This window comes from Geotrypetes seraphini, chromosome 17, assembly GCF_902459505.1.
Source record: "Geotrypetes seraphini chromosome 17, aGeoSer1.1, whole genome shotgun sequence".
In the NCBI taxonomy this organism is placed as follows: Eukaryota; Metazoa; Chordata; class Amphibia; order Gymnophiona; family Dermophiidae; genus Geotrypetes; species Geotrypetes seraphini.
Window position 1 is genome coordinate 47,153,616 of NC_047100.1, and position 60,979 is coordinate 47,214,594.

General features: G+C 43.1%; 1 protein-coding gene across 1 annotated transcript; it reads left to right on the forward strand.

Moving 5' to 3' along the window:
* Positions 1–3,495: 3,495 nt before the first annotated feature.
* INKA1 (inka box actin regulator 1) lies at positions 3,496–37,859 on the forward strand. Its single transcript, XM_033926721.1, has 2 exons — positions 3,496–3,757; positions 36,745–37,859. Exons 1-2 carry the CDS (start codon positions 3,707–3,709, stop codon positions 37,693–37,695), a joined length of 1,002 nt encoding a protein of 333 aa, XP_033782612.1. The 5' UTR covers positions 3,496–3,706; the 3' UTR covers positions 37,696–37,859.
* Positions 37,860–60,979: the final 23,120 nt, after the last annotated feature.

Here is a 60,979-nt window from a genome sequence, read left to right on the forward strand (position 1 = left end):
TTGCTGAAGGGTTAGAAGGAAAAGTTTGCCTTTTTGCAGATGATACCAATTTTTGTAACAGAGTAGACACCGAAGAGGGAGTGGAAAATATGAAAAAGGATCTGCAAAAGTTAGAGGAATGGTCTAATGCCTGGCAACTAAAATTCAATGCAAAGAAATGCAGAGTAATGCATTTGGGGATTAATAATCGGAAGGAACCGTATATGCTGGGAGGAGAGAAGCTGATATGCACGGACGGGGAGAGGGACCTTGGGGTTATAGTGTCCGAAGATCTAAAGGCGAAAAAACAGTGTGACAAGGCAGTGGCTGCTGCCAGAAGGATGCTGGGCTGTATAAAGAGAGGCGTAGTCAGTAGAAGGAAGAAGGTGTTGATGCCCCTGTACAGGTCATTGGTGAGGCCCCACTTGAAGTATTGTGTTCAGTTTTGGAGACCGTATCTGGCGAAGGACATAAGAAGACTTGAGGCGGTCCAGAGGAGGGCGACGAAGACGTATGAGGAGAGACTGGAAGCCCTGAATATGTATACCCTAGAGCAGGGGTGTCCAACATTTTGGCTTCCCTGGGCCGCATTAGATTTAAAAAAAATGTTTATGGGGCAGCACAATTGCGCAAACGCTGCAGCAAGACAGAGGAGGGAGACGGCAAGACGGTAAATACCAGGGGGCAGCAGAGGAAAGCACTGCATCGCCCTCGACCAGGGCCACACAAAATACTTCACGGGGCCGCAGGCTGGACATCCCTGCCCTAGAGGAAAGGAGGGACAGGGGAGATATGATTCAGACGTTCAAATACTTGAAGGGTATTAACGTAAAACAAAATCTTTTCCAGAAAAAGGAAAATGGTAAAACCAGAGGACATAATTTGAGGTTGAGGGGCTGTAGATTCAAGAGCAATGTTAGGAAAGTCTACTTTATGGAGAGGGTGGTGGATGCCTGGAATGCGCTCCTGGTGGTGGAGAGGAAAACAGTGACTGAGTTCAAAGAAGCGTGGAATGAACACAGAGGATCTAGAATCAGAAAATAATATTAAATATTGAACTAAGGCCAGTACTGGGCAGACTTGCACGATCTGTGTCTGCATATGCCTCACGCCCTGCCCCTGCCAGCCCACTTCCTCCTTTGGTTCTGCCCTATTCCGTCCCAGCCCCTCCCAGTTCAGCATCCATCCATTCCACCCCCACAAACTTCCTCTTTTCTTCCCTGACAAGCTCCAGCCATGTCTGGAGGGCCTGGAACATGTGCAGATGTGTGTAGCGTCATCAATGCATGCTCAGAGGACCTCCAGATGCGGCCAGAGCTCATTGGGTCTTTCCAAAACCAGGACAAACTGCCAGGCACCTGGACAGTCCTCTAAAAAAATGACATGTCTAGGTTTTCCCAGATGTCTGGTAACCCTACCTGCAGGGGACCTCTGCAGCACAAGAACTCAACAGGGCAGGATGAACATACTTCCCCTCTCCTTACCCATCTCTCCTCATCCATCCCCTCATGCACATTTTCCCTTTCCTTACTACTAATCATTTATATAACGCTACTAGAGGTACACAGCGCTGTATACATTATAAGAATGCACTTTCTCTGTCCCTAGTGGGCTCCCAATCTTACCCGTCTCTCTTTATCCATCCCCCCCCCCACACACACACTGTCTCTCTCCTTACCCGTTTCTCCTCATCCATCCCCTCATGCACATTTTCCAATCCTTACTACTAATCATTTATATGGTGCTGCTAGGACTTCTTTTACTAAGGAGCGTTATGCTTTTTAGTGCGTGCTAACTATCCACTAAACGCTAATGCATGCATGTTAGTCTATGGACCATTAGCTGTTAGCGCACGTGTAGATTTAGTGTTCGCTAAACATGCGCTAAAACGCTTAGTGCACCTTAGTAAAATAGGGGGGCAACTTAAGGAAAAGAAAAACACAAGCAGAAAAGACAAACTCCTACAGTCTAGCTCAGTGGTCTCAAACTCAAACCCTGTACAGTAAAACCTTGGATTGCAAGTAACTTGGTTTGCAACTGTTTTGCAAGACAAGCAAAACATTTGATTAAATTTTAACTTGATATACAAACAATGTCTTGCAATACAAGTACATACAGTATACACACATCACAGCTGAGCCGATGGTTTTTCTCTCTCTGGCATTGCAGGAGTGACTATTCTAAACAAGCAAAGTCTTGCAATACAAGTACATACAGTATACACGTGTCACATCATAACAACTAAGCCGATGGTTTCTTCTCTCTCTGGCACTGCAGGAGTGTAGTGACGGTTCTACATGAGTGAGGTCTTGCAATACAAGCACGTATAGCATTTTGTATTAAAATTTTTGGGTTGTGAAACGAATCATCTGAGTTTCCATTATTTCCTATGGGGAAGTTTGCATTGATTTGGATTACAAGCATTGATTTGGATTACAAGCATGCTTCTGGAACGAATTATGCTCGTAAACCAAGGTTGGACTGTACATAATATTGCTCCTTAACTTATTATTAGTATTTATTATTTGATCCTTTAATTTCTCTAGCTGTTAAAAAAATCTTAAATTCCTGGAAGGACCTAAAGAATATACAGTTTATTCAATGGTGAAATTTGGTATGCACTACATATAGGATATTGCTAAAGAAATTAAAGTATTCATCAGAAATTACATTGAAATGGTCAATTCTAAGGTCATATGTTAATTGTTCTAAACCTTCCACATTTACCTTATTATGAGTGTTTGTTTTTTTTTGCTTTAATTTATAACATTTTATTGAAGGAATCAAATAAATATACAATAATATATAAGGGGGGGTGTCGGAAATTGAGGGAACATATTGAGAGATATAAAAATTAATTTTGAAGGAATGATAAACATTTATTAGAAGTTCATATGGTCAATTTAAATGTAATGACTATTTTACTGTGTTATATTATATTGCATTTCTTCAATAAAATGTTATAAAGTATCAGAGCAAAAGCCTTTCCTTAACAGTCCCAGGTCCCCAAAGTTATTCCCATTTAGAGAAAGGATAACCTTGAACAAGGGAAGACCAACTGAGAGGAACTTGAGGAGAGAACCAGCAGCTGAGGACTGAATAAGAAACTTTTTTCTGTTTTATATCCTCTCTAAAATGTAAATTGTTTCTCCCTCTTACTGGACTATTATAAGAGTTTTGAGCATGTTAATCCTTTAGAGTCTAAGGACCGGTCGTTTGTTTTTCTTTGTGAAATTTGAGGGTTACAAAATGTTTCCTTTATGTACATAAAATCATAAAATAAATCATAATTTTAAAAATATCTATCGTTTTCCACATGCCACACTCACTGTAATCTTTGCTCTGCGCTTACTAAAGCCGGCTACGCGGCATCTCCGTAGAACGAGGCGCCCGCGCGGCATCCGTGTCCGTTACTCGCTCGAAGGACGCAGCCGGGCTCGTGTTACCAGCGCGGCAGGGATTGGCTCGTGCGGCGGCCCGATTGGACGCAAGGGAGGGGGGGGGGAGCAGGGGGGCGGAGCCGCGCGCGTGTTGTGTAGGATTGTCCGCGCGCTCGGCCGCTCAGTCGGGTCTCTGACGGGAGAGCGCGAGGCGCTGCTGTCGCGCGCAGGAAACCAGCGCTCGCGGAGAGTCTCCGACAGTCCGTGCGGATATGTTCGTGCCCATAGGCTGATCCCCCTCCACCACTATCTTCTGTGGGAGAGAGCAAAGAGACGCTTCCTTTGGCATGCAAAGCAGCAGATTGGACAACTTTATCTGCCACCTTCGGGCTCAGGTGGTAAGTGACAGATTAAAGGGGAATGTTCCATCGTTTCAGTGGAGATGAGGAGTGTGCAGCCGATAGGAAGACAGGGGACCTGTGCAGGGGGGGATGGATAAAGAGAGACGGGGAAAGTGTGCCTGAGGGATGGATAAGGAGGAACGCATACAGAGAAAGAAATGTGTACAGCGCCGCGTACGTCTATCGGCGCCAAAAGGAAAATGCGCATAAGGGGGATGATGGATGAGGAGGGGAATTGTCGGAGGGGGTGAATAAGGAGAGACGGATAAAACTGGGAGCCAACTAGGGACAGAGACGGCGCGTGCGTAATGTGTCCAGCGCCGCGTACGTCTAGCAGCGCCATATAGGGGCAATGTGCATGCATGAGGAGAGTGGGAGCCCACTAGGGACAGAGAAAGTGTACAGCGCTGCGTACCTCTAGTAGGGCAAGAAAGTTGCCCGTTCTCCCGTGAAGGGACGTTTGTTGGATTAAAGCGCAGGAGGGGACGCGCGTAGCGAAGCGCGCAGACGTCGCGCCCGAGGAAACGAGCCGAGGGTGTGGGCGGAGACGAAAGCAAACAGGGGACAGACGTGTCGGGACAAGCCGCTCATCCTGGCTGAGAGAGAGAGACGGGCGCGAGGACGAGGCCCGCCAAAAGTCGCTTTAGTAACAGGAAGGGAAAAAAAGCGCCAGATGCAGCCTTTGGAGCCGACCGAGGCGCTTTTCTCGGGTTGGGTGTGGTGGGGTTTTTTTTTTTATTTATTTTTTTTAAATTTTCAGGCTTCAATTGTTTTTCTGAATGGGTGGGGAATTAATGACTAATATTTGGGGGGGGGTTGAGTTTCAAGTTTATTAGGATTTTATATACCGCCTATCAAGATTATCTAAGCGGTTTTTACAATCACAATTTATCTAACGTACCTGGGGCTATGGAGGACTGAGTGACTTGCCCAGATCACAAGGAGCAGCGTGGGATTTGAACCCACAACCCCAGGGTGCTAAGGCCGTAGCGCCAACCACTGCGCCACACTCCTCCTGAGGAGAGAACACAATGTTGAGATTCTGATTATGGAGGAGGTGAGCAACTTCCATCCCATTCTAAGAGCCGGCTTTCTCTTACGCCAAGGGCTCCTTTGACGAAGCATAATAGCGCGCGCTAAACTGCTACCCGCTAAAGCCGCCTCTTGAGCAGGCGGTAGTTTTTCAGTTAGCGCGTGATTAAAAGTCGCACGCGATAAAGCCGCTAATGCGGCTTCGTAAAAGGAGCCCTAAATTCTAGACCTGAAGGAGATGCTCAGGCCTAAGAGACCAAAAAGCTTCTTTGCACAGCTGTTTGTGTAACTTTCATGCACAATTTTGTGAGTGCCCTATTGGAAAAAGCATAAGGTAACCCACACATCACTTTTAATCCATAGCAATAGGACTGTTGGTTACTCAAAGAAGGTATAAAAAGGTTAGCTTGGAACGTCCTAAACTAGGGGTCCAACCTGCGGCCCCGTGAAGTATTTTGTGCTGCCCTGGTCGAGGGCGATGCGGTGTTTTCCTCTGCTGCCCCCGGGTGTTTACTGTCTTGTCGGCCCCCTCCTCTGTCCTGCTGCAGCGTTTGTGCGGCCCCCAGAAATATTTTTTTCGGCCAATGCAGCCCAGGGAAGCCAAAAGGTAGGACACCCCTGTCCTAAACTCTATAGCAGTTTCCCTGGTGTACCTCCTTGACGATCAGATTTTCATGATATCTACAATAAATATGCAGGACATTTGATTTGCACATACAAGTTGCTGCTGAAAAGTTCTCAGCCCAACAAAAAAAGTGTCAGACGGGTGGAATAACTCGTAAGTTTAATGGCTCCACGTCATTCTTTTCTTGGTTGAGCTGAGAACTTTTTCAGCGGCCCCTCATACTGCCTCCACTATATACAGATTTCTTCCATGAAAACCTGACTGCCAATGGGGTACTCTAGGACCGAATGGGAAATACTGCTCTAATGAACACCAGAACCTTGCCATCACCCTCCAAACTGTGCCACCTTAGGAAGCCACCTAGTCTGCCTAGTGACAGGGCTGGCTATGTTTGAACCTCATGCAGTAGCTCTGGAGAAGATTTCAGGTCTGTTTATTCCCTTTACTGCGATAAGAATCTACAACTTTCTTAGAGCATATAGTAGGGAGAGAAAGACCGATAACATTTCTATTTGTTTTGGCACTGACACTGGCCTGAAATCGTTATTCTGCCATGTTTCAGTTTCAGTTTCAGCTCAATATATATGAATGAGGAATCTTCAAAAAGTTTCTGCACTTTTATTTTTTTTTAAACACTATTTATTAAATCAACCAGTTCCCGTTTTACGAACATCCAACTTACGTTGGCTCGTACTTACAAATGGGGGTCCTGTTCTAACTTTGGTGTCCCAACGCACCCCTCTCCCTCCCTCCTGAGTTCCAACGCGCCCCACTCTCTCCCTCCCTCCATTCTGTGCCCCAAGTAGGTGCCTCCCTCCAGCGAGTGTTTACCTTCTTACTGGCTCCCTCCTCTTTCCAGCCACACTCGTTTCTCTGCACAAAGCCGCAGGTAGCGGCTACTACGCACATCCCATGGCTGGGCCAGAAGCCTTCCGTCTGACATGGGAGGAGCTTCCTCTGGCGTCAGAGGGAAGGCTTCCTGCTCAGCCATGGGACACACGAAGGAGCCACTGCCCGTGGCTTTGTGTAGAGAAATGACTGCTGCTGGAAGGAGGAGGGAGCCGGCCAGAAGGAGGGAGGCATCTACTTTGAGCACCAAATAGAGGGAGGGAGAGATAGGGATGCGCTGGGACACGGCAGGGAGCATGAGCCATTGGATGGAAGAACGGAGAGAGTGAGGAAAAGAGATGCTGAGGTGGGGGAGGAAATAGAAAGGGAGAATTGGGTGTCTGAGTGAGAGGGAAAGAGATGGTGCACATGGGGAGATGAAGAAAGAGAATTGTTTGGCATATGGAGGGAGAAAATTATTGGACATGGTAGGAGAGAAGTGAGGTAGAAATGCATGGGGAAGAGAGAGATGAGAGTGAATAATGTTGGATGTGGTGGTGGAGAGGGAACACTGGGATGGATGGAAAGGAATGTAAGGGGGCCTCAAGGAGTTAGAGAAGGTGGGAAGAATAGTAGGATCAACTTAAGAACGGTTAAAAAAAAAAAAAAAAAGAACCCGTCTTAACCCGGAGACTATCTGTATCTCAAAAGCAAATTACAGTACATCTCTTTTCCACAGATGAGCCGGCGTGCCTGACTGACTAGTCACGTGCCATTCTACGAAACACCCTCTTACCACTTCTCCCGCCCCAACCTGTTCCTGCAAAAATATGAAAGTGCAGAAACCTTTTGAAAACCCTCAGCTGCTAATAAAGCAGACCCATGTGCACATGCATCTGGCGTAGTTCTTCATATAAGGACCCTTTTTGAGCAGGGCTAACTTACATATTTTAAATGGCTTTGGGGAGTCAGACTTTTGTATTAGTCTTGTATTAGCATTAGTGCATTAGCTGTAAACAACCTGGAACACACTTAGCCTGTCTGGTTTTCAGGACAATTGAAAATGCACAGGAGAGTGCAAGGAAGGTATTGTGTGCAGGTTTTTCTTATGTGTGTTCTTTGCAGATATTCAGTTAGTATGCAACATCCATGCACCATGAGAAGACAATGCCAACATCAGTTTCAGATTAGTTAGGAATGGGATCTTAAGAGGTTTTAGGCTTCAGTCTAATACCTGCAATCAGATTGTTGACATTTTCACAAAGAGAATCTGTGTACAAAAAATCCACCAGAAATTCAATTAAAAGAAACACAAATAAGGAAATCAATAACCAAGCTCACAGTCCACAATACCAGATGTGGGTGGGCTGGTGGGAGAGAAGAAATATATATTCACAAATCATGAGAAACTGATGATAAAGAAAATGCAAAGAAAAATAGGACTTTTCTAGCTTATATCTCAATATAGGACCATCACAAATTTTTTTTTTTCTGGTATCCAAAAAAGTGCACAATTGAGAAGGCTCAAAGAAATGGTTGTTTTGGGTGTTTTAAAATGCTTGTGGGGAATGGGGAAACGCAGAGCCATGTGCACACTCGTTTGATTGGCATCTCTTCATAACAACAACTGTTGAGTGGTGGGGGGGGGGGGGGTTACTTAACATTTGGTAGATTTTGCAAGCCCTGTCATGCAGGGCCTTTACTCCATAGTTTTCCTTAGTTTAAGTTTTCAGCGTTCAACTTTCGAAAGGGCAACTTTGAAAAAGCAAAGAAAATGTTTTTTTTAAAAACCCAAAAGGAACAAACAGCTGCGGAGGTTAAGGCAGTTCTGTAAAGCGGTGCTTAGAGGTAGGAGCCACATATACACGTTAAAGGTGACATCGAATTAACAGGTGTCCCAACTACAAGAGAGTGTACATATGGGTGGAGCATAGGTGGAGTAAAGAAAGCTAAAAAGGCAAAGGGAACACCCCTATGCAAAGACTGGACCAAATCAAACAAAAGTAGGGGTCAGACAGGCAGTAAACTTTTATTCAAAGGAAATAAAACATAGGTGGGCCATGGATGTGTCTCTTGTGCTACAGTATAATCTCGTTATAATGGACTCACTTATAACGGAACCTCGCCTATAGCGGACGAGGTCCGTTTGTCTCGGCCGAGTGCCGTTATAAACATACAGAAAATCATTGGATATAGCGGACTCGCATATAACAGAGTTTTGGATATAACGGACAACTATTTTGGTCCCTTTTAGCTGTACTTTCTTCGGCTATAACGGACATGCAAGCTCCGCCTACAAGGTGCGTGGCGTGCCGGTGATATAGTATCAAAATGCAACCCAGAAGAATGGGGGGGGGGGGGGTGGAGTTAGGATTACCAGATATGAGGATCTATAATTATGCGTGTCTCCTTCGTCATTTAGGTGATTGGGTAAATATGACCAGCATTTATACCCCAATTCAAATGGAACAGGGGTTTTATGCTCCTTATGATGTGTTTGCATTATTACATAGTACACGGAGAGCATTGCCCTCTTTTATTCGTTCAAGCATATTATTTAACACATTACAGGTGGTATGTCGTTGGCTTGTGCAAATCTTGGGAGGGAATCCGATGGTTTCTGATCTCTTGCCTTTGCAAGGTAATCCGGCCTTTCTTCCGGGACGGTATTCTAGAGAGTATAGATTATGGGGAGCGAGAGGAGTTGCAAGTTTAGAACATGTTTTGGGGGCTGAAGGGGAATTGCTGACCTGAGCAGAATTGTTAGCTAAGGTAGGGGTGACCTGGGGAGAGCAGTTTGCGTGTTTTCAAGTGGAACACTATGTGAGATCCCTTGACAGAGCACAATTGAGTAGGCATTTGGGGGCTAGATTGCGAGAGATGTTTACTAGGGATGAGGGGGTGTCTCAGTGTCTAATATTCATTCTAGTTTACAAAGATTACAACCAGAAAAAAAGACTACCAATATATTCGGGATAAATGGGAGAGAAAATTACAGCTTAATTTGGAACAATGGAATGTAGCCCATACTTTAAGGGCGACACCTGGGGTGACATCATGTGCATGGTTAAGAGAAACGTATTATAGGGTAACTTTACGTGCCTATTTTACTCGTGTACAGTTGTTTTATAGTGGATGGGAAGTCATACTTTGGGACATGCATTTTGGTTTGGTCCCATTATTCAGCACTTTTGGAAGGGAATAATATCTTGTATGTCAGAAATAATTGGAAGATCCTTGCGATGTTCTCCGACCCATTTTATTTTGGATTTACCAGAGGCTTTTGGACACTTACCCAAGGGGCATAAGGCGCTGTGTAGGAAGATGAGTTTATTGGCAAAAAAATGTATTCTTCAATATTGGACGATCCCTGACCCGCCAAAGTTTTGGCATTGGAGGAACCAGTTACATCAGTTGGCCATCTGGGAAGCTAGAGATGCTGGAAGGGCTAGGAAGTGAAGAATGCTGTTTATGCAGATCTGGGATCCATATTTGCAAGCATTACATCCTAAAGGTCGAAGTGTGGTTTTAAGTTGGGTATCCTAATTGGGCTTTTGATGAGGTGGGGTAGAGAGTACCATTGGGTGGGGAGGGGAAGGGGGGTTTGGGGAGGGGATGTAGAGAGTATTTATATGTGTTTGTTATATTATTGTATTTAGCATCCGCGTCTTCAACTGTATTTGATGTTGTTTGCATCAAAAAAAATTGTTTAAACCTGAAAAACTATACGAATGCAGCTGGGAGGTGTTACCTCATGCTCCCTACAGTCCAGACATGAGACCACCAGACTTTGACCTTTTTCCAAAGTTGAAACAACCTATGCGTGGACATCGTTTTGCATCTCTGGAAGAGCTTTCTTCCTCCGGTACCCGAGCCATTGGGCAACTAAACAAAAAACTGTGTCTTGGATGGAATAATAAAGCTTCCTGGACGTTGGAACTCGGCCATTGCAAAGCAGGGAGACTAGTTTGAAGGATTGTAAAGAAATACTTGGAAAAAAATAAAACATGTAAATTTAAAAAAAAAAAAAGAATAGTGTGCATTATTTATGAAATGACCCTCGTAAAATTATTCCCGAGTTAAAGAGCCTCTAGAACTGCAAACAAATACCTCCATTCCACCTGATCAAATGCTTTTTCTGCATTCAGGGCCCTTAATCTTGCCCACCCTACTATCTGCATGCCTCTTACAAATCTAATCTGATCTGATCAGGAGGTGCCATCTTTTGGTACCATCTTATCTAATATATTCACTAGTTCCTTAGCAAAAATCTTCATGTCACAATTAAAAGATGAATAATGAGCTTATAATTACCACACCTAAGTGGGGTCTAGCCTTCTTTAGGCAGAACTTCTATATTTGTAGTATACGTTGAGGCAGACAGGTATTTTTTGACTAAATTCTTATTTATTGAATTTACAAACTTAACAAGCATACAATACTTGAATACAGATTCATGATGAGACCACAAAGTTTTTACAATGGAACAAATCACTATACAGTAAGAAACTTTTGATTATTTAGTCCACGATATATAAGGATCAAGAGAATAAGAATACAGTACAAGGAAAATTTACACAGTTCGGAGAAGACAGCCTTGAAGGTACAAAATCACCTGTGGTACTCTATAGCACTGTTCTTCAACCTTTTGACACCTATGGACCGGCAGAAATAAAATAATTATTTTGCGGACCGGCGGTTGAAGAACACTGGACTAAGTCGTGGGCCAGACCCCGCCCATCTCCACCTCAGACCCCGCCCCATAATAGTACTAATTGTAACACCATATTTTCCATTCATTTTCATATATATATACACACAATATAATCATATTAACAACACATAATGGTTAACCACAAAATTAAACTACACAAAGCATACTGTATGCCTCTCAATATTCATTCCTACCAGAAAACAGATAACCCCATGCCAATACGGGACCAAAAACTAAAAGTACTAATATATACTTTGTTTATTCATTCAATCTGTAACTTTGTTTATTCACTCAATCTGTAACATTTCTAATCATTGTAAACCGCATAGAACTTCACGGTCCTGCGGTATATAAACTGTTATTATTATTATTATACAAACAAACCCTAAGATGCAACTCTGCATGCAATACAACCCCAGAGGGAAAGAAACAAATGCATTTCTTCCAGAACAGACAGCAGATGTAAATCAATCACTAAATTAAAAAAAAAAAAAAAATCATTCCCCCTACCGTTGTTGTCTCCCTCCATGCTGTGCCTTGCCTTATGGCCTGCCCCCCCACACACACACTTGCCCCCCCCCCCGGTGTTATCTTCGGGCCGGCTTCCTCTTCCTCAGTGCTGCAGTGCATAAAGCCGTGGGCAGCAGCTCCTCACGCATCCCACACCTCATCTGGAAGCGTTCCCTCTGACGTTGCAACATCGGAGAGAAGGCTTCTGGTCCTGGCGCAGATGCGCATAGGAGCCTCTGCCCACGGCTTTGAGCACTGAGGAAAGAGAGCCGGCTCGAAGACAACGCCGCATCGATCGCACCGGCAGCTGAAGAGCACTGTCTGGGCCCGATTCACGTGCTGACCCTGCAGACCGGCAGGAAACTTCTGTGGACTGGCACCGGTCCACAGACCCGGCGGTTGAAGAACACTGCTCTATAGTACTCCACGGAGAATCTATTCTCTGCTTCCTTTCCCCCACCAGCTAGTTTCTTAATTAGTTCCTGCATTTCCAAGTTACTAATTGGCTTATTAAAGAATTATCTATCTTCCTTTGGAACTGTTATTATCCCTATTCCATAAAATAGGTCTATGAAGCTCATCATCATCTTCATTTCCAATGAATAGAAAGTTTGACAAAATTTCTTAAATGCTTCATCCGTCTCTTTATTTCTTCATTTTGTTTACCTGTTCCATGTACTTCTGTTTAGTCACCCTCATGAAATGCTAAGAAAGCAAACAGTTAAAGAGCCAATACACAAGATCCAAGGCAACAAACAGCAGATGTAAAAAAAAAAAATATCCAAATTCCCCCCTCCCATTTTACAAAGCCAAGTTAGGCTTTTTTTTTTATCGCCGGCTACAGCAGTACCGTATTTTCACGCATATAACGCGCGCGTTATACGTGTTTTTACAAACCGTGCATAACCTTGCGCGGTATACACGTGAGCGCGTTGTACAAAAATTTTTTTACATAGTCCCCCCCCCCCGACGTCCGATTCACCCCCCCCCGCAGGACCGCTCGCACCCCCACCCCGAAGGACCGCTCACACGCACCCCCACCCCGAAGGACCGCTCGCACGCGCCCCCATCCGCACCCGCACCCCCACCCTGAAGGACCGCTCGCACGCACTCCCGCCCTCTTGCCCCAGCCAACCGCGGCACCCCCGACACGATCGGGGCAAGAGGGAGCTCAAGCCCTCTTGCCCCCCCCCGACACGATCGGGGCAAAAGGGAGGCCAAGCCCTCTTGCCCCGCCGACTCCCCAACTCCCCGACAATATCGGGCCAGGAGGGAGCCCAAACCCTCCTAGCCATGGCAACCCCCTACCCCCACCCCGCACTACATTACGGGCAGGAGGGATCCCAGGCCCTCCTGCCCTCGACGCAAACCCCCTCCCCCCCAACGACCGCCCCCCCAGCCGACCCGTGATCCCCCTGGCCGACCCCCACGACACCCCCACCCCCCTTCCCCTTACCTTTGTGTAGTTGGCCGGACAGACGGGAGCCAAACCTGCCTGTCCGGCAGGCAGCCAGCCAACGACGGAATGAGGCCGGATTGGCCCATCCGTCCCAAAGCTCCACCTACTGATGGGGCCTAAGGCGCCTGGGCCAATCAGAATAATTAGATATTCACCCTCTTTCAAATGGTATAGAGGTTTAAAAAAGGGAAATGCGTTAATGAAGTCATTAGGTTCAATCTAACCATTTATTTCTGCATGAATTTAAACAACTAAAAAAAAAAAAAAGATAAATATAGCTCATCCAGTCATACAAGAAATAGCTGTACAACACCTCTAATAATGTTTTGATCACTAGGTTCCTTCCTGAGGTCTCACTGAGGATATAAAATAGATGCTATCCCCACTTCCAGACCTCTTCCACATAATTTATGGAGAGGTGTTACTGAGCCTTGAAGGGCACCTGTGTGATTAATCTTTATCTGCTTCTTTTTTATTTTGCTATAGTGCAAAGTAAAAGCTAGGGCAAAACAGTATAGGTAAAGATGCAGGTAATAATTAACAATGTATTAAAATATTTTATTTTTATTTGCTTATAATGTCATTTGAAAGCTGCTTGATGATAATACAACTTTAATTTAATTCTTTATAATGTGTGTGTCTATGTGTTGGGAGGGACAACACCTACGTCAACAGTAAAGTTAGAATAGGGTCATTAAATCCAGTGGTGTACCTAGTATATATGACAGCCCGTGCTAATCATTTTTTTAACAACCCCCTCCTCTATATAAAAAAAGATATTTTTAGTAATAAACCATGAGTCACACAATAAGGGTGCATCTAGGAAAAGGCAGCATCTTAAACACTGCAGTGAGCACTAGAACACCAACACACGCATTGTAAAACTAAATAAACCAGATCCTACACAGTCAATTGATCCTGTAGTCGATGCTAACAGAAAGCCATGTCCTTTTCATACACACAGAACACAGATACATCCTCGCCCAATATGGAATAATCACAAACTAAAAATAGAAATATGTAGTCAAAAGTTAAACAACCAAGAAACCAGACTCTGCATACAATGCAACACCACAGAAACAGTGACACATATCCCCTAATACTGTGCAAAATATAAAGACAGTAGATGTAAATTTGAAAAAAAACTTCTACATAACAGTCACTACTTTACAAATTAACAAATAGAAATAAAACAATTAATGAGAAATATGAAAATACCATTTTATTGGACTAATCCATTTTTCAATTAGCTTTCAGAGGCCAAATCTTTCTTCAAGACAGTACAGTAAACAGCTGTTATGGTATCCTGTCCTGATCTGAGGAAAGGGGTTTAGTCCCCCCCAAAATTGCCTTATTTCCATTTCCTATTGATAAATTTTAATCAATACAGTTACAATACTACTTGATTCTACGTAAAGCAAAAAAAATATTTTTTTTTTCTACCTTTTGTCGTTTCTGCTTTAGTCATCTTCTCTTCACTCTCTTCTTTCTATTCAGCATTTGTCCTCGCTCCCTTCCAGGCAACATCTGTCCTCTCTCTTTGCCCCTTCCACCACCTCTACCCTCTCTCTACCCCTTCCATCTACTGTCCACCCTTTCTGCCTTTTCCATCCAGTGTCTGCTCTCTCTCTGTTCCATATGGTATATTCCCTCTTTCTATGTCTCTTCAGTAAACTCTATATCCTGTGCCCTTTCTCTCCTTTGTACATGATTTATTTCAGCTTCAACCCCTCTCCATTTTTTGTCTCCACCCCTCCCCTATGCTCTGGCATCTCTTTCTTCTCCTTTCCTTCCTTCCTTCCTTCCTTGCCACTCCACCCCATGGTCTGACATCTCTCTCCCCTTCCCTTCTCCCCCCCCTCTCCAGTATCTGCCTCTCTCTTTCTCTCCGTCTTTCTTCTGTGAGGAGATCATGTTGATCTTGAACACTGAATAATTCTTCCATATTCCCCATATCACTAAACTGTAGTCTGGTCCAGCAGACTGCTTTGGCACTATTACATGGGTAATAGTAAATTCATTATGCATCAGCTTTCCACACAGAATGCCACAAGTCTCTATTTCTTGTGCTGTGTTTACATCTGCCAGCAGCAGAAACTTGTGAGACAGATCCCTTGGCAATACTACACTTTGGAGCCCTTTGACCATCTGGTTCTGTATGGCTGCAGGCTTTAAAGCTCTGTTTACTGGAGGAGACTGTCCAGCATACATAGTTGCATCACTCTTAAGGATCTGATCAGAGATTACATTAGACAAGGTGGTATTTTTAGGCATGGAAAAACAGGACATGTTCTCCTCAATCTGCTCAGATGCCCTTTAATGTTCGTCTGATCTCGGGCTAAATCTTACCTCCTGAGCTAATCTTCAAAGGAGAGCGGAGTGAGAGCCATATCGGCAGTGACATCCGTTTTGGGCCGCATGTTGTGCAGGGCTGGACTAACGCAAGTTGTAAGCTTCCTTCCATCGCTGACCTAACTTCCATAAATCAGCAACGGAGGGAAGCTTACAACTCGCTGCTCTTGCTTGCTTTGGGCCTTCCTCGTTGCCGGGTCCTGCCTTCACGGAAACAGAAAGTAGGCAGGACCCCACAGCGAGGAAAACCCGAAGCAAGCAAGAGCAAGTTGTAAGCTGACCTGTCTCCCATGCTCCGGGGCGTGTGCATGCCGACTTCCCTTCTCTTCCCCCCTCGGGACGTGACTTCCAGTTTCGGAGGGAAGCGGCATGCACGTTAGAGCCCCGCCGGGGAGCATGGGTTCAAGTCGCTTGCTGGCGTTAAAAACTAAAAAAAATAAAATAAAAATGTCAGGCTCCTGTGATTCAGACTGTGCCGAGTCAGCCCGGTAAATCTCCAAGCCGGTGAGAAGGTTTTTGTTTTTTTTTTAATGTTGAGCAGAAGGCGGCAGCAGCAGCAGGATTGCAATCAAGATTACAGCCGGGCGCTCATCTAAATTAGCTGGGCGGAGCGCCCGGCTGAAAGGCCCTGGAGAGAACACTGTATTATATCAACAAACAGGGAGGTACGGGATCCCTGTGCCAGGAGGCGCTATGGTTCTGGGATTGGGCCATCCGCCTCAGGGTCAGCAGAATTGTCTGGCTAACAAGTTGAGCCGTCTTCTGCAGCCTCACGAGTGGTCTCTCCACTCTGTAACCCTGCGTCAGGTGTTTGCTTGTTGGGGGACTCCGGATGTCGATCTGTTTGTCTTCCCCCTCAATCACAAGTTACCCCGCTTCTGCTCCAGGGTTTACACTCCTCTCAGGATCGAAGCGGATGCCTTCTTTCTGGATTGGACGAACGAGTTCCTGTATGCTTTCCCTCCATTCCATCTGATCCTGAAGACTCTCGTCAGGCTCAAGTGTTCGCATGCTACCATGATTCTGATAGCTGCTCGGTGGCCCCGACAACCTTGATTCTCCCTTTTGTTGCAACTCATTTCCAGGGAGCCTCTTCCTCTGCCTATTTTTCCTTCTCTGCTTACAGAGTCAGGGTTCTCTGCTTCATCCCAACCTCCAGTCTCTGCACTTAACAGCTTCATTCCTCAAGACTTGATGTCCTCGTTCCAGTTCTCCCAGCCTGTGCTGGATGTCCTGGAGGCGTCTCAGAAGGAGTCCACTCGCCAATGTTACCATCAGAAGAAGAACGCTTTTCTTCCTGGTGTGCTACGTGACAGCTGGAGCCTCTGTCCGCCTCCTTATCTGCTGTCCTGGATTATCTGTTGCACTTGTCTGGCGCTGGCCTCAAGTCCTCTTCGGTTCGAGTCCACCTTCATAGTTTATATCTAATCCACAAGCCTGCTTTTAGGACCTACAGGGTATGTATCCCTCCGATTCATGACAATTTCACTTCTCATGTTATCTTATCCATTCTTTTTATTATACAATTGCCCAGATAAGCATCATTCTTTGATGTGATGGGACCTTGAAAACTAACGGCAACAGTGCAACAGAAATTTTTTCCAGCCATGAAAAACATTTGCTGCATTTAGTGTGCCAGAGTTTAAAAAGTTTGAGAGACGCTGCTCTATACCATTTGAAAGAGGGCAAATATCTAATTATTCACTTCTAGAATTGGATACTTCTTAAATTTAATATAAATATTATGGAACAAGTGTCAAACCTTAAGAAAGGCAGTCATATTGAGCATTGGAAAATAACTAATAATAATTAACTAATACAAATAGTACACATTTAGGGCTCCTTTTACTAAGCTGCTATAGCGGTTTTACAGTGCGCTTAGCTCACGCAGAATTGCCGCACGTGCTAGACGCTAACGCCAGCATTGAGCTGACGTTAGTTCTAGCCGTGTAGTGCGGCAATTCTGCACACACTAAAAACGCAATTGCAGCTTAGTAAAAGGAGCCCTTAATTTTCCCCACCACCAGATTTCCCCGTCCCGCCCCACCTGGCTACTTTTTCATGCCACCCGGCTGGAAAAAATTTCTGGGGAGAACACTGCCCACTCTCTTTTACAAAGCAGCAGCTGCCACACAGCAAATGCTCCGACACCTATTAAATCCTTAAGGGTGATGGAGCAATTACTGCAGCTTTGTAAAAGGAGCCCTATCCTATATAATAAAAGGTTACCGGCGCATGCACTGTTAAAACAGCGTGTTCCCTGCCGCTGTGGTGTGTGATCCGTGGCCGTGTTCCATTTTAGAACTCGGCGGCAGGGAACATTCTGGCCACTCCCCTCCTCCCGCCCTCACTCACCAACTGCTGCTGGGAGGAAGTGCAGGCAAGCTCTCTCCCTGCCGGGATGAGCCGGACCCCTGAGACACGAGCGCCTGCAGGAGGAGGCTGCCGCCAGCCGCCAACACCTTCCCAGTCTCCTGAGCTGCATCCTCGTCCCCTCCCCCCCGATTGCCGACCTCGGTGGCCACTGACAAGTGCTGTGTCCCTCCGTGCCAAATTCGAACACAGAGAGACACAGCACAGCCAGCGACTCCCCCCTCCAGCCTTCACTCACCGCCAAAACCAGCTACTGTACTTTAAAGCCTCCTCCCCGGTTCACCCGCATTTAAAATTCAGAGAAAAGCGCTGACCTTGCCGTTTTCTGTCCACTGCGGCCCGCCCTCTCTGACTACTTTCTGTTTCCGCTAGGGTTGGCCGCAGCGGTAGCGCGGTGCAGTGCTTTTATCTGAATTTAAACGCGGCGGCTGGGAAGGGAGCGCGGGAAATGCTGCTGCTGCACAGGGAAAGCCAGGAAATGCTGCTGCTGCACAGGAAAGGCTGGGAAATACTGCTGCTGCACAGGGAAGTGTGTGTGGGGGGGTGGGAATGCTGCTTCTGCACAGGGAAGGCCGGGAAATGCTGCTGCTGCACAAAGAAGGGTGGGAAATGCTGCTGCTGCACAGGGCAGTGGGTTGGGGGGGTAATGCTGCTTCTGCACAGGGAAGGCCGGGAAATGCTGCTGCTGCACTGGGAAGTGTGTGAATGGGGGGTGGAAATGCTGCTGCTGCACAGGGAAGGGTGGGAGGGAAATGCTGCTGCTGCTGCTGCTGCACAGGGAAGTGGAGGGGACGGAGAGGGAAAGGGGGCCTGGGAGCAATCTTGGTTTGCTTTGGGTGAGGGGAGACAGAAGGGGGCCATGGAGAGACAGAAAGACAGGCAGGCAAGCAACGCATTAGAACGAAAGACAGACACACAGAAAGATAGTGGGCAGGGAGAGAGACAGAAAGAAAGACAGACAGACAGGGTGCCAGAGAGAGAACCAGAAAGAAAGAAGGACAGACAGACAGCGGGAGGGAGAAAGACAGAAAGAAAGGAAGAGAGAGACAGGGGCAGGGAGAGATACAGAAAGAAAGAAAGACAGACAGACATATATTCTAGCACCCGTTAATGTAACGGTCGTAAACACTAGTATATTATATATGCTTTACTTTTATAACCCACCTAGAATGGAAGGATAGTGGGACTATAAAATATTTTAAATGAATATATACTAACCTCTCTCCCAGGATTGTTTTCACTCTTTGTGGGTAAACTTTACACGTATATGTCTGTTTATTAAAATCTGATATACCGCCATAGCATACACCATACAACTGTACATAGCGGTTTTAATAAAATACAGCACAGAAATGAACTCCATCAATATATGGAAACAGATCTATCTAAAATCTAAACAATCATTATATATAATTTTGTATTACTTTTTTTTCCAAGCCAATCCTTGATTGTCTCCCGGTACTTCAGTAAATGTGATCATTCTGTGGGATATCTTGTCCAAATGCTAAATTAAACAAATATGTTTTAAAAAGTTTCTTAAAAGACTTAAAATTTAATTCCAAACAGATCTGTCTTGGCAATTGATTCCATAGACTTGGTGCTAAACAGAAGAAAGCTTTAGATCACTAATAGTAAATTCCCTCATCGTTCTTCTAACTCAGGGGTAGGCAATTCCGGTCCTCGAGAGCCGGAGCCAGTCAGGTTTTCAGGATCTCCACAATGAATATGTATGAGATGGATTTGCATGCACTGCCTCCTTGAGATGCAAATCTATCTCATGCATATTTATTGTGGATATCCTGAAAACCTGACCTGGCTCTGGCTCTCGAGGACCGGAATTGCCTACCCCTGTTCTAACTAATGGTATCCAAACTTTTTTTAAACTCTGCTAAGCTAACATGTTCTCCATAAGCCACTTTCAACATTTCATAAGTTTCTGTAGTGGTCTTACCCAATTTAAAACAAAACACGCTGAGCATCGCTCATTGAGGTTGCACACAATGAGAAATAGCGGATCATGAAAATACACTTTCACAAAAACTGCTTCAGTGGGGGGAAAATCCTGAATCTCTTAGAGGGCACTAAGGCTCAGACCACCAATTAAAACCACCCTTTCCATTGTGGAAGCTTATTGTGGTTTTGCAAGGCCTCAATCAGGTTCCGTATGAGCCTATTCAAGAGGTGTTCTTGTTGGATCCTACTGTTGAGACCATTTTCCTCACGGCCATTACTTCAGTACAGTAAGACGAATTTCCTGGACAGGCAAATTAAAATTTGAAGTAGAAAATGTACAACTTTATATAGGAGTCTTGAATGACTGTCCTGTGTAAGGCCCCAAAAATCTTAAAGCCAGCACTGTTTCCTGTCTTCTGCTTCCAGGACCCAGTGCTGCAGAACCCTTGTTGGGTTTGAGCTAACTGGAGATTCCTCACCTACATGCACAGGAAAGAGAGAGGAAACAAAAGCTTTGAGAACCTCCCCTCCATCCCTTCTGGCCTGAAACCACCAACAAATTATAGAGAGGGTTTTTCTCCCCCTCCTTCCAGGAGGCTGTGTAGTTAGCAACTTCTCATTTGCTCCATTCTGACTGACTAAGAAGAGGTAGCATTACCAGGCTTCTAATTATGGGATAAAGGAGGCTGGCAGGGTGGGGACAAGGCAGGGGGAAGGAGCAGTGTGGTGACTTTTTGTTTTCCAAAAGCCAAGATTCATTTCTAAGACCTGCACTGTGTTTGAAAATACAGAGAAAGTTTGAGATAGAAAAAATAAAAGATTAGAGCAAAGGAACTACAGAAGGGAGAGAAGGAGACAGATGGGACAGTGATCATGTTGCAGCCCCGGTTTCCAGTATCTACATTTCTATACAAGGCAGTGAAAGATGCACGAGTGCATTGATATATAGAAACAACCACATATGAAAAGAAAGGTATGAGCTCACATTCAGCATCATCTTTGGATAATTCTTATGTCTGCCCAAGAAGTTTCATAATCCAGACAAACATTTATGCTCCCGTTGTTTCAGCCATCATGCTATGGCTTTCTTCAGGGTATGCTGTAAGGTCTACAGTTTGTCTTTATATATAGTGGGACCTGAAACCCGATTAGTTGAGGCTTGAGGTGAATGGGGGGGGGAAGGAGATTAAGTGTAAAAGTTATTAAATGATAGTTGTCAAAAAGGGGAAGAAGTGAGATGGAGAAATTGGAGAGTGACAGTTGAAGAAAAGGTAAGATGAAGGCAGTGGCCATTATGGTGAGTAAGGGTAGTGGAACACAGTTGAAGAATGAATGAAGATTTAAAAGTTATAATATATTTTGGATTTTTGATCTTAAGCGTCCTATTCCAAGAGAAAAGTTATAATATATTTTGGATTTTTGATCTTAAGCGTCCTATTCCAAGAGAAAAGTTATATTTTGGATTTTTGATCTTAAGCGTCCTATTCCAAGAGAAAAGTTATAATATATTTTGGATTTTTGATCTTAAGCGTCCTATTCCAAGAGAAAAGTTATATTTTGGATTTTTGATCTTAAGCGTCCTATTCCAAGAGAAAAGTTATAATATATTTTGGATTTTTGATCTTAAGCGTCCTATTCCAAGAGAAAAGTTATAATATATTTTGGATTTTTGATCTTAAGCGTCCTATTCCAAGAGAAAAGTTATATTTTGGATTTTTGATCTTAAGCGTCCTATTCCAAAGGCTTTCTTCAAAGAACAATCTTATCAGGTTTGAAAGTCATACTTTATCTTTGGATTGGACCTTTAAGACCAACATGTAGTCATTGTCGTACTAGAATGTTACACATTTTAACAATGGAAAGTCTGCAATTATCCGAATGGGACACTAGACAGGGAAGACAATTTTTTACTCTTTGGCAACCTTATTTAGATACATTAACGCCACACACTCGCAGTCGCATATTATTTAATATGTAATTACAGCTCTAAAATGGGGAAAAAGGGGAGGGAATTGGGTATATTTGCTTTTAGTCATATTGTTTATTATATATTAACTCTGTAAATTTTGGTTTTCTTCTTGTATTTGAAATGATTTTTTTACTATTTTGTTTGTATTTAAACTTTAATAAATATGATTTACATTAAAAGTGAGAAACTTGGAGGCATAAGAATCAGAGGGATCAATAGCATGAAAGTTAAAATCCCCAAGAATGACGGAAAGAGATGAAGATTTGAGAGAGAGAGAAAACCAGGGGCCAAAGTCAGAGAGAGGAAGAAAAGGACCCCCTACACATAACAAATGAACACCCAGGAATAGACTGGCACCTCACTCTCCCACCCACCCAAATGCCAGAGCCCGCCAAAAACTCACTTTATCCCCTCAATTCTAGTAAAAAAAGCGCTAAAAATTGTGTATGCAAATTTGGCCACACAATTTAATTAACTAGCCAATTAGCACCGATAATTGGGATCTTAGCAATCAATTATTGATGCTAGTTAGATTTAATTAAAATTTACACATGTAAATTTAGATGCGGAATCCATGCCTAAATTTTATGTGCAGTTCCAAAGAGGGGGTATAGCGATGGGAGGGTCATGGGCGGATCTGGGGTGTTCCTGCAATTTACGTACGCAGCTATAGAATAAGGGAGAGCCGCACCTAATGCAGGTGCGAGGATTTGACCCCCGTCCCCGCAGGAACTCAATTTCCCCATCCTGTCCCCATGAGTTTTGTCGCTGTTCTGTCCCTGCTCAATTCCTGTAAGCTCTGCCTTAACCGCACAAGCCTTGAATACTTTGATTTTAAAGTTTGAGGCTTGTGCAGATGTGGAGAGAGTTTGAAGGAATGGGGCAGGAACAGGGACAGCAACAAAACTCGTCGGGACAGGAAATTGAGTTCCCGCGGGGACGGGGTCAAATTTGTCCCCATGTTATTCCCTGAAACCACCCAAACAAGCATCATTCTTTGATGTGACTGGTCTTTGAAAACTAACAGTAAGTTATTTTATTTTATTTTTTTATGAAGTTATTCTAATTTGAGCATCAAAGCAACCATAAGAACATAAGAACTGCCACTGCAGTGGTCCATTGTGTCCAGCAGTCCGCTCACGCGGCAGCCCTTAGGTCAAAGACCAGTGCCTTAACTGAGACTAGTCTTACCTGCGTACATTCCGATTCAGCAGGAACTTGTCTAACTTTGTCTTGAATCCCTGGAGGGTATTTTCCCCTATAACAGCCTCTGGAGAGCGTTCCAGTTTTCTACCACTCTCTGGGTGAAGAAGAACTTCCTTATGTTTGTATGGAATCTATCCCCTTTTAACTTTAGAGAGTGCCCTCTGGTTCTCTCTGTCTTGGAGAGGGTGAACAACCTGTCTCTATCTACTAAGTCTATTCCCTTCATTATCTTGAATGTTTTGATCATGTCCCCTCTCAGTCTCCTCTTTTCAAGGGAGAAGAGGCCCAGTTTCTCTAATCTCTCACTGTACAGCAACTCCTCCAGCCCCTTAACCATTTTAGTCGCTCTTCTCTGGACCCTCTCGAGTAGTACCGTGTCCTTCATCATGTACGGTGACCAGTGCTGGATGCAGTATTTCAGGAGGGGGCGTACCATGGCCCAGTACAGGGGCATGATAACCGTCTCTGATGTGTTTGTGATCCCCTTCTTAATCATTCCCAGCATTCTGTTTGCCCTTTTCACTGCCACCGCACATTGCTTCATTGACTTGTCGACCAGTACTCCCAAGTCTCTTTCCTGGGGGGGGGGGGTCTCTCCGAGTACTGCACCGGACATCCTGTATTCGTGTATAAGATTTTTGTTACCAACATGCATTACCTTACACTTATCCAAATTAAACCCCATTTGCCATGTTGCGGCCCATTTCTCGAGCGTGTTTATGTCACTTTGCAGGTCTTCTCAATTCTTCTGCGTCTTCACTACTCTGAATAACTTCGTATCGTCTGCAAATTTAATCACCTCGCTCGTTGTACCAATTTCCAGGTCGTTTATAAATATGTTGAAGAGCACGGGTCCAAGCACCGAACCCTATGGCACTCCACTCATCACTCCATTTACCCCCACTCTCTGTTTCCTATCCGCCAACTAGTTTTTAATCCACATGAATATTTCACCCTCAATTCCATGGCTCGCAATTTTTCAAAGTAGCTTTGTTACTGTCTGGATCTTATCTTTGTGAACTTGGATTTTCAGCTCTAACAGAAATTAAATTAAAAAAAATAAGAACCACTGCAGATGGTGGATGATGAAATGTGTGCTTCCTTGTCAACTATTGAGCTGCATTTTGAGTTAATTTGCACTCCAAAACAAACACATCCATCGCATTGATTAACAATTCTATCTACTTTAGTTTCACCAATGTTATAATTACCCATACATAGCTTAAAGAACTTTCAATAAATAACTCTTAAATTTAATTTTTTGTTAGTTTTGCAATTTTATAATTTCAATTATAATGTGCCGCAAAACACATTTGCTCCGTTTAATGAGTCGGAACTAAAAAAAAGTTTGAGACACACTTCCATATGGTCTTTATCTGCCTTCATTTAAAATTTTTTCTATATTTTTATGCAAGGTAATTGATAGTTCTGTTCAGAGGAATTTCTAAAATAAAATTAAAAAGGACTGCCTACAAAAGTTTAGCTGATACTACGTGATCGCTCTACCTGTGAAATATTGAGCAATGTGCAGAAGATTTATGAATTACAAGAAATATGGGACTGTGAATCACCATGCCATCATGCGAGATCTTAGTTCATTACATGCTGGAGTAGTAAGAGTGTTTGTTTGTGTGTGGGTGTGAGACTGCCATCACTTTAACAGCTCAAGCTCACTTTTCTTTCAAGAAGCATCAAGTACCCACTTTAGTGTGGGGGTGAGATTGAGATCCTGCAAGAATCCTTGGTTTTTTGTAAACTAGCTTGGATAGAATTGTGGTTTAACGAAAGTAGTTTGGAAGCACAGTGTAGTGTAACGATGAGGAGGACTATGAGATTGCTGTCACAGTAAGGGTGTAGCACTGAAGGCTTTTGTGCTGGGCCTTCCTGTGCAGGGGCTTGCCATCACATGCCCATTGCAGGGGTGGAACTGGAAGGCAACTGCACTGTAGTAATCACAGCCTTAGGGCTTCTTCATCCCTCCCTGCTTCCTGCCTGGGCCTTCTGATATCTGCTTGCGTATATGCCTCACTGCTGCGCCCACCTTCTCCAAGTGCTGGCAGCTCATTTCTCCACAGCTTCCTATATCCTGCCTACCTACAGGAACATTTCATTAGATGCAATCTTTAAGCAGCTGCAAGAATAGAAAAAAGGCAGAAGCCGTGACTCATCTGCTTTCTGTTTCACACCTAAGCCCATTCTCATCAGCTCCCTGCTATCTTCAGTAGAAAGTTCCAAAGATCAGTTCTGCACATGGGCATGGTTTGACTGTTTCATTTATTTTTTTTTTGTGGGGGGGAGGTAGAGGTAGAGGGTGTGGTTTCACACATTGCTCAGGTGGGGGAATTATAGAAGGAATGAGCTTAGCAGGTGGGCTTTGAATCTGGATTTGAATACTGCCAGAGAGGGAGCCTGACGTATCGAGTCAGGTAGTTTGTTCCAGGCATACGGTGCAACAAGGTAGAAGAGACGGAGTCTGGAAATTGGCTGTAGAGGAGAAGGGTACAAATAAGAGAGACTTATCTGATGAGCAGAGTGCCGGGGGGAGGGGAATGTGGGGAGAGATACTGCGGCGCGAATACACGTATAGAGGAGTTTGAACAGTATGTGGCACTGGATAGGGAGCCAATGAAGTCTTGAGGAGAGGGGTAATGTGGGCATAGCAACATTGATGGAATATGAGGCATGCAAGAGTTTTGAACAGACCGAAGGGGAGAGACATGGTTTAAATCCTGTTTTTATCTTGGTATCAGCAACATAATCCTTCTCCAGCATATTGCGCCTGATATTCAGCTGGCAGTGGTTTGCATATGTGGCTTTATTCCTGGATATTCAAAGCTAGTCCGTGTCCATGCACAGCACTGAATACCTAGGCATATGTGGCTGGATAAAACATAGCTTGTGTGAGATTCAACACTTATCTGACTAGAATAAACCACATTAAGCCCTGCTTTTACAAAAGTGTGGAAGAGGTTTTGGCTCAGGCCGGCATGCTGAATGCTCTGCACTACTCCGACAGCCAGAGGTTCCTAGGAGATTTAAAATAAGGAGAAAATAGTTCTTCATTTTAACGTGCAATTAAATTCTGGAGTATCTGGATCTTACCGCCCAGTTTACATTTGGCCTTTTTCCTAGGTCTTGACCATTTAACAGAGGCCTCAAGAAGTTTCTCAAATGGTCCTCATTCATGGCTCTTAAGAGTATCCCGATTATGTGGATTTCACCTTCGTCACTTACAGTACAGCTTTGCCAGTCTAATACGATACATACAATTGATGTCTATGGAACATTGTTCTGTACAAGACTTTCAGTCCTTGAAGGGAAAGCAATTCCAGGCTTTATGGGAACCTTTTTGGTCAACTTTGGCATCTATGGCACATAGTAGCATATTTAATATTTAAATGAATCTGTTTTCACTATACCTTATGCACAAAGGGTGGGGGGGGGGGATGTGGGGATAAAAGGACATTGTTTTGTTATTCTTTGGTTAATATTGAAATGAGCATGTTAAGCTTTATATTTGAAGTTTGTTGGCTATTTGTCATTGCTCAATAAAAAATTATTTTAAACATAAAACTCTGGAATTCATTGCCAGAGAATATGGCGAAAAACAGTTTTTCTTGGATAATTTCCTAAAAGGAAAGTCTATAAGCCATTATAAGATAGGAAAATCCACTGCTTATTCCTAGGATAAGCAGCAAAAATTCTGTTTTACTGTTTGGAATCTTGCCAGATATTTATGACCTGGGTTGGCCACTGTTGGAAACAGGACACTGGGCTTGATGGACCTTCGTTCTGTCTTAGTATGACAACTCTTATGTTCTCTCTCTCCTGAAGGTCCAGTTTCTCTTCCCCCAACTGTTCATCCAAGCGTTTGCTTCCTACCCCTCTAACCCCTGTGATCTGGCTTCTTTTTTTTCTCCTTTCCATATACAACATCTCCCTCTCCCCTTCCACCACTGCCCCCCTAGTAAGGTTCAGTGTCTGTCTCCCTCTCTCCTTCCTTCGCCCCTCACCCCCGGCAAGCTCTACCATCTCTCACTTTCTTTCCCCCCTCGCCCCCCCCCAAAAAAAAACTGCACCCATGGTCTGACAATGAGTTCTGTCCATTGTTTATCATTGTAACTTATATTATAAAAAAGGTTAAAAGGAAAAGTTTGCCTTTTGCAAATAATGGGAAGGGTAATTTTCAAAGGCATTTTCACACACAAATGAAGTGTTTGAAGATACCCATCACATTCACTGTACTGTTATAGAAGTAGAGAAGGTAACTGCAAATCTTTTTCACATATAAAATACACAGTATTACAGGGGCCCATAATCTAGATGCTATTTCTGCATGGTTTGTGCTAGTATCTTATTCAGAATGAGGGAGTAGCTTAATGTTGGAACACTGGGATGACAACCAGGGAAGCCCAGATCAAATGCCACTACTGATCCTTGTGATCTTGGGCAAAGTTTTCAAGTTCAAGTTTATTAGGTTTTTATATACCGCCTATCAAGCGGTTTTTACAATCAGGTACTCAAGCATTTTTCCCTATCCATCCCGGTGGGCTCACAATCTATCTATGGGGCTATGGAGGACTGAGGGACTTGCCCAGGGTCACAAGGGGCAGCACGGGGTTTGAACCCACAACCCCAGGGTGCTGAGGCTGTAGTTCCAACCACTGCGCCACACATTCCAAGTCGGAAGCCATCACTTTAGGGCCGGATTCTGTAAATGGTGCTGTTATCAGAAGCCGCCTAAAAAATGGCTGCCGATCACATATCGATCACCCAACGGCGCTGTTTACAGAATCATAGTTTTCATCAAAGGTAAGCGTCAGAAATGTAGGCCAGGGTTTTAAAGGCCTACATTTCTGGTGCCTACTTAAAGATGAGAATCACTTCTACAGAGATGCCTTAGAACGCCTAAGATCACGTCCGGCATTAGCCATGCCTACTTCAACCTTAGGCGTTCTAAGGCATTTTCTAGGTGCTGGTAGGCACCTACATTTCTTTTAAATGAGTTTTAAATTGTTTTTAAATGGCTATTACCAAATAAGTTGGGTGTCTCACTTAAGGTGCCTTTAAAAGCATACGGGCCTTAGGGACTCTTGTTTGGTCTGAGGAGTGGATTGGAGGGTGAGGGTGCTGCTGGAGGCCTTTTTCTAGAGTTTGCAGCTTTGGGGGAGGGAGAAGCTGCCATATAGGAGAGCTTTGCCATGGGATATTGATCTCGGGGGAGGGAATACCACTGGAAGATGTTGATCTGGACGGTTTGTGTGCTGTGGAGAGGTATTAACGGCATCAAGGGGAGAGCTGTTATCAAGGGCACAGATGCTGGGATCAGAACCCATTGCAAAGAGAGCATTGTTTTATTTCATTTTAATTTGAAAATCACTGAGAAGAAGGTGATGCCAGTAGGTGGTATATTAAATTTATATAAACTTAGAAAATTGATAGAAAGCTGCTAAGGAAAAATCAGGGTGGGGGAACTAAAGAGGGAGAAGAGTATACTTACTGGAGGAAAGGAGAAAATGTGGGAATAGAATGACTGAGGAGGAAGATGGGAAGTGAAAGAGTGCTCAAGGGGACAGAAAATTGAGGAAGAAATAAGGATGTAAGAAAAAGGGAAAGAATCAGGAGAAAAGGTTAGAAGGTTGTAAAGAAAATATATTTATATTTATTAATTTGTTTGGATATATTGTTACACTTATTGTAAATTTGAAAATGAATAAACAATTAAAAAAAAAAAAGAAAGTTGTAAAGAAAAGGAAAAGTATTAAAATATTAGTTAATGCTGGTTAAAAATATATATATATATATATATTGTAGTTTAGTATCCCTTAAAGGTTTTTATTGGCTAATAGAGAACAGTAATAACTCATCAGTTTAAAATGTCCAAGGACCAGTTCAGAGTTTTAGGACATGTGTACTGTATATTGGAAACAGCTGGATTTTGTCAGTTGATTTAGCTTTAAGGGTACACAGTTTTAGTACCCATCAGTCTGTTTTTGTACTTGATCTTTTCCCATATTTATTTATTAGTTTTCAAATGTAATTGCAAACATTGCAATAATATATCAGTGTGACAATACAGATTACAACAATATAATCAATATAAATATAAACAATACAATATAATACTACCTTATACTTACCTAACTTGATCTTAAATAAACTCAAGGAATGTTCTTTAAGATATTGAATATTTTGAGTAGAAAATGCATAAGTATGTATATATAGAAAACCTTTTGTTGTGTAAATGTGCTTAACTAAATAAAGACTATATAGCATGATGATTATTATGGCACGTAATAGAAATAAAAAGATTTGTCTGGTATCAGTGAGAAATTCCAGCTTCATCCAGATGTTTAGAAGCCCGTTTTCTGTACGTCCACTGTTGTCAAGTCTGAAATTTCAAGGATTAGTGGGGAGCCTTAGGCAGCAAGACAAGGCAGGACAAATTTCTACAACAATAGGTATAAACCGCCTAGATAACTTTGATAGGCGGTATATAAATACCTAAAATAAATTTTAAAAAGACATGACTTGTTCCAGAGTCTTAAGGTTGTCAAAAAAGTCCGACAGAACGTGGAGCCACAGGAATTAATAGCCGTGTGCTGTGGTGTATGTCCAACTCTTGAGAGAAGTTTTGGCAACACACAGATTCGTGTTGAGTTGGTGGACAATATTTCATGTACGACTTGGATTCTGACAACACAATCTCGGTGTAATATAAAGTAGAAGCACTAAAAAAGAGAACCTGAGCTTAAAAAAACTGAAAAAAACATTTTGGCCTGAATGGATTACCACCACAAGGTGAATTATAAACATTCAAGAATTCAATTTTCTTACTGAAAATTTTAAGGAATATCTGGTTGTGGTCAAAGTTGATTGTATGCTTCCAATAGTGTCCATAAATCACATAATCAGTGACGTAGCGAGAGCGAGTGGTGCTCCTCCTCCCGCCGCACGCACGTCCCCCATCCCTACCTTTTTAATTTTCCAGGCGCAAGTAATAGCACAAATTCACTCAGCTATCCTACTGATGTCAGAGAGAAACGACGCCAACACGGGCAGCAAATTTTGTATTGCTACTGGCGCAGGGAAAATTAAAGAGGTGGAAGGGGAGAGGCGCATGCACGCGGCAGGGGTTCGGGAAGGAGCAGGTTGGGTGCCTATGCCCTTACAAAGTCCGTGCACCTCCCTTACTTACACCGCTGCGCAGAGTGCAAGAGATCAAATCTGCCGAACAGTTCTTGGAACTCATCCCCAAAAGGATTCTTTGTGCCCTTCCAAGTTCCCCTTTGAGAGCCACTCTTCCTCACTGTTAGGGTCACTAAGCTGATTCATAGCTTCCTGGGGAATTTTCCTGTAACTAAAGGTGTGACCTGCCTAGCTGGCAGAGAATATGCTCCCTTATTTCCCTAGGCCCTCCACAAATCCTTAGCACAGCCAGCCATCTCTTTAACTCGAAACTCTCTGTGCCCAGCTGTGGAGAGAGTTCTACCTGGCTGGAGTGGGAGAAAGGTACTGCTTTCTTGCTACATAGTAGATGACGGCAGATAAAGACTCGAATGGTCCATCCAGTCTGCCCAACCTGATTCAATTTACATTTTTTTCTTCTTATCTATTTCTGGGCAAGAATCCTTGCTAGTAAAACCTCTCTCTGTCCTAGGAGCATATTTCATTTTGGATGGGTCTCATTTCATATGTAAATCCCTCTGTTAAAGTGCTGACTATTCTTAGGAGACCCAATTGCTAATCAGTATAGTTGGGTATAAACGAGTCCGCTGCTTTCGCTGAGCTTACTCACCAGGTCTATAGGATCATGGGAAATGTAGTCTTAATTAATTTCCTGCTGACTTTAGGGAGGTCACAGGGCTCTCCCCTTGGGGCTAGGGCAGGGTTGGGCAACTCCAGTCTTCGAGGGCCAGAATCCAGCCAGGTTGTCAGGATTTCCCCAATGAATATGGCATTGAAAGCAATGCATGCAAATAGATCTCATGCATATTCATTGGGGAAATCCTGAAAACCCGACTGGATTCCGGCCCTCGAGAACCGGAGTTGCCCACCTCGGGCTCGGGCCACAGAGATCCTCAGTCTCTGTATGTAGGAGAAACCTGGCAGCTTTCACTACTACTGCTACTTTTCATTTCTATAGCAATACCAGAGCACTGTACAGTAAATATGTAAGAAAAAAATCCCTACAGGGCACAGAGGGGTTAGGGAATTTCTCACAGAGGGGATGATAAAACAGACATGGGTGCTTTCCAAGTAGGAGTCAGGATTTAAAAGCAGCCTTGAAAAAGTGGGCTTTTATCCTAGATTTGAAAACTGTCAGAGACGGAGCTTGACGTACTGACTCTGGCAGTCTGCTCCACGCATACGATGCAGTAACATAGAAAGGACAGAGACTGGAGTTGGCAGTAGAGAAGAAAGGTACAGATAAGAGAGACTTACCCGATGAATGGAGTTCCTGGAGAGATACTGAGGAGCTGCAGAGTGAATGTATTTGTAAGTCAATAAAAGGAGTTTGAAGTGTCATGAGGAGAGGGGTAATGTGAGCATAGAGCGACACTGGCAGAATTTTGAATGGATTAAAGGGAAGAGAGAAGGTTCAGTGGAAGATCTGTGAGAAGCAAGTTTCTACATTTTTCCTGGCTTACTGCTTTACATCTTTTAAAGGGGAAGTACCTTTCTCCCACTTCTCCTAAAGCAGTGGTCTCAAACTCGTAGCCCACCAGGTATTACCTTGAGGCCCTCGGTTTGTTTATCATAATCACAAAAGTAAAATAAAACAATTTCTTGATCATATGTCTCTTTAGCTATAAATTACAATATTATCATTAAGACTTATTCAGTATACCTTGCCGGCAATATACCGTGCTATTCTTATTAGTTGGTATACCTTGTTATACCTTGTTATAGACCACTCAAGCCCCGATCCGCCTCCTCCCCATTGCCAGACGGGAGAGGAGACTTTTTTCAGTTATTTTATAGTTATTTTTTTACTTTCTTGATTTTGCTTCGGGAACTCCAGCAGCGGGAGCCAGCCCACGCCGCCGAGAAGGAGAGCATCGGACCTGCAAACAGGCCACTCAAGCCCCGATCCGCCTCCTCCCCATTGCCAGACGGGAGAGGAGACTTTTTTCAGTTATTTTATAGTTATTTTTTTACTTTCTTGATTTTGCTTCGGGAACTCCAGCAGCGGGAGCCAGCCCACGCCGCCGAGAAGGAGAGCATCGGACCTGCAAACAGGCCACTCAAGCCCCGATCCGCCTCCTCCCCATTGCCAGACGGGAGAGGAGACTTTTTTCAGTTATTTTACAGTTATTTTCCTTACTTTCTTGATTTGCTTCGGGAACTCCAGCAGCGGGAGCCAGCCCACGCCGCCGAGAAGGAGAGCATCGGACCTGCAAACAGGCCACTCAAGCCCCGATCCGCCTCCTCCCCATTGCCAGACGGGAGAGGAGACTTTTTTCAGTTATTTTCCTTACTTTCTTGATTTGCTTCGGGAACTCCAGCAGCGGGAGCTTTTGCCGACAGAGCCAACCCAGCCCGCACCAACACCATTACCACAGCCCAAACCAGAGACATACCAGAACCAAAGAATCTTCCACACCACAAACAAAATGGAAAATTACATATACAAAACCACACTTGCCATCCTAATACTTTCACTACTCATTTCCAACTGGCAAACCACAGGATATCACCTATCACCCATCCCAATTCTGACAACAACCTACAGACAACCACAACCACCCAGAAAAATCCACACCACGAGAACCCTAACATCCTGCCCACTGACCAGCCAAGACCACATTCCCACCACCTGGGGAAAAAGACCTCCACCAAAGCACAAGACTACTACTCAAAAACAACTCACACCACCAAAAAATATCCTCTACCTTAATTGCAATCCTAATTCCAACACAAAATATACCTCGTTAACCTGTGCCTACATGAATATAAGATCAATTAGCCCAAAAGCAAACCTAATTAAAGACTGGCTGACTGAAGAACAACTAAGCTGTCTCTTCCTAGCCGAAACCTGGCTAACATCCAATTCGGACCCATGCATAACCGAATTCTGCCCCAAAGGGTACAAATTAGAGCTGGTTTGTCGAAAAAACAAACGAGGGGGAGGACTAGCTATTCTAGTACAAAACAACCTCAACCTAAAAGTTCTACACAAACACTCAACCCCTCACTTAGACCTTCTTGCATGCCAACTCTCCGACAATACACTCACAGACACCTTGAACTGTCTATTATGCTACATCACTCCAGGAAAATGGAACACTTCAAAACTTGAACTCGAAGAATTCATATTCCAGAACTCTCTAACCTCCACATACAATTTGCTCCTAGGAGACATCAATCTCCACCTCGAGGACCACACATCCAAACAAGTAGACGATATACTCTCATACCTCGACGCCCTATCCTACCAGATCCTCAATCCTGAACCCACGCACGAAAAAGGCCACCAACTTGATATAGCAGCATTCACGTCTCATAACCTCCACACCCCAAAAATTCATATCACCAATGGTACCTGGCATCCCTCTCTTTGGTCAGACCACCACAAATACACTTTCACCATCAACTGGCCTCAAAATAACACAAAACCCAAGCCACAAAAAACAACCTTCAAATCTAGACAGAAAATTGAGCCTGCCACATTCTGGGATAAAGTTGACCCTATAATCGCCCCCATCGACCCAACTGACTTCGTAAATCACTGGCGCATCCTAAGTGAAACAACCTTGAACGAGCTAGCCCCTGAAAAAACCAAACATAGAACCTGCAGATCCTCAGACAAGTGGTTCGACTCCGAACTCCTCCTACAAAAAAGGCATTGCAGACAACTTGAAAGATCTTGGAGAAAAAAGAAAAATGATCAAACCAAATCCGCTTGGAGAACCCAAATCAAACTATACAATATCAAACTTAAAGAAAAGCGCAAAACATACTACTCTAAACTAATTGGCACAAACACCTCTGACACAAAAACACTCTTCAACTTAGTAAAAAAACTTACGGACACAAACCCATTCCTTGCCACTCAAGGCAATAAACCACCAACAGCTTCTCAACTAGCAGACCACTTCAAACACAAGATCACTACAATCAGAAATACCTTCAACAACTCAACCACCAAACTCTACGAGATAATAACCCCCACAACGGAAGAAGCCATATCTGCAGACAGAACATGGACCACATTCCCAACCCTACAATGGTCTGATTTGAACCGACTATACAAAAAATACAGCCACACCTCATGCGACTTGAACTACTGCCCATCGTATCTGCTTACAAATGCCTCCCTTAAATTCAAAACCAACCTCATGCAATGGATTCAAAGCACTCTCATAGAAGGTCAATTCCCACAAGATCTTGGAGAGATCATAATCACACCCCTACTGAAAGATCAAAAAGGCCCTATAGACGCTCCTACCAACTACAGACCTATCGCTTCGATCCCATTATATGTCAAACTGATTGAAGGACTTGTGGCTCAATACCTCACCAACTACCTATTTGACCATAATATACTTCACTCCTCTCAATCAGGATTTAGATCTCACCACAGCACGGAAACACTACTAGCAACACTACTAGACATAGCCCGACAACACCTCAGTAAAGGACACAGGATCCTAATTATCCAACTAGATCTTTCCGCCGCCTTCGATCTAGTCGATCACACCATATTACTCCAGATACTTGATGCAATCGGGATCTCAGGGGTGGTTTACAATTGGTTCCAAGGATTCCTCAAAACAAGAACGTACAGAGTTAAGACAAACAACACGAAATCTAACCCATGGTCAAATCCATGCGGAGTCCCGCAGGGGTCACCACTATCGCCCATTCTATTCAATCTCTTCATCTCCTCCCTCGGCACCACTTTAGACAACCTAAATGTAACATCATTCAGCTACGCAGATGACATAACTATTCTCCTCCCCTTTGAAATCCAAGACCACACCTCAACAGGACACCTGGAAATAATTCTGGATGAAGTAGAAAAATGGATGACAAACCACAAACTGAAACTAAACTCGGACAAAACCAAAGTCCTAATGCTTGAAACGGACAAAAACCCATCCATAACAGACCTAGAAATTAAAGCAACCAAATACCCAATCCAGACCACACTCAGAATCTTGGGAGTGCAGATAGACAGATGCTGCACTATGCAGACCCAAATCAACAAAACTACCCAAAAAGCATTCTTCACAATGCGCAACTTAAGAAAAATAAGGAAATTCTTCGACAAAGAACACTACAGGATAATTGTACAATCCATGGTACTAGGTCTCGTGGACTACTGCAATATCCTTTATCTACCATGCCCCACAAACATGATCAAAAAACTTCAAACTGTTCAGAACACAGCCCTTAGACTAATTTACTCACTCGGAAAATTTGACCACATCACCAATGCCTACCTAGACTCACACTGGCTACCGATTCGAGCCAGAATTCAATTCAAACTATACTGTCTACTCTTCAAAGTAATTAACGGTACTGCACCCACCTACCTAAATGACCGCCTAAACCGTAACCTTCCAACCAGAACAAGAAGAAAACTGACATCATTCACATACCCACCACTCAAGGGTACTCACCGCAAAAAGCTTTATGATAGCCTCCTGGCAACACATGCTGCAAAACTCGAACCTTCCATCACCAGATTGTTAACCACAACATCAGACCTCAAGACATTCCGTAAAGAAATCAAAACACTGCTGTTCAAAAAGCATATACAATCTACCTAACCTCCCTCACCCCATCCCCCAAGAAACCAAAACACTGCCGTCCAAAACATCTTCCGATGTTATTAAGTCTTTACTATCATTCTGTTATTAAGTCTCTATCCTCAAACTGTATTCTCTATTGTCATGTACCATCCTGGAAATGTCCAGTTCTCTTCTTATGTAATCCGCTTTGAACCGCAAGGTACAAGCGGAATAAAAATCACTAATGTAATGTAATGTAATGTAAGACTTGGCCAAAAGGAAAGATTTATAAACTCTAAAGAGTTTTACCTCATGCTAAATTGTCATTTCTTTAATAAGACATTAACTATTTTTTCTGAGGCCCTCCAAATCCCAAAATGTGGCCCTGCAAAGGGTTGGAGTTTGAGACCACTGTCTTAAAGGTAAGAGGGGATCTTTTCTGCCAAGGGCTGCTGCTGCTTGCAACTCTACTCCATTGCACCTGCCAGAACTCTTCAGGGACTAATGGGCAGTTCTGGGGTTCTGGTGCCCCAATTCTATTACTAGGGAACAGCCCTCCGCTACTGAGAAGGTGTGAGCTAAATCCTAGTCATAAGAATACTTCTGAGGTGCCCAGGAAACAGTCTGCAGATGTCCGGAAGGAGGCGTGAGACTGGAGCAGACAGAATAGAGCAGCTTCTCCTCTCCTGTCATTTCTGAGGGCCTAATGCAGAGAAATAAACAGTAGAGAATGTTTGATTGTAATTTGTATGAATATAACCTCTCTGTTTGAGGATGCTATTCTTGGCTTTGCACAATTTCTGGAGAGTGTAACTCTGGAACCAGTGGCATAGGGGGAGGGGTGCAGGTGTGGTTTTTCTAAGGACACGGCACCCCCTAATCTCCTTGCCATGTGCACGCCCCCTTCCCCGGCACGAGGCCGCGTTCGCATTGGCGCTCGCTCCGATGTCACTTACTGGTCCCACGCCTAGGAAGTGACGTCAAAGGGCGAGCCCACACCGACATAGGCATCCTGCTCATGTTGGATAAGTTAAAAGGGTACAAGGGAAGGGAAGGGAAGGGGCGCCCCCCCCCCCCCCCCGACACCGCTCACACTTCCTACTCCACTGTCTGTAACCCCTGGGGATGGAATGTTCATGTGTACTCAAGTAGCCCTCTCTTTTTAGAAGGAAATATGCCTTTGTGTTCTGTATACTTATGTGGCTTTATCTCTGTTTTCATAGTTGTGCATGAAGGAATCGGGGGACTCCTTACGAGACCAGATGCAGTGTATGATGCGGACTCTCCATGATCTGAAGAAGATACAGGGATGCCACATCCACCTAGACTCCCAGGAGTTAACAGATGACCAGATGCTACCTCAAGAGAAGTGCACCAACAGCCGGGTCTCCAATGTCTCTGAAGCAGACTCAGCCTGCTGCCTAGAAATGGCTGTAGATGAAGAAGAGAGCTGCTCCACAGCCCTCACTCCTCCCGGCAGCGAACGCAGCCTGGAGTTTGACTCGGGCTATTCAGAGGTTTCAGGCAGCAGCCTAAGAGAAGGCGACATGTCAGTTCTCATCAGGCCCTGTCAGCGGCCACAAAAATTATCTTCGGGGGGTTTCTTACGCAGCCGGCACCGTCAGACATCTGACAAGAAGGTCCGTCCCAAATCCACCTCAGATGCCTGCTTGGAACAGTGGAAGGCATTTGAAAGCCCAGACACAGAAGACTGGACAGTAGCACTGCTGTCCCAGAGTCGAAATCGCCAGCCATTGGTCCTTGGCGACAACTGTTTTGCTGATCTAGTGAAGAACTGGATGGACTTGCCTGAGATGTCTGAGGACAGTGGGACGCTGAAGCCACAAGATCAACATCGCTGGCTGAGCAAACCCCATGACTTTCTCCTCAACATCTCCGGGAATATGCGCCAGAAGCTGGCCAATATCACACGCTTGGAACGCCCCAAAGGTGCTGAGGTGAAATGGGGAAACAGGGACTGTGCAAGAGAGCAGGCAACATCAAAAAGGTTTTCCTGCCCCATTATCTTCAACCATCGATCCAAGGAGCCTTACTTTCATCGGTCCCACTCCAACATCACAGAGCTCACCTCAGACTTCAATAGATTTGCATTCCTGATGAATAGCAGAAGTCGACAACCTATCATCTGCAATGACATCATTGGCTATATTTAAACTCTGAACTCTAAACTTTGAACCACATTGTGCACACACAAGCACTGCCACAGCATTATGCAAGCCAATACTGCCTTCTTTTTATTTCTAGTTTGTAGTTATTTTATATATATATATATTTTGTTGTTGTTTTGTAAAATAAATAAGACATGTTTTTAATATGGCATATTGAAAATATTTTATGTTCTGCTGTCATTAGGGAAATCAAAGGGCAGTCCTTTGATGGTGTCTGCAATGTCCTCTGATAAATAGGAAAGGGACATCGTATATTTGGTTTAGGACCCTTTCCCGGAAAGGCAGGAAAAGGAAGTCTGCTGATGTCATCATGTTGTGTTTCAGGCTTTGTGAAGGGTAATCACTGGCATATCATTTTCAGGCAGCACATGGTACCCCTGTGGCATGAATATTCAGGTATATATAGTGTGACCATATGGCTCCAGAAAAAAGGTGACGGATTGAGACATCCGGGTTTTACTTCCATTGAAAGCAACCAAGATGTCTCAATCTGTTCTCCTTACTTCCATTGCTTTCAATGGAAGTAAAACCCGGCTGTCTCAATCCGTCCCCTTTTTGCTGGAGCCATATGGTCACACTAGGTTTATATGGACTCAAGTCAACATAGAAATCCTTTTGTTTGCTCATCTATTAAATAAACTTTCAACAATATTTATCCTTTAATAAAGCTAATGTAACTCAAACACAAGATTTTAAAAAAAATCTCTCCGACAAGTGCTCTCCAATGTATTAAACATGAGTAAAAATCCAGGCAACCCAACTCCAGATATTCAATGCTAGGGCATGTGTGGCTTGCAGCACTGGATATCTGGGTAAGTTCACTGATCCAGAAGTTAACCGGGCAGTAGCTGATATTCAGACTGGTGCCTAGTTAACTTGAGACAGCTGTTAATGTTATCCTAACCGTGTGCATTTACTTAGCCAGTTGCCAGGCTGAATATTGCTGATAACAGACTAAGTAGGTGCTCCACCCTAATTCCACCAGTTAGGGTTAGATAGTTAGTGGTGATAAGTCAATGCAGCCATTCAGTGAGTGGAGCGGGATCAGGCAGGTGCGCGAAGAGCCGATCTGCCGCTGTCAGAAGACATCAGGACAGGAGGTAGCTGCCGGGATTTTAAAAAAAAGTTACCGGGGAGGGGCTGTATTCGTTCCGGAAGACGTACCCTTTTTTCCACCCACTTTTTTGGGGGAAAAAAGTGCATCTTATGGGGCAAAAAATACAGTAGCCCTCAATGGAGACTGCCCCGATTTTGTTGGTTGTGCTGAACTTTTCAGCGGCCCCTCATAGCGTTTTATCTTCAAATGTTGTACTGAAAGTGTTATCTCTAGCACTTCTAACATAACATAATTCTTTATTTATATACCACGTAAAGGCAGTGTACAAAAGAATATATGGTGAAAATAATAGCATTGAAATTGGTTAAACCATGTGGAAGTACGGCACACAGATCTACGCTAAGATGCTTGGAAAGATCAAATTCAGAAAGAGAAGAAGAAAAGAGCAGGAAGAGAGTTAGAACGTAGGAAAATTAAAAGAATGAAATAAAAATAAAATCTTCTCATAAACCGGTCAAATCAATCACATTTTAGTGCGGGCCATAAATACAACTGTAAATATGAAACATAAAATAAATAATAATAAAAAAAAAACAAATGTAAGAAGAAGAAAAGAAAATAGGTGGAAAAAAATACCGGAAAGGGAAGAGGAATAATGGATTAATACAGAGGAAAGTAATGCAAAAATTCAACATAAATTAACAAATATTATATTATAAACTCAAAAATAAAATATAGTTTAGACAAGGAGCAAAAGTAAAGACTTCGGGCTCCTTTTACTAGGCTGCGTTAGCGTTTTTAGCGCACACAGCATTTTAGCCCGCGCTACATGGCTAGAACTAACGCCAGCTCAATGCTGGCGTTAGCGTCTAGTGCACGCGGCAATTTAGCGTGTGCTATTCCGCGTGTTAATGCGGCTTAGTAAAAGGAGCCCTTAGTTCCGTCCAAGTAGAGAGACAATCATACAATCTCCGAAGACGGGAGATCAGGCCAGCCACAGATGATCTCCTGATGCCAAGCCATCTGCTGGAAGAAATTGTCGGCTACAGATGACATTTTCAATACAAGATTTGAAGAAAAACGCTATATAAAATGTTTTAAGAAAATTTATATTAGTGTCTGCAATTTTTGCACAATAGCACATTGACGTTAGTGAAGTGGGTTGAGAACATGGGGATCTAGGTTTGATTCATACTGTGGCTCCATCTAACCCTCTTGTCCCAGGTACAAAACTTAGGGCTCCTTTTATTAAGCCGCACTAGCGGGGTTAACGTGCGTGACTTTTCATCAGGCGCTGGCCTAAAACTACCGCCTGCTCAAGAGGAGGCGGTAGCAGCTAGTGCGGCCTTAGTAAAAGGAGCCCTTAGATTTTGAGCCACTAGGAAAAGAGAAATTGCCTGCATATAATAAATGAAAACGGTTTTGGTTGTACCACAGAAAGGCGGTAAGGTCAAGATCTTAAATTATGTCTGGAAGCCAACAAGAAACCAATGATGTTTAATCAGCAGTGGTAGTTATACGAGTATATGATCAAATTTACAAGCCTTTCCTAATAAATGTATTGCAATTGTTTTAGATTAGCTGTAGCTATATCAAGATAATATTACAATAATCTAATCTGAAATTTAATACAGAATGAAGGAGAGAAGGAATAGTAGCTTCATTTAAAAAAAATTGTATCTAGCATATTACCACAATACCCAAAACCCCTTTTTAATCGCATTTGAAACTTGGTTAGTAAAAGTAAGCCCATAAACAATTTCAACCACTTGAACAGGTGAACCAAACAAAGTTGGAAAAACAGAAGAGATAAATGACCTGTAATCCAACATGCTGTAGGAACATTTACTCTATAAACTCCTAAATGCATGCCATCAATCCAGTACCCTTTTTAAAAAAATGATTTTTTTATAGATTTTTAGGAAAAGGCTTCATTTATTCAATCAGTTAATTAACTAAAAATTAACTTGCACTCATCTTTTTTTTATTCCAAAACTTTGAATTAAAGTGGATAATGGGCTCAAAAAGATGTTAAACAAATGGGAAACAATCCAGAGCCCTGTGATGACTTCAGGGGTAATACTTATAGAATAGGAATACTCCCTAAGGAAGGATGCAAACCAATTCCAAACTCAAATTACTTAATAGTCTTTAGTCCAGCTAAAAGCAGCTCATGCTCTACCAGAACAAAAGCTGACATAAGATCCAGAGACACCACCAAGGCAAATCTCCCACCATCTAACATACAATGCACTTGACTTAGAAAGGAGGTTATAATAGCTTCATTGCATCAGATGGTCTAAAATTAGCTGTCATTGTACTGTCAAGAGGACTTCTTAACCATAGGTCAAACCACACTTGCTTTCATTACAATGGAAAAGTGCCAGTTGTGCGACTAGAGTTTGCTATGGTCAATGCATTGGAATCCTGAGCCAAATGGAAGAAACAGGAGCTAAAGAATGAGGGGGTTCTGAAAAGTTCTCAGCTCCACCAACCAACTTCCTAAATTCTGAGCGTTATTGTGCTACTGTAGCTGAAAAGAGTATTAGCTTATTCCATTAAGCGCCAATTAAATTCTGTGTTTTGACATTGTTTCAGATCATTGATTGTACCATATCCACCTCATTCTCTTCTTGGTTGGGCCTGAGAACTTTTCAGCACCCCCTCGTACCAATAGGAACATTAGATAACATTAGTTAGTCAATCTTTATTAAGCATTCCAGAACAACACGAGCAATGAAGTAAAGAGAAATTTCAAAGAAAGAAGCTGAAGATTGCTCCATACAAGTTGAGGCCTCAAATCAGAAGAGTGCAATATTTAACAAACTTTGAGGTATCTATTTTAAAAGCAAAGCCAGCAAATTTGTCTGCCAAGGCAAAAAAGATAAAGATCTCATCATGGCAGTACAGTTGGAAGAGCTCAGAACTTCCATGCTGGATTTTCAATAGTCTTAATGAGATTAGAATAATATGTCATCTTAGCTGCTTTCAGACCATTGTTGTAGCAAGACTGTCAATGACTACAAATTTTTAATGCTCTAGATTTCCTCCATATGAGCTCTGTGCACTTATCCTGCCTTTTTATGGCTGCCTTAAGGCTACTATGATAGGATAAGATGGAAAAAACCCAACAAAACCCTTCTGTTGAAGAAGAGCTATGCTACACATTTCCCTAAACCGTATTCAACAGTTTACCATATTATTTAGTGATTGGAATAACAAAATCTGAATGATATCATGAAAATAAAGGTGTTAGCATAGTGGGTCAGTCAATCTGTTTAAAATGTCTTTTATGCTGTATTATCTCTGGTATATGAGGACCAAGAATTAAATCCAGTTATATTAAAAACCACAGCATAATGCTCAGATCAATAGAATGTGAGAAAAAATTTCCAAAGAAAAAAAACTTCGGTGCTAGTTGTGACCAAATCAAGGGTGGAACCACCATTATGAGTCGCAAAACTGAATTAATCCTAAATCAGCTAACAAAGTTTGAATGTTCTAGGTGTTTAAAAACACAATCCATGTGCACATCGAAGTCTCCCAAAGAGTAAAATCAAAGAACAGAACCACCACATCACTTGGAGGATTAAAAAATCGTGTCACATGTAACTTGTGTAAGAGTTAGGGGCAAAAGAAAAATGATGCGAGCTGGATTATGGTAAAACAATAGTGTTATTTTAACACATCATTTACAAGCTAAGATCTGTGACGATATCTCCAGCAGAAGAATATCCAATTAATAACTTAGAGACCTTTTCCAGTGCAATAAATAAAGCTATATCCTCTTCCCACCGCTAGGTCTCCAACAAGCATAATAACCAAATATTATTGTCAATAATAAAATCCAATTTTTCTGTCAATTTACAATGAAGAGATCTACAATTAATTAGGATTACTTCAATATCGATTGTATTTCTCCCCCTCTTCCTATTCGTGTCCACGGACTTTTCGGTCCATTTTACCTAGTACGTATTTGTTGTCAGTCTTGTAGTTTTTTATTGTTTAATCAATAATAGATGTTCCATTATAGAAATGTATGTTTTATTTGTTAAATTTTTGTTTAAATGTTAATTTTAAATCTTGTTCAACGCTTTGTAGTTTCGAAAAAGCGTTCAATCAAAAACCTGAATAAACAATAAACAATGTTAGCATTACAGAATACACATTGTCCTGAAAACTAATAGATATCTTGCCTTCCTTTTCCATAGAGAGTGACTGTCCACAAATGGCCTATTATCCTAATAAAATAGACTAGGAAAGCCAGCAAAACCAGGTATCAAAGTCACTTGAAATTATCAGCATAATAGTAAGAAAAAACAAACATCCCCCAAACCACAGAACACAATGCAACCATATTAGGGCTTCTACAATCACACATACTGTATATATAAGATAGCGAGTGCCCTTGAGGACTCTGGTCACTTCTATCACAGTCAGCCCGAGTCATTTGAGTACTTGGGACCTGGGTTGGCCACTGTTGGAAACAAGATACTGGGCTTGATGGGCCTTCGGTCTGTCCCAGTATAGCAATTCTTATGTTCTTATCAGAAAGGCATTCTGATAAAATGATATGAAACAACCTAATTATTAATGAGATATTTCTAAACATATTGATATTGTAACCACTGGGGTCTCCTAGAATGGCCAACAGTGCCCCAAGTGCTCGCAGGCAAAATTACTGGACAAGGCACGCTACTCAGGATGGAGTTAGCCCTGCAGGGGCAAAAGAAAGAATGCAAAAACACCAAGTTCCGTGCTACAGTAACTTCCCAACACAGGCTTATTGGTAAAGAGGTGCCACAACAAAGAAATAGAGAAAGAAATAATTATTAAAGAAAACTCTCGTAAGGCTTTCAGGATTGTCACCAAACAAAACTTTCTCTTCCTAAACAGTTCCTCTTATTCTCAGGAGTTTTTTGCACCAGCCTGCCCAAAACCTTCAGTTGTGGCAGTCCAAATTTTAAACAGTCATGCAAGACAAAAGTATAGAAGCCTCCAGGTGCTAGCAAGTGCAATTGGGGACAGGGAGTTTGCCTTCAAAGCTTCACAAATTGCTCTCAGATTTCCCATCCAGGATTGTAGCAAACCTCTCCCTAAAGTTATTGGCAAACTTCAGCTTCCAACTGGCTTAGGCTCACTAGAGAAAAGCCAGAACTACCCCCCCCCCACACACACACACACACAATTTCTCTTCTAGGTACCGAATAGTGCCCAACCCCCATACAAAGCCAAAAAAAAGGAACAGCTAGAGTTTTTAATACAGTGTTCTTAACTTATGTATCCTCATCCAAACAGATCAGTCAACAAATGCAAAGCACAAAATATTCTCCAAAAGAAAACCACAGTCTTTTCAAAAAGTCTAATGTTCCAAACTTAGCAAGCTCAAAAAACAAACACTCACAGCTCTGCATTCAGGAACGCCTGGTAGCCAAACCTATGTCCATCAATTCTGGCTCCTGTGGAATCAGCATTTCCTGGAACTCCATTTGCTCCTCTTGGGCTGGAGCTGCAAATTCAATAGAGGAACCTGCCTCCTCTACTTCCATAGGGTCTGGCAGATTATCCTGGCTTAGGCTGGAAAGATGCTCCTTGGGGGAGAGGCTTGTTCCTCTTCCCTATCCTCTCCAACAGACTAGTCAAATCTGCAGGCTTTTCAGGAGTGGAGCCACACCCTAACCTGCTTGCTCTAGCCTGTGGCTCTCTTGGGCTCCCCCAATGGCTGTTGGGGAGAATGCCTGACTTCCTATAAACAGGACTAGACTTAAAACCTATGTTTCTAGGTAGGTTTACAGCAGGGCAGTGACTGGGGATGGTTTCCATTAGTGCTGCCCGATTCACGATTTGAATCTGTTCACTGATTCACTTTGGGTGAATCGATTTGAATCAATTTAAAAACATAAAAAATCGGCCTCCCGATTCAGTGACTGACCCTCCCCTCTTACCCCCTAAAGCAGGATCAGCAGCGCTGCCTCTTGCTGGCCAGCCGCTGCCGCTCCTGCTATAGAGGGCAAGGGGGAGGGTCACTTGTGAAGTGCTGGTGTCCGGCTTCCCCTCTGGCTTCCCGCTGGTGTTTACCCCCTGGCCTCCGAAGCAGTTTACAAAGATCGCTAGCAACGCAATCTTCTCTGCATGCTGCTCATAAATGGTGCGCAGGAGGCCAGGGGACTGGTAGGAACCGAGAGCCGCAGTCCATGAAGACTCTCAGCTGCTTCGGAGCCTGAGGGCGGGGTCCCGGCCGCTCTTTGACAGCCACTCCAGCCTTTGCCGAGAGGGCCGCTCGCTGGACCGAAGCAACCGGATCTCTCTTCATTTGCTTGCAGCGGCCTATCAGCTGGAGGGAACTTGATTTGCACTCAGAGTCTGCCTGGGAGAGGGAGGGGAGGGGGAGTGATAATGCCGGTTCTCCCCTGACCCTTTCCAATGGCGTCCGACAGCTGCCGAAGATGTCAACATGGGCTCGTCCCCCGCGGTGTAAGTATACCGCTTTTGAAGCTTGATTGTGCCTATTTTTTATTTGATATTCCACCTTTCCTCCCCAGCTATAGAAAACTCTCTAAAGTAGTTTCCCTCTCTCCCGGCGGGCTCACGATCTAACTATGGTATCTGGGGCAATGAAGTGACTTGTCCAGCTGAGGCTGCTTCCCTGCCTTTCAGCTCACTGCTTTTTTCCATCAGGTTTGTTTCTTAGGAGATGTATTATTTTTGCTGTGTTTGTTAAAGGGAGGGAAATAGATTATAATTAAGACCAGAAACACAGAGAAAAAATGTATATGGTATATGGCAAGAGAGGAATGGTAGGATTGGAGGAGGATCATTTTATTCTACTTTATTTTAACAGAAACAAACACACAGGCAAAAAAATAATAATAATAATGTTTGGGTTTTGGTTTTTTTTGCTGTCGCCTGGGACTGTCTGCAACTACTTTAAGGGCTGCTTTCCTGCTGCAGTTTCAGAATACAGCTTGTGCTCTTTGCATTCATAGTACAGTATTCAAATTATAGTGGGTATAACAACCTGTAGCCGTTCCTTACTGTAGTGCTTTGGCATCAGCGTTTCAGGGGTCAGGGGGGGGAGGTGAGAAGTCCTTTGGGGTGGGGGTGGGGACAGGCAGGCCTTTAAGGGGGAGACAGGCCTTCAGGGGTGGTGGCACAGGCCTTCAGGGGGGGACAGACCTTCAGGGGAAGGGGGGCCCTGGTGTAGAAGTACACGGAGGGAGGGAAGGGGGGGTTCAAAGAGATGTGCACATGCCAGATTTTGGGGGGGGGGGAAGAAATAATGGGTTTAAAAACAGAGAAGAGGGAGAGAGATGGTGGACAATGAGATTTAGGGAGGGAAGGAACAGAAAGAGAGAGAAGTTGGACACAAGGTATGGTGTGGAGGGGGGATAAAGATACTGGATAGGAGGGTAGTTGGGAAGAGAAAGGGAGAGATGGTGGACCCTGGGGTGGTGGGGAAGGAGGGAGAGATGCTGGATAGTTGAGAAAAGGTGGATCTGTGGATGGAGACGAAAATAAGGAAAGATGCCAGACCTCCAGGGGAGGGAAGGGAAATGGAAGGGGAGGACAGAGATAGAAGATGGATGGTTAGCACGGAGAAAGAAGAAAGAAGGAGACCCTGGCAAGCAAGTTATCAGAAGACAACCAGAGCCTGGGACCAACAAGATTTGAATAATGACCAGACAACAAAAGGTAGAAAAACTAATTCTATTTTCTGTTTTGTGATTACAATATGTCAGATTTGAAACGTGTATCCTGCCAGAGCTGGTGTTAGACTGCAAACGTGAGCTAGGATTTAACAGAGAGAGGAAAAGTCTTTTTTGTTTATTTTGTTTACACCACAGCGCCAGTGTGGTTAGGAGAAGGCAAAGGGGGTGAAGAGGCTATAAAATAAACCCACCAGGATGTTTAAAAAAACAAAACAAAACACCCAATTGGGCAGGAAAATCGAATTGAATCGAAAAACCAATTCAATAGGCTGAATCAAATCGAAATTTTTTTCCCTGAATTGGGCAGCACTAGTTTCCATATCCTCCCATTCTGGGTCTGACCAATCATCAGGCTGTTCTCTCTGGCTCTGTGGTTTAGCCTGTGAAGATCACTTTCTGAATTTACTGCCACCTTTTCTATGCAACTTCACTGGGACCACAGCAGGCACGGAGTCTGATAGGTCACAATATTTATGTATAACAAAAATGACACAGAAGATAGCTCCCTAGGAAAGGGGTAGGGAAATCCTAAATAGAAAAATAGAAACATGATGGCAGATAAAGGCCAAATGACCCATCTAGTCTGCCCTTCCGCAGTAACCATTATCTCGTTCTCTCTCTCTCTAAGAGATCCCACTAGCCTATCCCCTGGTTTCTTGAATTCAGACAGTCTCTGTCTCCACCTCTTCTGGGAGACTGTTGCATGTATCTACCACCCTTTCTGTAAAAAAGTATTTCCTTAGATTACTCCGGAGCCTGTCACCTCTTAACTTCATCCTTTGCCCTCTCATTGCAGAGTTTCCTTTCAAATTAAAGAGACTCGACTCATGCGCATTTACATTACGTTGGTATTTAAACATCTCTATCATATCTCCCCTCTCCCGCCTTTCCTCCAAAGTATACAGATTGACGTCTTTAAGTCTGTCCCCATATGCCTTATGATGAAGACCAAAAAGTATATGGCAGACTTACAGACAAAATGTATATCAGGTACTATGTTATAAACTATACAAATATGTTGTACCCGATTATAGTGTTGTGCATATTCTTTCAAAACGAGCCTCAGCCCCACCACTCCACCGCATATATTTATTTCACATCGCGGGAAGCATGTTGTGGTGCTTCATCATTGGCTACAAGTTATGAAAAGTATTTTTTTAGTTTTTTAATTTAAATTTTTCCTAATTTTGTGAAAAATCTTAAAGAATAAATGCCAAATGGACTTCCCATTCTTAAGTCTCTTATAAAAGTAAGTAATACTTAGCTTCAGCCAAAAACCCAGGGAGTCAGACCCGACATGTTTCACACATTGGTGTTTTCTCAAGGGTCTCCCTGAAAAATAAACCAGAAGAGCTGTTATACTACGTTTACAACCCGCCCTACCTGGATCTGTTCTAGAATTATTCTCCAACTATTTCGTTTTTTAGTGCTTACCAGGGGTGCCGCTGTCATCCGACTCCTATCGTTTATGGAAAAAAGATGGCGGCGGCGTCCTTTAACCCCGGTTTAAATGCTGATTTCCAATGAGCAAGACTCCACCCCCCACAGATGATTGGAGCTGGCCCGAGTTACAGTGATCCCCACTCAATCTCACTGTTGAGCCCGCGCGGTTCAACAGTATCAAGATTAAAAATCAATCTTTGTTCATTTTCATTCAATTTGACAGAGTCTCCCTCTCCAGCCCGCCCTACTATTTTCTTAATAACCCGCCACCTAAAGTCATTGACAGTGTGTTTAAACTTAATCCAATGTTCAACTAGCGGAGCATGCATAACTTCATTGAGAACACGCGATTTGTGTTCTGTCAATCTTGTTTTTATCTTTCTACTAGTGCGCCCCACGTATATGAGGTCGCAAGGACATACAATAGAGTAAATGACTCCTTGGGAATTACAATCTGTAATGTGTTCAGATTTTAGAATAATGGATCTTCCCGGAACCTCCCAAGAGTCCCCCTGAATGGCTAAGGGGCACCATTGACAACGTCCGCATATCCCGTGGGTACCCACCACCCTTACCTCAGGGTCAACCCTGAATTTTTGAAAATTACAGCGTTGTCCTAGCGTGATGCCTCTTGTATACGCTATACGAGGAAAAACCTCAAGGGATTTGTGGGATTGTACTACAAACCAGTACTTTCTAAGCATACCCACCACTACTTTTACTGCTTTTGAGTAAGGAAGAACGCACGTGAGAATCTCATACGTTTCTTGCTCATCTGTGTGCTCCTGTAATAATAAATCTCTTTGAGCAAATTTAGCCCTATATAGGGCCTGTTTTATAGATTTCTCAGGATAGCCCCTATGATGGAGGCGATCACTCAATTTGGCAGCTTGGATTTTATATTCTTCCAATGATGAACAAATCCTGCGTAATCGCAAGAATTGGCCTATTGGCAAGTTAAAGCGGAGTTTAAATGGGTGGAAACTAGTGAAGTGTAGTATGGTATTCCGAGTAACTGGTTTGATGTATAGGGATGTGAAAATATTCGCTCCGCTAGCTTGGACAGTAATGTCCAAAAAATCTATCTTGGTCTGGTGGCATGTCATTGTGAACTTGATGTTAGTGTCCACTGAGTTCAAAAATTCAATGAAAGCTTCCAAATTCTCCTTAGAGCTGTCCCAAATGAAAAAGATATCGTCTAGAAATCTGCCCCAGAACCCGATATATGTGTTCCATGGGGATGAATATACCCAGGTTTCTTCAAAACGTGCCATAAAGAGGGCAGCCACAGAGGGGGCCAAAGTGGCACCCATTGCCACCCCCTGGATCTGTTGGTAGAATTTGTGGTGGTATTGAAAATAGTTATGTTTAATAACCCACGTGGCCAAATGCATCAAAAATGTAGTGGAAATGCGGTGAGTAGTTCTACTTTGGAGGGATTCTTTGATAACTGCCAATGCTTCTTCCTGTGGAATTTGAGTATATAGCGAAACAACGTCCAAAGTCACTAACCACCTGTCAGTCGTATTGAGTTGAAGGGCTGCAATATTCGTCAAAAAATGGGAAGAATCCCTAATATAGGACTTAATCTTCGGGACCTCGTCCCTAAGAAAAAAGTCCACCATTTTAGACAAGGGTTCAAGTATAGAGGACCGGGTATTGACTATTGGTCTCCCTGGAGGATTTTTGAGAGTCTTATGTATCTTGGGAACAAATGATATACTGGGAATCCTAGGATTCTTCTCAAATAAGAATTGATATTCTTTCTTGGTAATTTCCCCTTGTTCCCGATACCGATTTAAGATGTTCAATATCTCTACACCCAACTCTGCAGTGGGGTCCCCCTCAAGAAGCTGGTACGCTCTTGTATCTGCCAATTGGCGTCTGGCTTCAATATCATACTCCTTAGTGTTCAAAATGACCGTGGCTCCTCCCTTATCTGCCTTGGTGACAATGATGTCATTATTAGCCAACAGTTCTTGAAAGCCTGATGTTTGGGCTCTGGTGGTGTTATAGGGACCTACGTTATGCCAGTTCCTTTGGAGTTCCTTTAGATCTGCAAAAATTAATTCTTGAAAAGTAAAAATAAGGGGATCCATAGGGCCTGGAGGGACCCAACGTGATTTTAACTTACAGATGGGGATAGAGCATTCCTGCCTCACAGTTTGAGTAGACTCATTATCTTCCTCCAGTGGTTCAAGCTCCCCTACAGAGTTATCTTGAAAGAAAACCTTGCATTGCATCTTCCTTACGAAGGCATGTAAAGCAGAATGTAATTTAAAGAAGTCTGGCGAGTGAGTCATAACAAACCCCAGACCTTTTTCTAAAATTTCTTTCTGTGCAACCGTAAGGGTTATGGAGGACAAGTTTATCACTGACGTGATGTTGTCGTCCGGGTTTTGCCTCTCGTTCGTTGTTGTCGAGTCCGTCCCCGTCCTCGGGTGTCCATACTGGTTGACTCCCCTGACTTCTCGGTGGTGACCTCTGTGGAACCGTCTGTGGAAACATCTGATTCTCCTGAAGTACTGTCAAATGTTACTTTTTTCTTCTGTAAGGTTCCAAAATTTTTCCTTTGCCAGGTGTATACCCTGTCCTGTGCATAGTCCCTCTGATCTCTCTTTAGTTTCTTGATTTTGTTGATCTTAATTTCGTCTCTGAACGTCTTCATAGACGTCTTTAATTCACTCAATTTACGATCAAATTCAGTTGTATCTATTCCCAGGCGTAGTTCACTTTCGATGTTGTTCGCTTTTATACATAATTCCTTTTCTGTGTTCTCCGTAGTTTCTACTAATAGAATCATGAGATCTCTGGAGCACTTGTTTAGTATAGCTGTCCAACGGTCTGTGAAAAGTTTATCGGTTGAAATCATCTTGGGCTCCTTTACTATGCGAAGACCCCTGGGGATCATCGCAGTCTTCAAGTACTGAACTAATGTGCTACAGTGTAGCTCCGCTCTCACAGCCCTTTTCATTACGTTTTCTAGCTCTAGCCAGGAAGATTCTGTGGGGGGTAATTCTTCATCATCTAATAAAGCTGGTCTAGCAAGCACTTTTTTCAATTGATCTTCTGTATATCCTTCAAATTGGAACTCTTCAGTTGCCATGCTTACATTAACTTTAAGCAAAAAGTATATGGCAGACTTACAGACAAAATGTATATCAGGTACTATGTTATAAACTATACAAATATGTTGTACCCGATTATAGTGTTGTGCATATTGAATGAAAATGAACAAAGATTGATTTTTAATCTTGATACTGTTGAACCGCGCGGGCTCAACAGTGAGATTGAGTGGGGATCACTGTAACTCGGGCCAGCTCCAATCATCTGTGGGGGGTGGAGTCTTGCTCATTGGAAATCAGCATTTAAACCGGGGTTAAAGGACGCCGCCGCCATCTTTTTTCCATAAACGATAGGAGTCGGATGACAGCGGCACCCCTGGTAAGCACTAAAAAACGAAATAGTTGGAGAATAATTCTAGAACAGATCCAGGTAGGGCGGGTTGTAAACGTAGTATAACAGCTCTTCTGGTTTATTTTTCAGGGAGACCCTTGAGAAAACACCAATGTGTGAAACATGTCGGGTCTGACTCCCTGGGTTTTTGGCTGAAGCTAAGTATTACTTACTTTTATAAGAGACTTAAGAATGGGAAGTCCATTTGGCATTTATTCTTTAAGATTTTTCACAAAATTAGGAAAAATTTAAATTAAAAAACTAAAAAAATACTTTTCATAACTTGTAGCCAATGATGAAGCACCACAACATGCTTCCCGCGATGTGAAATAAATATATGCGGTGGAGTGGTGGGGCTGAGGCTCGTTTTGAAAGAATATGCACAACACTATAATCGGGTACAACATATTTGTATAGTTTATAACATAGTACCTGATATACATTTTGTCTGTAAGTCTGCCATATACTTTTTGCTTAAAGTTAATGTAAGCATGGCAACTGAAGAGTTCCAATTTGAAGGATATACAGAAGATCAATTGAAAAAAGTGCTTGCTAGACCAGCTTTATTAGATGATGAAGAATTACCCCCCACAGAATCTTCCTGGCTAGAGCTAGAAAACGTAATGAAAAGGGCTGTGAGAGCGGAGCTACACTGTAGCACATTAGTTCAGTACTTGAAGACTGCGATGATCCCCAGGGGTCTTCGCATAGTAAAGGAGCCCAAGATGATTTCAACCGATAAACTTTTCACAGGACCGTTGGACAGCTATACTAAACAAGTGCTCCAGAGATCTCATGATTCTATTAGTAGAAACTACGGAGAACACAGAAAAGGAATTATGTATAAAAGCGAACAACATCGAAAGTGAACTACGCCTGGGAATAGATACAACTGAATTTGATCGTAAATTGAGTGAATTAAAGACGTCTATGAAGACGTTCAGAGACGAAATTAAGATCAACAAAATCAAGAAACTAAAGAGAGATCAGAGGGACTATGCACAGGACAGGGTATACACCTGGCAAAGGAAAAATTTTGGAACCTTACAGAAGAAAAAAGTAACATTTGACAGTACTTCAGGAGAATCAGATGTTTCCACAGACGGTTCCACAGAGGTCACCACCGAGAAGTCAGGGGAGTCAACCAGTATGGACACCCGAGGACGGGGACGGACTCGACAACAACGAACGAGAGGCAAAACCCGGACGACAACATCACGTCAGTGATAAACTTGTCCTCCATAACCCTTACGGTTGCACAGAAAGAAATTTTAGAAAAAGGTCTGGGGTTTGTTATGACTCACTCGCCAGACTTCTTTAAATTACATTCTGCTTTACATGCCTTCGTAAGGAAGATGCAATGCAAGGTTTTCTTTCAAGATAACTCTGTAGGGGAGCTTGAACCACTGGAGGAAGATAATGAGTCTACTCAAACTGTGAGGCAGGAATGCTCTATCCCCATCTGTAAGTTAAAATCACGTTGGGTCCCTCCAGGCCCTATGGATCCCCTTATTTTTACTTTTCAAGAATTAATTTTTGCAGATCTAAAGGAACTCCAAAGGAACTGGCATAACGTAGGTCCCTATAACACCACCAGAGCCCAAACATCAGGCTTTCAAGAACTGTTGGCTAATAATGACATCATTGTCACCAAGGCAGATAAGGGAGGAGCCACGGTCATTTTGAACACTAAGGAGTATGATATTGAAGCCAGACGCCAATTGGCAGATACAAGAGCGTACCAGCTTCTTGAGGGGGACCCCACTGCAGAGTTGGGTGTAGAGATATTGAACATCTTAAATTGGTATCGGGAACAAGGGGAAATTACCAAGAAAGAATATCAATTCTTATTTGAGAAGAATCCTAGGATTCCCAGTATATCATTTGTTCCCAAGATACATAAGACTCTCAAAAATCCTCCAGGGAGACCAATAGTCAATACCCGGTCCTCTATACTTGAACCCTTGTCTAAAATGGTGGACTTTTTTCTTAGGGACGAGGTCCCGAAGATTAAGTCCTATATTAGGGATTCTTCCCATTTTTGGACGAATATTGCAGCCCTTCAACTCAATACGACTGACAGGTGGTTAGTGACTTTGGACGTTGTTTCGCTATATACTCAAATTCCACAGGAAGAAGCATTGGCAGTTATCAAAGAATCCCTCCAAAGTAGAACTACTCACCGCATTTCCACTACATTTTTGATGCATTTGGCCACGTGGGTTATTAAACATAACTATTTTCAATACCACCACAAATTCTACCAACAGATCCAGGGGGTGGCAATGGGTGCCACTTTGGCCCCCTCTGTGGCTGCCCTCTTTATGGCACGTTTTGAAGAAACCTGGGTATATTCATCCCCATGGAACACATATATCGGGTTCTGGGGCAGATTTCTAGACGATATCTTTTTCATTTGGGACAGCTCTAAGGAGAATTTGGAAGCTTTCATTGAATTTTTGAACTCAGTGGACACTAACATCAAGTTCACAATGACATGCCACCAGACCAAGATAGATTTTTTGGACATTACTGTCCAAGCTAGCGGAGCGAATATTTTCACATCCCTATACATCAAACCAGTTACTCGGAATACCATACTACACTTCACTAGTTTCCACCCATTTAAACTCCGCTTTAACTTGCCAATAGGCCAATTCTTGCGATTACGCAGGATTTGTTCATCATTGGAAGAATATAAAATCCAAGCTGCCAAATTGAGTGATCGCCTCCATCATAGGGGCTATCCTGAGAAATCTATAAAACAGGCCCTATATAGGGCTAAATTTGCTCAAAGAGATTTATTATTACAGGAGCACACAGATGAGCAAGAAACGTATGAGATTCTCACGTGCGTTCTTCCTTACTCAAAAGCAGTAAAAGTAGTGGTGGGTATGCTTAGAAAGTACTGGTTTGTAGTACAATCCCACAAATCCCTTGAGGTTTTTCCTCGTATAGCGTATACAAGAGGCATCACGCTAGGACAACGTTGTAATTTTCAAAAATTCAGGGTTGACCCTGAGGTAAGGGTGGTGGGTACCCACGGGATATGCGGACGTTGTCAATGGTGCCCCTTAGCCATTCAGGGGGACTCTTGGGAGGTTCCGGGAAGATCCATTATTCTAAAATCTGAACACATTACAGATTGTAATTCCCAAGGAGTCATTTACTCTATTGTATGTCCTTGCGACCTCATATACGTGGGGCGCACTAGTAGAAAGATAAAAACAAGATTGACAGAACACAAATCGCGTGTTCTCAATGAAGTTATGCATGCTCCGCTAGTTGAACATTGGATTAAGTTTAAACACACTGTCAATGACTTTAGGTGGCGGGTTATTAAGAAAATAGTAGGGCGGGCTGGAGAGGGAGACTCTGTCAAATTGAATGAAAATGAACAAAGATTGATTTTTAATCTTGATACTGTTGAACCGCGCGGGCTCAACAGTGAGATTGAGTGGGGATCACTGTAACTCGGGCCAGCTCCAATCATCTGTGGGGGGTGGAGTCTTGCTCATTGGAAATCAGCATTTAAACCGGGGTTAAAGGACGCCGCCGCCATCTTTTTTCCATAAACGATAGGAGTCGGATGACAGCGGCACCCCTGGTAAGCACTAAAAAACGAAATAGTTGGAGAATAATTCTAGAACAGATCCAGGTAGGGCGGGTTGTAAACGTAGTATAACAGCTCTTCTGGTTTATTTTTCAGGGAGACCCTTGAGAAAACACCAATGTGTGAAACATGTCGGGTCTGACTCCCTGGGTTTTTGGCTGAAGCTAAGTATTACTTACTTTTATAAGAGACTTAAGAATGGGAAGTCCATTTGGCATTTATTCTTTAAGATTTTTCACAAAATTAGGAAAAATTTAAATTAAAAAACTAAAAAAATACTTTTCATAACTTGTAGCCAATGATGAAGCACCACAACATGCTTCCCGCGATGTGAAATAAATATATGCGGTGGAGTGGTGGGGCTGAGGCTCGTTTTGAAAGAATATGCACAACACTATAATCGGGTACAACATATTTGTATAGTTTATAACATAGTACCTGATATACATTTTGTCTGTAAGTCTGCCATATACTTTTTGCTTAAAGTTAATGTAAGCATGGCAACTGAAGAGTTCCAATTTGAAGGATATACAGAAGATCAATTGAAAAAAGTGCTTGCTAGACCAGCTTTATTAGATGATGAAGAATTACCCCCCACAGAATCTTCCTGGCTAGAGCTAGAAAACGTAATGAAAAGGGCTGTGAGAGCGGAGCTACACTGTAGCACATTAGTTCAGTACTTGAAGACTGCGATGATCCCCAGGGGTCTTCGCATAGTAAAGGAGCCCAAGATGATTTCAACCGATAAACTTTTCACAGACCGTTGGACAGCTATACTAAACAAGTGCTCCAGAGATCTCATGATTCTATTAGTAGAAACTACGGAGAACACAGAAAAGGAATTATGTATAAAAGCGAACAACATCGAAAGTGAACTACGCCTGGGAATAGATACAACTGAATTTGATCGTAAATTGAGTGAATTAAAGACGTCTATGAAGACGTTCAGAGACGAAATTAAGATCAACAAAATCAAGAAACTAAAGAGAGATCAGAGGGACTATGCACAGGACAGGGTATACACCTGGCAAAGGAAAAATTTTGGAACCTTACAGAAGAAAAAAGTAACATTTGACAGTACTTCAGGAGAATCAGATGTTTCCACAGACGGTTCCACAGAGGTCACCACCGAGAAGTCAGGGGAGTCAACCAGTATGGACACCCGAGGACGGGGACGGACTCGACAACAACGAACGAGAGGCAAAACCCGGACGACAACATCACGTCAGTGATAAACTTGTCCTCCATAACCCTTACGGTTGCACAGAAAGAAATTTTAGAAAAAGGTCTGGGGTTTGTTATGACTCACTCGCCAGACTTCTTTAAATTACATTCTGCTTTACATGCCTTCGTAAGGAAGATGCAATGCAAGGTTTTCTTTCAAGATAACTCTGTAGGGGAGCTTGAACCACTGGAGGAAGATAATGAGTCTACTCAAACTGTGAGGCAGGAATGCTCTATCCCCATCTGTAAGTTAAAATCACGTTGGGTCCCTCCAGGCCCTATGGATCCCCTTATTTTTACTTTTCAAGAATTAATTTTTGCAGATCTAAAGGAACTCCAAAGGAACTGGCATAACGTAGGTCCCTATAACACCACCAGAGCCCAAACGTCAGGCTTTCAAGAACTGTTGGCTAATAATGACATCATTGTCACCAAGGCAGATAAGGGAGGAGCCACGGTCATTTTGAACACTAAGGAGTATGATATTGAAGCCAGACGCCAATTGGCAGATACAAGAGCGTACCAGCTTCTTGAGGGGGACCCCACTGCAGAGTTGGGTGTAGAGATATTGAACATCTTAAATCGGTATCGGGAACAAGGGGAAATTACCAAGAAAGAATATCAATTCTTATTTGAGAAGAATCCTAGGATTCCCAGTATATCATTTGTTCCCAAGATACATAAGACTCTCAAAAATCCTCCAGGGAGACCAATAGTCAATACCCGGTCCTCTATACTTGAACCCTTGTCTAAAATGGTGGACTTTTTTCTTAGGGACGAGGTCCCGAAGATTAAGTCCTATATTAGGGATTCTTCCCATTTTTTGACGAATATTGCAGCCCTTCAACTCAATACGACTGACAGGTGGTTAGTGACTTTGGACGTTGTTTCGCTATATACTCAAATTCCACAGGAAGAAGCATTGGCAGTTATCAAAGAATCCCTCCAAAGTAGAACTACTCACCGCATTTCCACTACATTTTTGATGCATTTGGCCACGTGGGTTATTAAACATAACTATTTTCAATACCACCACAAATTCTACCAACAGATCCAGGGGGTGGCAATGGGTGCCACTTTGGCCCCCTCTGTGGCTGCCCTCTTTATGGCACGTTTTGAAGAAACCTGGGTATATTCATCCCCATGGAACACATATATCGGGTTCTGGGGCAGATTTCTAGACGATATCTTTTTCATTTGGGACAGCTCTAAGAAGCTTTCATTGAATTTTTGAACTCAGTGGACACTAACATCAAGTTCACAATGACATGCCACCAGACCAAGATAGATTTTTTGGACATTACTGTCCAAGCTAGCGGAGCGAATATTTTCACATCCCTATACATCAAACCAGTTACTCGGAATACCATACTACACTTCACTAGTTTCCACCCATTTAAACTCCGCTTTAACTTGCCAATAGGCCAATTCTTGCGATTACGCAGGATTTGTTCATCATTGGAAGAATATAAAATCCAAGCTGCCAAATTGAGTGATCGCCTCCATCATAGGGGCTATCCTGAGAAATCTATAAAACAGGCCCTATATAGGGCTAAATTTGCTCAAAGAGATTTATTATTACAGGAGCACACAGATGAGCAAGAAACGTATGAGATTCTCACGTGCGTTCTTCCTTACTCAAAAGCAGTAAAAGTAGTGGTGGGTATGCTTAGAAAGTACTGGTTTGTAGTACAATCCCACAAATCCCTTGAGGTTTTTCCTCGTATAGCGTATACAAGAGGCATCACGCTAGGACAACGCTGTAATTTTCAAAAATTCAGGGTTGACCCTGAGGTAAGGGTGGTGGGTACCCACGGGATATGCGGACGTTGTCAATGGTGCCCCTTAGCCATTCAGGGGGACTCTTGGGAGGTTCCGGGAAGATCCATTATTCTAAAATCTGAACACATTACAGATTGTAATTCCCAAGGAGTCATTTACTCTATTGTATGTCCTTGCGACCTCATATACGTGGGGCGCACTAGTAGAAAGATAAAAACAAGATTGACAGAACACAAATCGCGTGTTCTCAATGAAGTTATGCATGCTCCGCTAGTTGAACATTGGATTAAGTTTAAACACACTGTCAATGACTTTAGGTGGCGGGTTATTAAGAAAATAGTAGGGCGGGCTGGAGAGGGAGACTCTGTCAAATTGAATGAAAATGAACAAAGATTGATTTTTAATCTTGATACTGTTGAACCGCGCGGGCTCAACAGTGAGATTGAGTGGGGATCACTGTAACTCGGGCCAGCTCCAATCATCTGTGGGGGGTGGAGTCTTGCTCATTGGAAATCAGCATTTAAACCGGGGTTAAAGGACGCCGCCGCCATCTTTTTTCCATAAACGATAGGAGTCGGATGACAGCGGCACCCCTGGTAAGCACTAAAAAACGAAATAGTTGGAGAATAATTCTAGAACAGATCCAGGTAGGGCGGGTTGTAAACGTAGTATAACAGCTCTTCTGGTTTATTTTTCAGGGAGACCCTTGAGAAAACACCAATGTGTGAAACATGTCGGGTCTGACTCCCTGGGTTTTTGGCTGAAGCTAAGTATTACTTACTTTTATAAGAGACTTAAGAATGGGAAGTCCATTTGGCATTTATTCTTTAAGATTTTTCACAAAATTAGGAAAAATTTAAATTAAAAAACTAAAAAAATACTTTTCATAACTTGTAGCCAATGATGAAGCACCACAACATGCTTCCCGCGATGTGAAATAAATATATGCGGTGGAGTGGTGGGGCTGAGGCTCGTTTTGAAAGAATATGCACAACACTATAATCGGGTACAACATATTTGTATAGGTTATGATGAAGACCACACACCATTTTACTAGCCGTCCTATGGATCGACTCCATCCTTTTTATATCTTTTTGAAGGTGCGGCCTCCAGAATTGTACACCATATTCTAAATGAGGTCTCACCAGAGTTTTATACCTCCTTTTTCCTACTGGCCATACCTCTCCCTATGCAACCTAGCATCCGTGTAGCTTTCGCTGTCACCTTTTCAACATATTTGGCCACCTTAAGATCATCACATACAATCACACCCAAGTCCTGCTCTTCTGTCACGCACATAAGTTCTTCACCCACTAAACTGTACTGTTCCCTCAGATTTGTTCAGCCCAAATGCATGACCTTGCATTTCTTAGCATTAAATTATTATTTTTTTTAAATATGTTTTATTGATTTTCAATAACAATACAATAAAGCGCAACACAGAATAAAGACCAATCCATACCACAACAATCAAACCCCACCAAACCCACCCAGGCATCCCACCACCCTCCAACCCTGACTAACAATCATGAACCAATAGTGCAACCTAGCACCAATGTGTCACAACTCAAAATAATCAGACATTTAACAAATGACTGCACGCTCTGGGAGTTAATGTGGTCCAAAATGGCTCCCACCGAGCACAAAATGCCTGTCCAGGCGGAGTGTCTAAGGAAGGCAACAACAGTCTTTCCATTGACGCTTGCTGTATCAAAAGCATGCGCCAATGAGCGAGAGTAGGGGCATCTGCTGAAATCTAGCAATGCAGAATCACTTTCTTTCCCAACAGGACAGCACGATCCATAAAGCCTCGAAAACCCTTAGGAGACTAATGTGGCAAAGTATCCAAAGTAAATAACAGTCCCACTCCAAGTACAAAAAGGTAGTGCCACATATCAACAATGTGTTGATGCATCTGCCTCCAAAACGTGGTCACCTTAGAACAGGTCCCAAACTCCCAGGGTAGCTGGAGAATATGCACACTTGAGACACTGATCCAAAGCACACGTTTGCTTTATAGTCAAATATATTTTATTGAGCAAATAAGAATGCAACAGTACAAGCAACAAAATTCAAAACCAGCTCAACAAATTTTGAAATGACCCCGAAAGAACCCCCCTCCCCAACTCAAACCCCCTCCTCCCACATTCCCACCCCCTGGTCCTCCTTCCAAAACACAGTATCTAAGGATTGAACGAGAAGTAAGACATTAAATAAAGAAAAAAGGAAAGTACAAAACTTGATTCAGCAGTTAAGTATCCGGCTACGAGCCAGAGGGGTCAAGGTATTCCAAAAAGGTTCCCAAGTATTCTGAAAAAAGCGGCCCTGGCGAGAAGACAAATCTTTCACATCCCTCCTCTCCCACATCAGGAGAGAAATCATGCAGCATCTCCACAGGGAATAGTCCGGAGCTTCGGCCTCAAGCCAGTTCAACAATATGCATTTCAAAGCAATCAGGACAGTCCACTTGAGGAAAGTTGCAACTCCTTTAGAACGAGGAAAATAATGAGGAACAGTCCCAAACAAAAGCAGAGGTGAGCTGCGAATGGTGATGTGCCAAAGGTTCTCCACAAAAGCAAAGATATCAGTCCAGAAAAGCTGAACCCTAGGGCAGGTCCAAAACATGTGTCCCAATCCCGCTTCCGGAGCCTGACAACGTAAGCAGGCATCGGTAAGTCGGAAGTGGGACAAATAAGCACTTTTAGGAGAGCTGTATAAATGAAAAATCAATTTAAAATGTTGTTCCCAAAAGGTAGTATATTTGCGAAGAGCGGGCAGTCAACGGACAGCACGTTTGCTTTATATTGATAAGATGGGGATCTGAAAAGACGTAAGATGAACTTGAAATTTGTTTCAATCAGGAGAACTTTTGAGGTTACCTGAGCCGTCCGATGCAGTCCTATTTTTATCATTTGAACAGTAACAACACAAGATAAATCTGTAGTCCATTTCTCCATATAGTGCTCATACTGCAGTTCACCCAGG

What these genes read in the sequence shown, in the direction of transcription:
- INKA1 (XM_033926721.1), top strand. Translation starts at nt 3,707, where the DNA reads ATGCAAAGCAGCAGATTGGACAACTTTATCTGCCACCTTCGGGCTCAG. An exon ending in GCCACCTTCGGGCTCAGGTG is followed by an intron (nt 3,758 to 36,744) that starts GTAAGTGACAGA and finishes CTGTTTTCATAG; the next exon opens with TTGTGCATGAAGGAATCGGG.